Source organism: Pseudophryne corroboree, chromosome 2 (genome assembly GCF_028390025.1).
Source record: "Pseudophryne corroboree isolate aPseCor3 chromosome 2, aPseCor3.hap2, whole genome shotgun sequence".
Lineage (NCBI taxonomy): Eukaryota > Metazoa > Chordata > Amphibia > Anura > Myobatrachidae > Pseudophryne > Pseudophryne corroboree.
In genome coordinates this window covers 734,356,906-734,428,994 of record NC_086445.1, presented here as the reverse complement: position 1 = coordinate 734,428,994, position 72,089 = coordinate 734,356,906, and the positions used below count along the sequence as shown (strand labels likewise).

Genomic DNA, 72,089 nt, shown 5'->3' with positions numbered 1-72,089 from the left:
GATATGACCTTTGGAGATACTCGGAGATAAACAGGAGAAAAACAGAAGGACAGCAGACTATCTTCCCCACCTGCAAAAAAAATTACAATCAACATTCTACATAGAGTAACCTAATCCAGTACCACCAATGCCTGCAGCCCGAACAACCTGGACACTGACCTCCCTGTCTGATTAAGTAACAGCCATTCTGCTCTCACACATTGCTTTCTGCACCTCATTTATACTCTCTACAACCAATGTGTAACATTCTCAGCCTTTCCGTTCCTTCCATTATTTACCAAAGGACCGGTTTGCACTGTCTCTGCCTTTACTACACCCCCCTTCTCATTGTTCATTCTATATTACACCCACTCCATTCTATATTATTCCTCTGAACAACACTACTGTAATGGAATTATGGCTCCTCAATCCTGTCCCATACCAATCCTCACTGCTAGGTCACCCCCCCAATTTCCAGACCGCCCACACGCATTCAGAACCCAGCCAACCTGATCCCCATCTTCCCTGTCCCCACCATTCCCTTATCCTGTGCACTCTGGAATGCTAGATCAATCTGCAACAAGCTGCCAACTATTCATGACCGCTAAATCTCCCACTCTCTTAATCTTATCGCCATCACTGAAACCTGGATCTCCTCCTCTGACGCAACCTCCCCTGCTGCCATCTCCTATGGAGGCCTCTCCTTCACCCACACGGTCAGACCTGATGGCCACCAGGGTGGAGGCGTGGGCATCCTTCTCTCCTTAAACTGCACCTTTCGTGTCATCCCACCTGAGCCCTCCCTCACCTATTCCACCTTTGAGGTCCACACTATCCACCTCTTTTACCCCATTCACCTCCATGTGGCAGTGATCTACCACCCCCCTGGCCACTGTTCACCTTTCCTTGACAACTTTGCTGCCTGGCTTCCCCACTTTCTCTACTCCGACCTCCCCTCTATTATCCTCGATGACTTTAACATCCCTATCAACATCACTAATGCAGCTTCCAGTAATCTTCTTTCCCTTTCCACCTCCTTTGGACTTTCTTAATGGTTCTCCACCCCTACTCACAATCTCTGCGACTCCCTCGACCTTGATCTCTCTGATTTCTCAAACTCTTCCTTCTCTCTGACAACCATCTACTTTCTTTCACCCTCTCATCTTCCCCTCTCCTCTCCACACGCAGACCCACCATCACCAGACACAATCTCTGGTCTCTTAGTCCCGCTAACCTGTTCTCCCTCAAGACCTTCCTCTCTCCTCTTTCCACTATGATTTGTCTCAACCAGGCATCCCTCTTCTATAACTCTTCCCTTACCACTGCTCTTGACTCTGTGGCCCCCCTCTACTCTATCCCCCTCCGCCACTCCAAATCACAACCCTGGCATACTAAACTAACATGATTCCTACAAAAATGACCACGCTCCGCAGAACGCTCCTGGAGGAGATCTCACACTATGGTGGACTTCCTCCATTTCAAGTTAATGCTCTCCTCCTACAGCTGTGCTCTTTCTCTTGCCAAGCAATCCTTTTTCCAAGCACTCATCTCTTCTCAGTCCTCCAGTCCATGCCGTCTTTTTGAAACTTTCAACACTCTCCTTCGTCCCCCTCACTGCCACTGACTTTGCCTCCTTCTTCATCTCCAAAATTGAGGATATCTAAAATAACTCCTCCCGTCACCCCTCTGCTGCTCCTATGCCCCCATCATCCCTCCCCTCCATCTATCCCACCCTGTCCTGCTTCCGTCCCACATCAGACAAGGAAGTCCACTCCCTCATCTTATCCTCCCCCCTCAACTTGCCCTTTGGACTCCCTCCTGTCTTCTCCACTCCCTCCCCCCACTGCCTGCTCCCACCTTGCTCACCTCTTTAACCTATCACTCTCTACCGGCATCTTTACCTTACCATTGAAACATGCTCTGGTCTCCCCTATTCTCAAAAAAAACAACATCGACCCTCCATCACTCAGTAGCTACCGCCACATCTCCCTTTTACCATTTGCCTACAAACTACTGGAATGACTGGTCTACAGCCGTCTCACAAACTACCTCTCTGACAACTCCATCCTTGATCCACTACAATCTGGCTTTCCCCACTCCAATCCACCGAGACTGCCCTGGTGAACGTCACCAATGACCTACTTTCGGACAAATACAAGGGCCACTTTTCCCTGCTCATCCTTCTGGACCTCTCTGCTGCCTTTGACACCATGGATCACCCTCTCCTCCTCCGCACACTCCAAAACATTGGCCTCTCTAGCACTGTCCTTGACTTGTTTACCTCTTATCTCACTAACCTCTCCTCTGTGTCTTCCTCCGTAACCACCTCACACCCTTCCATCCTTCCTGTTGGTGTCCCTCAGGCTTCTGTCCTAGGCCCCCTTCTGTTCTCCCTGTACACCTCTTCCCTGGGTGCGCTCATTAACTCCTTTGGCCTTCAATACTACCTCTATGCTGTTGACACACAACTCTACCTCTCATCTCCTGATCTGTCCCCCTCTGTCCTCTCTCAGGCCTCCAGCTGCCTCTCTGTCATCTCCTCCTGGATGTCTGAGCGCTCTCTGAAGCTCAACATGAACAAAACTGAACTTATTATCTTTCCACCACCTAGAGCAACACCCCCTACAAATATCTCTGTCACTGCTGACAGCAAATCATCTCTCCCGTTCTCCAACTCCACTGCCTGGGCATCACTCTTGACTCCTCCCTTTCCTTTGCACCCTACATCCAGGCTCTAGCACAATCCTGTCAGTTCCAGCTATGCAATATTGCTCACATCAGGCCATTTCTCTCCCAGAGTGCAGCTAAACTTATCATCCACTCACTGGTCATCTCACGACTCGACTACTGCAATGTTCTCACTGGCCTCACTTGCTCCCATCTCGCTCCCCTCCAGTCTGTCCTCAACTCCGCAGCTAGGCTCATCTTCCACTCTCGCGCTCCACATCTGTCACTCCCCTTCGACAAAATCTACACTGACTCCCATTCCCCTACAGAATCCTCTTCAAACTCCTCACCCTCACATACAAGGCCATCTCTAATTCCACTGCTCCCTACATCTCCAACCTCCTCTCCCTCTAACAAAAATAGAGTACAGGTAACAAAGAGCACCACAATTCTCAAATCATAATACAGCATATATGTAAGAAAAAGCAGGTAAAGTTAGTCACTGAGTAGGAGAGAGCTGCGAGTGAAATGTGTTGAGAAGAGGGCTTTGAAAACAAGTGGAAAGAGGGCCCTGCTCTGAAGAGCTAACAATCTAGTGGGGAGGGGCAACATACAGATGACATGAGGTGCAAGCAAGCAGGAAGAAGCCTGATGGCAGTATGCAAGCAAAGCAGAGATGTTCTCGGCATGGGGCAGGGGGATGGATGAGCAGCCTAAGGACTAGGTTATGCATTGGAGGGGTACGCTTTGATAAATAGGTGAGTTTTCAGTGCCCTTTTGAAGCTTTGCATGGTCAGGGAGAGTCTAATGGAGCAGGGGAGTGCGTTCCACTGAAGGGGTGCAGCAGGGGCAAAATCTTGAACTCATGCAAGGGAAGCAGTGACCAGGGCAGAGTAGAGGCGATGTTCATCGGCCGAACGTTGTGGGCAGGAGGTAGCATTTCTTAGAGTGGTTAGGATCACTTCCGAGCTTTGGATGAAATGGGGGAACGATTTTATCAAAAAAACGTATTGCCTTACACCTTTTCTTCATCAAAAAGGCCTTTCTAAAGCTTGATTCCAATATGCCTCCAGTGGCTAAACATTTTGTTTCTTGCAAACACAAACTCAGTGAGTTCCGCTGTATGCCTATCGATCACATTGCACCCCTCAGATGTGGTGGTGACTGGAATAAGTTATTACTTCAGCGCAAATGTTTTTGGATTCACAAGCTTAACTCGGTGGCACCTAATGGGTTAAATGAAAGCTTATCACTATCCTGCTTTCTATAACTATTGAATCTAATGGTGGTCCTATAATATCATACGGATTATTCTTGGTATTGTTTCTATATTACTGTTTATCCATATGTGGTTGGTTGTTTGTCTTGTATGTTGTCCTATTTTTATTTATTTTTGTTCATTGCCTTTAAACTTGACCTGATTGTGGGGTATGTCTTGCTGCTATAGACCATTTTGGTCTCACTCCTTGGTACCTACCATCAATAGCAGATTATTTTCTTTGATACAAATTGTGCTTATGATTGTGTCCCTTGGTGTCGTTTCTGGCTGCCCGGGGGTGCGGTTAAGTTTAAATGGTCCTGTTTCCATGGTAATGGGACACACTTCTGTTGGGCAGAATTACTAATATATAACTTTTTTTGTTAACTGAGCAGTTTGTTTTGGGTACATCCCCGTTTGTGTTTCCTATGCTGTTCATATGCTTCTATTCTAGTATGTGTAGGATTCAAGCTGCTGGCATCACTCCAGGGCGCTTGGGGCAGTGTCCTTGTCCACAGGGCTCGGTTTGTTGCCATGGGGATGGGACGCATCTCCGGTGGCACTTGCGGCAGTGTATTCCTCTGCTGGTCCAGCTGAGTACTGATTCTGATGCACTTCCAGGAACATGTGTGTTGTTTGTGCTGTATACATGTGAACGGCTGAGACGTTTACCTTTCTATCATCAGGTATATCACCCCTGTTTATGCTTGATGGCATTTTGGTTAATATAGCTGCTATTTTGCTATACATATACATGTATTTTATAAAGTAATGTCTGATTTTACTATTTGTGTTTCTCTGTTTCTATGGCGCTGCTGTGTGCATTTACCTGCATTTTATTTGTTGTTATGTAACTGGTTACTAAGCCTAAGTGTGGGAGTGACTTGCATGTGAGTATACTGCAGCAGCTGTAACTGCTTCACAATCATGTTTATGGTATTTAAGGCAATGATTACCAGTCTGCTACATGCTCATGACTAAGGTGTATGGACACCGAAACAGCTGTCAAGCTGCAGATGGTCACACTGGTGGCAGGATGAATGGCAGTCATTATTGTACCACCCAGACACTTTGGATAAATACTCTAGCTTGTACTTTATGTATCTATGCCGGATTATCCGGCCCTTTTTTGATGCATTTTGTGATTATTGCACTTTATGGAATATAAAAGTTAATTGCTGCGAAAAGCATTTGGATGTTGATGGCTTATTTTCTATACGTCTTGCGATCAACATATGGGCCCTGCACTCCAATATTGTCTCTGAAGTGGGTGCGACTCGTCTAATGCTCGCTACCAGGGGTGGATTGGGAACAAAAAGCGGCCCTGGAAAAATTTGTACTAGTGGCCCCACATGGGCAGCACCAGAGGTGTAAGGTCTAGCCATGGGCCATGGCAGCAGCACCCTCCCCTTAAGACTTTCCAGATAGTGGGCATGTCCAGCATCAAGGGGGAAGTTAAAAGGAAATAAAATTAAATAATATGAGCACATTATATGATACACCTTTAGAATTTAGGAAACTATATAATTCTTTAGAAAGATATATTTTCTTGCTTATTACTAGAGATGAGCGGGTTCGGTTCCTCGGAATCCGAACCCCCCCGAACTTCAGCCTTTTTACACGGGTCCGAGGCAGACTCGGATCTTCCCGCCTTGCTCGGCTAACCCGAGCGCGCCCGAACGTCATCATCCCACTGTCGGATTCTCGCGAGGCTCGTATTCTATCGCGAGACTCGGATTCTATATAAGGAGCCGCGCGTCGCCGCCATTTTCACACGTGCATTGAGATTGATAGGGAGAGGACGTTGCTGGCGTCCTCTCCGTTAGAATAGATAGAGACACTTGAGTTGATTACTTAGTAATTTTGGGGAGCATTAGGAGTACTCAGAGTGCAGAGTTTTGCTGATAGTTAGTTACTAGTGACTGACCACCACCAGTTTTATTTATTATTTAATATAATCCGTTCTCTGCCTGAAAAAAAACGATACACAGTCACATACCATATCTGTGCTCAGCCTCAGTGTGCTGCATGATAATATCATCTATGTATATCTGACTGTGCTGAGTGCTCACTGCTCACACAGCTGAATTGTGGGGGAGACTGGGGTGCAGTTATAGCAGGAGTACAGTGCACACTTTTGCTGCCAGTGTGACTGACCAGTGACCACCAGTATATTGTCTGCCTGAAAAAGTTAAACACTCCTGTGGTGTTTTTTTTTTTAATTCTATAAACGCATTCTGCTGACAGTGTCCAGCAGGTCCGTCATTCATTATATTATATAAATATTTACCTGCAGTAGTGTTATATTTTTTTTGTTCATCTCTATCATCTTTATCATCTCTATATTAGCAGACGCAGTACGGTAGTTCACGGCTGTGGCTACCTCTGTGTCGTCAGTGCTCGTCCATAATTGTATACCTACCTGTGGTGGGGGTTTTTTTTCTATCTTCTTCATACTAGTAGTTTAGGAGTCTGCTGACAGTGTCCAGCAGGTCCGTCATTATATTATATATACCTGCAGTAGTGATAAATATATTTTTTTTATATCATTATCATCTCTATACTAGCAGACGCAGTACGGTAGTCCACGGCTGTAGCTACCTCTGTGTCGTCAGTGCTCGTCCATAATTGTATACCTACCTGTGGTGGGTTTTTTTTTTATATCTTCTTCATACTAGTAGTTTAGGAGTCTGCTGACAGTGTCCAGCAGGTCCGTCATTATATTATATATACCTGCAGTAGTGATATATATATATTTTTTATATCATTATCATCTCTATACTAGCAGACGCAGTACGGTAGTCCACGGCTGTAGCTACCTCTGTGTCGTCAGTGTTAGTCCATAATTGTATACCTACCTGTGGTGGGGTTTTTTTTTCTATCTTCTTCATACTAGTAGTTTAGGAGTCTGCTGACAGTGTCCAGCAGGTCCGTCATTATATTATATATACCTGCAGTAGTGATATATATATATTTTTTATATCATTATCATCTCTATACTAGCAGACGCAGTACGGTAGTCCACGGCTGTGGCTACCTCTGTGTCGTCAGTGCTCGTCCATAATTGTATACCAACCTGTGGTGGTTTTTTTTTTTCTATCTTCTTCATACTAGTAGTTTAGGAGTTTGCTGACAGTGTCCAGCAGGTCCGTCATTATATTATATATACCTGCAGTAGTGATATATATATATTTTTTATATCATTATCATCTCTATACTAGCAGACGCAGTACGGTAGTCCGCGGCTGTAGCTACCTCTGTGTCGTCAGTGCTCGTCCATAATTGTATACCTACCTGTGGTGGGTTTTTTTTTTCTATCTTCTTCATACTAGTAGTTTAGGAGTCTGCTGAGAGTGTCCAGCAGGTCCGTCATTATATTATATATACCTGCAGTAGTGATATATATATATATTTTTATATCATTATCATCTCTATACTAGCAGACGCAGTACGGTAGTCCACGGCTGTAGCTACCTCTGTGTCGTCAGTGCTTGTCCATAATTGTATACCTACCTGTGGTGGGGTTTTTTTTTCTATCTTCTTCATACTAGTAGTTTAGGAGTCTGCTGACAGTGTCCAGCAGGTCCGTCATTATATTATATATACCTGCAGTAGAGATATATATATATTTTTTATATCATTATCATCTCTATACTAGCAGACGCAGTACGGTAGTCCACGGCTGTAGCTACCTCTGTGTCGTCAGTCACTCGTCATCCATAAGTATACTAGTATCCATCCATCTCCATTGTTTACCTGAGGTGCCTTTTAGTTGTGCCTATTAAAATATGGAGAACAAAAATGTTGAGGTTCCAAAAATAGGGAAAGATCAAGATCCACTTCCACCTCGTGCTGAAGCTGCTGCCACTAGTCATGGCCGAGACGATGAAATTCCCTCAACGTCGTCTGCCAAGGCCGATGCCCAATGTCATAGTACAGAGCATGTAAAATCCAAAACACCAAATATCAGTAAAAAAAGGACTCAAAAATCTAAAATAAAATCGTCAGAGGAGAAGCGTAAACTTGCCAATATGCCATTTACCACACGGAGTGGCAAGGAACGGCTGAGGCCCTGGCCTATGTTCATGGCTAGTGGTTCAGCTTCACATGAGGATGGAAGCACTCAGCCTCTCGCTAGAAAAATGAAAAGACTTAAGCTGGCAAAAGCACAGCAAAGAACTGTGCGTTCTTCGAAATCACAAATCCACAAGGAGAGTCCAATTGTGTCGGTTGCGATGCCTGACCTTCCCAACACTGGACGTGAAGAGCATGCGCCTTCCACCATTTGCACGCCCCCTGCAAGTGCTGGAAGGAGCACCCGCAGTCCAGTTCCTGATAGTCAGATTGAAGATGTCAGTATTGAAGTACACCAGGATGAGGAGGATATGGGTGTTGCAGGCGCTGGGGAGGAAATTGACAAGGAGGATTCTGATGGTGAGGTGGTTTGTTTAAGTCAGGCACCCAGGGAGACACCTGTTGTCCGTGGGAGGAATATGGCCATTGACATGCCTGGTGAAAATACCAAAAAAATCAGCTCTTCGGTGTGGAAGTATTTCAACAGGAATGCGGACAACAGGTGTCAAGCCGTGTGTTGTCTTTGTCAAGCTGTAATAAGTAGGGGTAAGGACGTTAACCACCTCGGAACATCCTCCCTTATACGTCACCAGCAGCGCATTCATCATAAGTCAGTGACAAGTTAAAAAACTTTGGGTGACAGCGGAAGCAGTCCACTGACCAGTAAATCCCTTCCTCTTGTAACCAAGCTCACGCAAACCACCCCACCAACTCCCTCAGTGTCAATTTCCTCCTTCCCCAGGAATGCCAATAGTCCTGCAGGCCATGTCACTGGCAATTCTGACGAGTCCTCTCCTGCCTGGGATTCCTCCGATGCATCCTTGAGTGTAACGCCTACTGCTGCTGGCGCTGCTGTTGTTGCTGCTGGGAGTCGATGGTCATCCCAGAGGGGAAGTCGTAAGACCACTTTTACTACTTCCACCAAGCAATTGACTGTCCAACAGTCCTTTGCGAGGAAGATGAAATATCACAGCAGTCATCCTGCTGCAAAGCGGATAACTGAGGCCTTGGCATCCTGGGCGGTGAGAAACGTGGTTCCGGTATCCATCATTACTGCAGAGCCAACTATAGACTTGATTGAGGTACTGTGTCCCCGGTACCAAATACCATCTAGGTTCCATTTCTCTAGGCAGGCGATACCGAAAATGTACAGAGACCTCAGAAAAAGACTCACCAGTGTCCTAAAAAATGCAGTTGTACCCAATGTCCACTTAACCACGGACATGTGGACAAGTGGAGCAGGACAGACTCAGGACTATATGACTGTGATAGCCCACTGGGTAGATGTATTGACTCCCGCCGCAAGAACAGCAGCGGCGGCACCAGTAGCAGCATCTCGCAAACGCCAACTCTTTCCTAGGCAGGCTACGCTTTGTATCATCGCTTTCCAGAATACGCACACAGCTAAAAACCTCTTACGGCAACTGAGGAAGATCATCGCAGAATGGCTTACCCCAATTGGACTCTCCTGTGGATTTGTGGCATCGGACAACGCCAGCAATATTGTGTGTGCATTAAATATGGGCAAATTCCAGCACGTCCCATGTTTTGCACATACCTTGAATTTGGTGGTGCAGAATTATTTAAAAAACGAGAGGGGCGTGCAAGAGATGCTGTCGGTGGCCAGAAGAATTGCGGGACACTTTCGGCGTACAGGCACCACGTACCGAAGACTGGAGCAACACCAAAAACGCCTGAACCTGCCCTGCCATCATCTGAAGCAAGAAGTGGTAACGAGGTGGAATTCAACCCTCTATATGCTTCAGAGGTTGGAGGAGCAGCAAAAGGCCATTCAAGCCTTTACAACTGACCACGATATAGGAGGTGGAATGCACCTGTCTCAAGCGCAGTGGAGAATGATTTCAACGTTGTGCAAGGTTCTGCAACCTTTTGAACTTGCCACACGTGAAGTCAGTTCAGACACTGCCAGCCTGAGTCAGGTCATTCCCCTCATCAGGCTTTTGCAGAAGAAGCTGGAGACATTGAAGGAGGAGCTAACACAGAGCGATTCCGCTAGGCATGTGGGACTTGTGGATGGAGCCCTTAATTAGCTTAACAAGGATTAACGGGTGGTCAATCTGTTGAAATCAGAGCACTACATTTTGGCCACCGTGCTCGATCCTAGATTTAAAACCTACGTTGTATCTCTCTTTCCGGCAGACACAAGTCTGCAGGGGTTCAAAGAACTGCTGGTGAGAAAATTGTCAAGTCAAGCGGAACGCGACCTGTCAACATCTCCTCCTTCACATTCTCCCGCAACTGGGGGTGCGAGGAAAAGGCTCAGAATTCCGAGCCCACCCGCTGGCGGTGATTCAGGGCAGTCTGGAGCGACTGCTGATGCTGACATCTGGTCCGGACTGAAGGACCTGACAACGATTACGGACATGTCGTCTACTGTCACTGCATATGATTCTCTCACCATTGAAAGAATGGTGGAGGATTATATGAGTGACCGCATCCAAGTAGGCACGTCAGACAGTCCGTACGTATACTGGCAGGAAAAAGAGGCAATTTGGAGGCCCTTGCACAAACTGGCTTTTTTCTACCTAAGTTGCCCTCCCACAAGTGTGTACTCCGAAAGAGTGTTTAGTGCCGCCGCTCACCTTGTCAGTAATCGGCGTACGAGGTTACTTCCAGAAAATGTGGAGAAGATGATGTTCATTAAAATGAATTATAATCAATTCCTCCTTGGAGACATTCACCAGCAGCAATTGCCTCCACAAAGTACACAGGGAGCTGTGATGGTGGATTCCAGTGGGGACGAATTGATAATCTGTGAGGAGGGGGATGTACACGGTGATGAATCGGAGGATGATGATGAGGTGGACATCTTGCCTCTGTAGAGCCAGTTTGTGCAAGGAGAGATTAATTGCTTTTTGGTGGGGGTCCAAACCAACCCGTCATTTCAGTCACAGTCGTGTGGCAGACCCTGTCACTGAAATGATGGGTTGGTTAAAGTGTGCATGTCCTGTTTATACAACATAAGGGTGGGTGGGAGGGCCCAAGGACAATTCCATCTTGCACCTCTTTTTCTTTCATTTTTCTTTGCGTCATGTGCTGTTTGGGTAGTGTTTTTTGGAAGGGCCATCCTGCGTGACACTGCAGTGCCACTCCTAGATGGGCCAGGTGTTTGTGTTGGCCACTTGGGTCGCTGAGCTTAGTCATCCAGCGACCTCGGTGCAAATTTTAGGACTAAAAATAATATTGTGAGGTGTGAGGTGTTCAGAATAGACTGAAAATGAGTGGAAATTATGGTTATTGAGGTTAATAATACTTTGGGATCAAAATGACCCCCAAATTCTATGATTTAAGCTGTTTTTTAGGGTTTTTTGGAAAAAAACACCCGAATCCAAAACACACCCGAATCCGACAAAAAAAATTCGGTGAGGTTTTGCCAAAACGCGTTCGAACCCAAAACACGGCCACGGAACCGAACCCAAAACCAAAACACAAAACCCAAAAAATTTCCGGTGCACATCTCTACTTATTACACCAACCAGGTATCCCAATCTCTATTCACTCAATCTTATATGTCAGCCAAGCAGGCAGACAGAGCATACACTAGATCATCTGCAATCACAGGCTAAGTGGCAAAGAAATTTTCATATATATGCAAATTATTTAGCATCTTACTCATTATGTCTATAAATAGGACCACATGTCCTCAAACAAAACAGGCCCGCGAGTGTGTCGGCCCACCGGGAATCTTCCCAGTGAGCCCTATGGCCAATCCCCCTCTATTCGCTACATATATATAACATACACACACAGTCCGTACCTCGCCAAGTCCACATGGGACAAACACAAGGAGACCAGCACACCACCAAGTAGAGAAAATAGAAAAACTGTTTTACTGCACAAATAGTATGTTTAGGGGCCTACTTATCACCATCTGCATCCTTGGATGTGGTGTGATAAAATCGCCCAAACTCGCACTGTGATAATTGATTACATCAAAGCAATGTTGCAACTATCCCCCCATGCCATGGACCCCCCTTACCAGGATAATATACTTACCAGTGCAGGGAGCCTGTCCATGCTGCTCCTGCTGGGCTGCTGGGCGCTGGATCCTGTGTGTTGCGGTCAGTGTTGGACTGGGGCATGCAGGACCCACCGGGGGGATGCAGTGGTAGGGTCCCATGTTAGGGGTGTGGTCAGCCTACAGAGGGGGGGTGGCCTGCCACCTCATTAGTTTGACTAACCATTATAGAATGCAACGTCTTGGCCACTTCAAAAATATATAAAGTAAATTCAGCTGCTGCATGCATGATAATGTACCAGATTAATAACAGATTAATAACAGCAATGCACTGTAGAAAATACACTATAGTCCAGTATAAGGTAACATATGTACAATGTATAATACAAGTGCACAGTGTGGAACCTGATCCTTAGAGCAGGAGGTGGGCCCCCAGGCAGTGGGGCCCACCGGTGCTTTCCCCTGTACCCCTGTGGGCCAGTCCAAGCATGGCTGCAGTGACCCCCGGTACAGTAAAGTGCACTGACGCTTTGCAGTTTGACTTTACTGCACCGGGGTCACAGTGCAATACATGGGGGACCTGGCACCCGACAGCACTCAGCGGAGCAGCGGACACTGGCTTCCTGGATGGGTGAGTATGTTTTATTTAAAAAACTTTTTTTTTTTTTTTTTACACTGTGTTAAGCTTGTGTGTCCATCAGACACACATAGCTGATCACTGGAACCGGGTCCCGCTTAGATTTCTCTGCCAGTGGCATAGAAAGCTGGGCAAATGCCTCCCTATTACAGTGCTGCCCTGTTATCTTGCCAGCCTTAGCTGGCGAGATTATCACAGGGCACACTGCGGTATTTTTTCACATTTTTTTTTTAGTAAATTTGTCTGTATCGCAATTCCCATTATAAGCACGGGGAATGCGATGTGGCTTACAAAAAAAAAAGTGAATGAAAGGGTTTGTCCAAATGCCCTTTAAAACATTGGAGTGATACTAAAATAATGTGAAACGGGTGTGAAAACACCTCTTAGGCCTTTAGCACAAATAACTTTATACTCCTCCAAATTCAGTGGATGTAGTCTTTAAGTAGGTAAATGGCCATCTCAGTAGGTGGGATGGCCATGTACCTACTTATGGACAACATCATAGACTTGGAAAACATCAAAATGGCTGCCAGGCTGGTAACATATCCTAAAAAGTTTTCCCCAACTCCCATACCATATGTTTAGACACTGGATTAATAATTTCTCTATTAATTTTTCATACTTATGGACCACCCTGCATATATATACAGATGGAGCCGCACTCATCTAGTGTTGCTCCATCGCATACGTGCACTCTGGCGGGACTATGCAATACGGCATCTAGCCCCAGCATGGGAGTGCACAGAGATACTCCCATTCTAGTGAATGTGGTTCGTGTGTGCCCCAGATGCTGTGATCAGCACGCCCTGGTGCCTAGGCACAGATGGTGCCACCATGGCTCCATCTGTATCTATATATATATAAAAAATTCTGCCAGCACTCCCAAATGCTTAGTAACTGTCCCGGTGCCCTCCTAGAGCCACGCTGAGCCACGGGTCCAATACACCGCATACAATGCAGGCAGCACTCGGAATAAATTCAGTCAAAGGCAGGGTAGCAACGATGTTTTGAAGCTTACTACTTTGTCCTCAGGTTACAAAAAGACACAAAAACACCTGCCTTATAAATGCTCCCATCGTGTGCAGTGCGCTCCAGAGTGGGTCCGGCGTGCAGACGTTGTCATGCCTTGCCACGTCTCCAGAGCAACAGACTAAACAAAAAACACCATACATAAATGTGATAACAAATACAGGACAAAAATACCAGATAAACAGTACAAGATAAAAACATAAGTGCCAATTTATGATTAGCCATCCGCTCTCTCAATGTACAGTCAGTCTTCCCTACATAATTAAGCCTGCAGGGACAAGTGATCAAATATATAATAAATTTGGTTGTACATGACACCCTATGATTGATCATATACCTGTGCCCACTATGTGGATGACAAAAATAGGTGCCCGTAGATAAAGACCTACACATGGTGCAGTTAAGGCACCTAAAGCAACTCTTTTTGAGGGACAAAAAGGTGGTTTGTTTGCTCTGGGATGACTGCAGACCCGTAATATCTGTCTAACGACCCAGTCCCTCACATTCTTCCCCCTAGTAAATGTGGGCATAATGGTGGTCTCATGTAAATTCAAATCCCTATCAGTACCCAACACCGGCCATAGCTTTTTAGCTATTCTTGAAATTCCAGTACTACAAGCTTTGAAATGATTCACCCAGGGTAACCGATTACTAGCAGATTTTTTTGGCTTAGAAGACCGCAACAATTCTCTGTTCATGTTCTACGCATTCTTCTTGGCTTGCAGGAGACTATCCAATGCATAGCCCCTTTGTCTGAATTTTAATATCATCTCATCAATATGATTACTGGCCATCATTTTATCACTGCAAATGCTTACTGCACACAAAAATTGTGAAAAAGGGAGGCCAACTTTCAAAGGTCTGGCATGAAAGCTTTCTGAATGTAAAAGTGTATTGCGGTCGGTAGGTTTGTGGTATAATTCTGTCTTCAAAACACCATCAATCGATTTAACAAGAACATACAGATAATGTACCTTATCATTGCTGATATTATAGGTGAATTTGATCGGATGAACCATCGCATTGTGCCCGTCAATAAATTCAACAAATTCCTGTTCAGATTTAGACCAAATGATCAACAGGTCATCAATATATCTTGAATAAAAAATAATTGACCCAGACACACACCCATCATTGAAAAAAATATTTTCAGCTGAAAACATGTATGCATTTGTGTATGATGGGGCCACAGGGGACCCCATTACACAGCCTGATATCTTCAGGTATAACCTGCCATAGAACAAGAAATAGTTGTGTGTCAGTGTCATCTCCAAAAGAGTCAAGACAAAGTCAATATCAGGGCCAGAATATAAAGGATTACCAACAAGTAATCTGCGGACCGCCATCAAACCCAGTTCATTACGGATTATCGTGTAGAGGCTTGAAATATCTACACTACATAGTACACTTTCGCTAGGAATCTGACCCAAAGACAGTAACTTGTTAATAAATGATGTTGTATCAAGAAGATAATGGTCCTGTGTAACAATGCATGGTTGTAATAATGCGTCTAAATAAGTGGACACTTTGTGAAATAATCCATCACGGGCAGCAATGATTGGGCGACCAAGCGGATTCTCAAGGCATTTATGTATTTTAGGCAATGAGTATAATACTGGCATCACCGGATGTTCCGTGAGGAGTGCCTTCATCAAATTATTGGTAATAATGCCAGCGTCAACCACCTGTTGTAACCTGTCACACAATGCCTTTGAAAACATAGCAGTAGGATCACCAGAAAATAATTTGTATACAGAAGTGTCACTAGGTTGACGTTCTAACTGAAATCTATAGTCGTGAAGGTCTTGTATCACAATACCCCTGCCTTTATCAGCGGGGCGTATTGTGATATCAGTATAATCTGACAAATCCTTAAGAGACAGAAATTCAGCTTTACTTAAATTGTTACGACATGTAGCACTAAACTTAGGATCAATCTCAGTAGACACAGTATGGTCAAGTAATCTACCAAATGTTTTAATTGCTGCATTAGTAGATACTGGTTCAAATCTGCTGCATATCTGTAGTTTAGACAACTGTGTAGGTAACAACTCAAGAGTATCAGTCAGTCCTTTAGGTGTGGACCCCCTAAAGTGTTCATGTAGCTTTAATTGTCGGTTTAACTTATATTTTTTGATTTCCCATTGCATGGGTTTGAATCGCTAAGTAGGAAAGAAGGTCAGTCCTTTACCCAACACACTGATTTCTGCAGGAGACAATGGATGTGATGAGACATTATACACTATTTCTTTCGGAACAGTGGAGGTCTGCACACACTCCCTCATCTGCGTTCTTTTGCACTGGCCCCCTCTGTGCATCTACCGCCTCTGTCGCCACCGGCCCGGCGGGTGCAAACCCCTAAAGGGGAATGAGATATAGATGGAACAGAATTGGAAATGGTATCAGAGTCACTATTAGTGTTTTCCGGTCACCCGAAGAGTCGGACTTCCAGAGTTGTTTATAATTACGTTGTCGGAAATTGCGCTGCCGTTCATTCCTAGTGCCACAGGCCCACAAATAAACATGATTCTGCTCATAATCCATGTTGACTTTGACTAATTTCTGTAGTTTAAATTGTATGAGGTCCCGTTGGTAGGCCATAATTTGGTCATCAAGTTTTTCTAACCAATTACTCTTGGTGTCATTCATAATAATGGTTTTGTATTTGGCTTCAAATGAGTTGATTTTTTCACGTGATACAGCAAACTTGCGTGCTGACTCCTCTATGACTAACAGGCGGAGATCAAAATTACACTTGTTCAATACCGCTATGCAGTGTTTACTAAAGGCTGTATTGTGGCGTCCGATGGTAGGCGCATTACAAATCCTAAATCCTAAGGGAATAGGTTTCTCCTTATAATAATCGCTCAAAGTCAAACCATGGTATAGCTAATCAATCTCCCTCTGCTTCAGCTTAAGCCAATCCTTGTATAGAACATTAACAGGTTGTGCATCGGATTCAACATTTAAAGCTTGTCCAAACAGTATAGTTTCAGTTTCTGCTTCTGAGAAGTTAAGCACCGTCCCTTGCGTCAACAGAGCTAAGTTCACAAAATCTACTGCATCAGTAGACGGAGGCACATTCAATTCAGCCATGGCAGGCTGATAGATATACTAGCACAGAGTGAGGAGCAACAATTGATCAAATAGTAGTGGGTGCTAAAGCCATGAGTACTCAACTCTCTGCTGAGAAGAGTCTCACACACAACACATTTTTCTGGTAGCACTCCCAAATGCTAAGTAACTGTCCTGGTGCCCTCCTAGAACCACGCTGAGCCACGGGTACAATACACACCATACAACGCCGGCGGCACTCAGAATAAATTCAGTCATAGGCAGGATAGCAACGACGTTTCAAAGTTTCCTACTTCATCCTCAGATTACAAAAAAGACAAACAAACACGTATCTTATAAATGCTCCCACTATGTGCAGTGCGCTCCGGAGCGGGTCCGGCATGCAGATGCCCTCTGATGACGTCATCATACTTGCCACATCTCCAGAGCAACATACTAAACAAAAAACACCATACATAAATGTAATAACAAATACTGGACATAAATACCAGATAAACAGTGCAAGATAAAAACATAAGTGCCTCTTAAGTATACTCAAGCAGTAATCACATAATTATTCACAGTAATGATATATACTGAAAATTACTTCCTCACTATAGCTGTCCTGGACAAACTAAACCAACATCACATAAACACTGAGATTCTATAGAAAACAATGCAACCCTAGCGTTTCATTAAGACCTTTCGGGGGAATAGTTTGAAGCTCATATATCCATCTGCATTCTTTCTGCAACATAGTACAAAACCAATCAAACTATACTATAAATAGTGAATGTAGTAAACTAGAAGAGCAACTTATATGCAAAAAAGGCTTCTACCATGTGTTAATTAAAGATGACACTGGCTATAGGGTAATATCAATGCCCATTATAAAGCCTGTATGAAAAAATGTTACTATATAGAAGACCAGATAATCCCAAATTTTCGTTCAGGTACCGTGGGGCCCAAGTGTCCAATCTGAAAATCCATCTACTTTCAGCTTGCAACAACATAAGGGATCTGTTTCCACCTCTTGTAGGCGCAGGTATGTGCTCAATGATCCGATAGCGCAATGATGTCAAGCTGTGTCTGGCCTCGCTGAAATTTCTAGAGACAGGCTGGTCACTATGTCCAGTTTCAATAGCAGCTTTTATCAAGGAGCGATGAGCAGACATGTGTTACTTAAAAGTCCTGTCAGTCTTGCCGACATAATGTCGGCCACACAGACAGCTAATTAAATAGACCACAAATTTTGTGGTATATGTAACTCATTGTCGGATCTTGAATTTCTTTCCTGAAAATGGGTGAATGAAAGAATCTCCTGGGATCATTTAACTGCATGTTGTGCAGTTTACACATCTGAAACATCCTAGACGTGGTGTACCAAGAAAACAAGGGTTAGCTGTTGTCAAACCAAGTTTGGAGACATCATTTTTGACTAAATAGTTCTTTATATTTCTCCCTCGTTGATATGCAGATATCAACCGCTTATTATTGAATGAAGGTAATGCCAAGTCAGATTTAATAATGGACCACTGTGCTTTTGAAATTTTATTAAAGCTAGTACTGAGCATATGGATATGATTCACCCAGATAAACATGTTTTGAGCTTCTACTTTAGAAGATTTACGATGGGACCCATTTTGTACAGATAAAAGTGATTTTTTTCTTTGCTGCTAGTAACAATGACTTCTGGTAGCCCCTAGCAGAAAATGTCTCAATCACGACTGTAAGAGCAGCCTCAAGTGCTTGTAGGTCACTAGTAATACGACACACCCTCTACATTTGAGAATAAGGGAGACCCCTTTTAAGGGTGTCGGGTGATGACTTGAAGCGAGCAACAAGTTGTTTCGTTCTGTTGATTTTACAAAGAGAGCGGTAACAATCTTTCCTTCTTTAATTGCAATTTATACATCTAAATAGTTGATAGTATTGGTATCAATGGTGAAGGTTAACTTCACTGGTGATGAGGATGAATTTTGTACCTCAATCAAGGTAGTCAAAATGTTGATATCTCCTTGCCATAACAGCAAGTCATCTATGTACCTAGTGTACATTATCAAATTGGTGTTATCTGTCAGATGATGTTGGAGAAATTATTTTTCACCTGCAAAGTGCAAACATGTAGCTATTTGTGAACAACGGGGCCACATAGGACCCCATCACACAACCACAGAGTTGCAAAAAAAAAACTTGCCATTGAACATAAAATAGTTGCGCTTTAACGTAAGTTCAAGGAAATTCAGAAAGAAATCAATATCAGGTCCACAATAATGATGATTATCTGTGATCTTCATACGTACAGCCTGCAGTCCCTGAGAGTGCAGAATGCATGTATACAGATTTCTAACATCAATAGTGCATAGGGCACAGTCAGGTGGCAACGTCCCAAGATGACCTATTTATCCAGTAACATGTTGGTATTCTTCAAATAAGAGGATTCAGCTTGTACACACGGTTGGAGGATGTTATCTAAAAATATTGAAACTGCTTGGTATAGAGATCCCCGGGCTGATATAATTGGCTGATCCAGAGGGTTCACGCTATCTTTATGGATTTTAGGAATGGGGTAAATAATAGGCTTGATAGGAAACAGAGTAGTTAGTGCTTCCTTGATCTGAATACTGATAGATCCTTGTTAAACTTCTTTAGTGAGCAGATTATCAAGCTCTCTTTTATATCCATCTGTGGGATCTCTATCCAGCCGTTGATACATATTAGTATCACTCAATTGATTTTCTATTTCTGCAATGTAAGCAGCAGCATCCTGAACCACCAGATCACAGATAATCATCATTATTGTGGACCTGATATTGATTTCTTTCTGAATCTGCTTGAACATAAGGTGCCTTTTTAGCACATTCTTAATCCTCTAATTTATCCCCCTCTTTTATATTTTTGGAATATTGTATTTTGTTGTCTTTTTTTACCGTTCTCCTCCTATATGGAGGTTCTTGTTTTTACTCCTCATATCTGAGTTTTTTAGTGCTACTAGTTTTTTAAAAAATTTTTTAGTGCTATCATAATAAAACCTTGTACATCTTTTTTATCATATGAAATAGATGAAGTGGTCTTCTTCTATATATACAAGTCACCAATGGTCGCTTTATATTATCTTATTAACTTTTCTCTCTCTCTCTCTCTCTCTCTCTCTCTCTCTCTCTCTCTCTCTATATATATATATATATATATATATATGTATGTATATGGGATGAGCGAGTCCGGTTCTCAGAGAAACCGAATCCCCCCGAACCTAAGGGATCCAGGGCGATCCAAGCCAGAGCTCGGATCTCCATGCTTGCCTTGGCTCTCAGCCAATCAGCATGTCTCCATAGGCTACAATAGCCCCAAGATGGATGCCCCACAGCACTTATAGCACCACCGCTTACACTGTAGACACCGCCGCCCCCACACTGCCGACACTCCTTCACTGCTGGCACCCCCGCACTGCTGACGCTGCCAGCACCCCTGCACTGAGGACACTTCCGGCACTCCCACACTGTCGATACTGCCGGCACCCCTGAACTCATGCACTTAGGACATCTCCAGCACTCCTGCATTACCGACACTGCCGGCACCCCTGCACTGAGGACACCTCCTGCTCTAAGGATCAGGTACCAGACTGTTCACTTGAATTATACATTATACATATGTTACCTTATACTGGACTATGGTGTATTTTCTACAGTGCATTACTGTTATAAATATGTTATTAATCTGGTACATTATCATGCATGCAGCAGCTGAATTTACTGTGTATACTTATGAAGGGGCCCAGACGTAGCATTCTCTAATGGTTAGTCAAACCAATGAGGTGGCTGGCCACACCCCTTCTTCAGACTGGATACACCCCTAACATGGGCCCCTACCACTGCATTCACCCGGTGGGCCCTGCATGCCCCAGTCCGACACTGAGTGTGTACTGTATGTAGTAGGGGTGTGCACCTGGCTATTTTTCGGGTTTTGTGCTTTGGTTTTGGATCTGTATCTCCTTCATGTTTTGGATCTGTATTTGTTTTGCTAAAACCACCCTTGAAGGTTTGGTTTTGGTTTTGTATTTTTTAAAAAAATCATAAAAAACAGCTAAAATAATAGAATTTAAAGCTGTTTTAGTTCCTACAGTATTATTAACCTCAATAACATTCATTTCCACATATTTCCAGTCTATTCTGAACACCTTACATCTCACAATAATGTTTTCATCCAGTTTAGGCCAAAAGGTTGCACTGAGGTAGCTGGATGAATAAGCCAAGAGTCAGCAGTGGGTGGCACAAACATTTGACACATCTAGGAGTGTAGTGATGTGCACCGGAAATTTTTCGGGTTTTGTGTTTTGGTTTTGGATTCGGTTCCGCGGACGTGTTTTGGATTCGGACGCATTTTGGCAAAACCTCCCTGAAATTTTTTTGTCTGATTCGGGTGTGTTTTGGATTCGGGTGTTTTTTTTACAAAAAACCCTCAAAAACAGCTTAAATCATAGAATTTGGGGGTCATTTTGATCCCATAGTATTGTTAACCTCAATAACCATAATTTCCACTCATTTCCAGTCTATTCTGAACACCTCACACCTCACAATATTATGTTTAGTCCTAAAATTTGCACCGAGGTCGCTGGATGGCTAAGCTAAGCGACACAAGTGGCCGACACAAACACCTGACCCATCTAGGAGTGGCACTGCAGTGTCAGGCAGGATAGCACTTCACAAAAATAGTCCCCAAACAGCACATGATGCAAAGAAAAAAAGAGGCGCACCAAGGTCGCTGTGTGACTAAGCTAAGAGACATAAGTGGCCAACACAAACACCTGGCCCATCTAGGAGTGGCACTGCAGTGTCAGGCAGGATGGCACTTCAAAAAAATAGTCCCCAAACAGCACATGATGCAAAGAAAAAATAAGGCGCACCAAGGTCGCTGTGTGACTAAGCTAAGCGACACACGTGGCCGACACAAACACCTGGCCCATCTAGGAGTGGCACTGCAGTGTCAGGCAGGATGGCACTTCAAAAAAATAGTCCCCAAACAGCACATGATGCAAAGAAAAATGAAAAAAAAAAAGAGGTGCAAGATGGAATTGTCCTTGGGCCCTCCCACCCACCCTTATGTTGTATAAACAGGACATGCACACTTTAACGAACCCATCATTTCAGCGACAGGGTCTGCCACACGACTGTGACTGAAATGACTGGTTGGTTTGGGCCCCCACCAAAAAAAGAAGCAATCAATCTCTCCTTGCACAAACTGGCTCTACAGAGGCAAGATGTCCACCTCATCATCATCCTTTGATTCCTCACCCCTTTCACTGTGTACATCCCCCTCCTCACAGATTATTAATTCGTCCCCACTGGAATCCACCATCTCAGGTCCCTGTGTACTTTCTGGAGGCAATTGCTGCTGGTGAATGTCTCCATGGAGGAATTGATTATAATTCATTTTGATGAACATCATCTTCTCCACATTTTCTGGAAGTAACCTCGTACACCGATTGCTGACAAGGTGAGCGGCTGCACTAAACACTCTTTCGGAGTACACACTGGAGCTAGGGCAACTTAGGTAGAATAAAGCCAGTTTGTGCAATGGCCTCCAAATTGCCTCTTTTTCCTGCCAGTATACGTACGGACTGTCTGATGTGCCTACTTGGATGCGGTCACTCATATAATCCTCTACCATTCTTTCAATGGTGAGAGAATCATATGAAGTGACAGTAGACGACATGTCAGTAATCGTTGGCAGCTCCTTCAGTCCGGACCAGATGTCAGCACTCGCTCCAGACTGCCCTGCATCACCGCCAGCGGGTGGGCTCGGAATTCTTAGCCTTTTCCTCGCACCCCCAGTTGCGGGAAAATGTGAAGGAGGAGCTGTTGACGGGTCACGTTCCGCTTGACTTGACAATTTTCTCACCAGCAGGTCTTTGAACCTCTGCAGACTTGTGTCTGCCGGAAAGAGAGATACAACGTAGGTTTTAAATCTAGGATCGAGCACGGTGGCCAAAATGTAGTGCTCTGATTTCAACAGATTGACCACCCGTGAATCCTGGTTAAGCGAATGAAGGGCTCCATCCACAAGTCCCACATGCCTAGCAGAATCGCTCTGTTTTAGCTCCTCCTTCAATGTCTTCAGCTTCTTCTGCAAAAGCCTGATGAGGGGAATGACCTGACTCAGGCTGGCAGTGTCTGAACTGACTTCACGAGTGGCAAGTTCAAAGGGTTGCAGAACCTTGCACAACGTTGAAATCATTCTCCACTGCGCTTGAGTCAGGTGCATTCCAGCTCCTTTGCCTATATCGTAGGCAGATGTATAGGCTTGAATGGCCTTTTGCTGCTCCTCCATCCTCTGAAGCATATAGAGGGTTGAATTCCGCCTCGTTACCACCTCTTGCTTCAGATGATGGCAGGGCAGGTTCAGGATTGTTTGGTGGTGCTCCAGTCTTCTGTACGCGGTTGCTGAATGCCGAAAGTGGCCCGCAATTCTTTGGGCCACCGACAGCATCTCTTGCACGCCCCTGTCGTTTTTTAAATAATTCTGCACCACCAAATTCAATGTATGTGCAAAACATGGGACGTGCTGGAATTTGCCCAGATGTAATGCACGCACAATATTGCTGGCGTTGTCCGATGTCACAAATCCCCAGGAGAGTCCAATTGGGGTAAGCCATTCTGCGATGATCTTCCTCAGTTTCCGTAAGAGGTTGTCAGCTGTGTGCCTCTTCTGGAAAGCGGTGATACAAAGCGTAGCCTGCCTAGAAACGAATTGGCGTTTCGAGATGCTGCTACTGGTGCCGCCGCTGCTGTTCTTGCTGCGGGAGGCAATACATCTACCCAGTGGGCTGTCACAGTCATATAGTCCTGAGTCTGCCCTGCTCCACTTGTCCACATGTCTGTGGTTAAGTGGACATTGGGTACAACTGCATTTTTTAGGACACTGGTGACTCTTTTTCTGAGGTCTATGTACATTTTCGGTATCTCCTGCCTAGAGAAATGGAACCTAGATGGTATTTGGTACCAGGGACACAGTACCTCAATCAAGTCTCTAGTTGACTCTGAATTAACAGTGGATACCGGAACCACGTTTCTCACCGCACAGGCTGCCAAGGCCTGAGTTATCTGCTTTGCAGCAGGATGACTGCTGTGATATTTAATCTTCCTCGCAAAGGACTGTTGGATAGTCAATTGCTTACTGGAAGTAGTACAAGTGGTCTTCCGACTTCCCCTCTGGGATGACGATCAACTCCCAGCAGCAACAACAGCAGCGCCAGCAGCAGTAGGCGTTACACTCAAGGATGCATCGGAGGAATCCCAGGCAGGAGAGGACTTGTCAGACTTGACAGTGACATGGCCTGCAGGAGTATTGGCTTTCCTGGGTAAGGAGGAAATTGACACTGAGGGAGTTGGTGGTGTGGTTTGCAGGAGCTTGGTTACAAGAGGAAGGGATTTAGTGGTCAGTGGACTGCTTCCGCTGTCATCTAAAGTTTTTGAACTTGTCACTGACTTATGATGAATGCGCTGCAGGTGATGTATAAGGGAGGATGTTCCGAGGTGGTTAACGTCCTTACCCCTACTTATTACAGCTTGACAAAGGCAACACACGGCTTGACACCTGTTGTCCGCATTTGTGTTTAAATAATTCCACACAGAAGAGGTGATTTGTTTTTGTATTTTGACCAGGCATGTCAATGGCCATATTCGTCCCACGGACAACAGGTGTCTCCCCGGGTGCCTGACTTAAACAAACCACCTCACCATCAGAATCCTCCTTGTTAATTTCCTCCCCAGCGCCAGCAACACCCATATCCTCATCCTGGTGTACTTCAACAGTGACATCTTCAATTTGACTATCAGGAACTGGACTGCGGGTGCTCCTTTCAGCACTTGCAGGGGGCGTGCAAATGGCGGAAGGCGCAAGCTCTTCCCGTCCAGTGTTGGGAAGGTCAGGCATCGCAACCGACACAATTGGACTCTCCTTGGGGATTTGTGATTTAGAAGAACGCACAGTTCTTTACTGTGATTTTGCCAGCTTAAGTCTCTTCATTTTTTTAGCGAGAGGATGAGTGCTTCCATCCTCATGTGAATCTGAACCACTAGCCATGAACATAGGCCAGGGCCTCAGCCATTCCTTGCCACTCCGTGTCGTAAATGGCATATTGGCAAGTTTATGCTTCTCATCAGATGCTTTCAATTTTGATTTTTGGGTCATTTTACTGAACTTTTGTTTTTTGGATTTTACATGCTCTCTACTATGACATTGGGCATCGGCTTTGGCAGACGACGTTGATGGCATTTCATCGTCTCGGCCATGACTAGTGGCAGCAGCTTCAGCACGAGGTGGAAGTGGATCTTGATCTTTCCCTATTTTAACCTCCACATTTTTGTTCTCCATTTTTTAATGTGTGGAATTATATGCCAGTATCAATAGCAATGGCCTACTACTATATATACTGTGCACAACTAAAATGCACCACAGGTATATGAATGTAGATGGATAGTATACTTAATGATGACACAGAGGTAGGTACAGCAGTGGCCTTCCGTACCGTACTGCTATATATAGTATACTGGTGGTCACTGTGTTAGCAAACTGCAAAACTAAAATGCGCCACAGGTATAGAATGTAGATGGATAGTATACTTAATGACGACACAGAGGTAGGTAGAGCAGTGGCCTTCCGTACCGTACTGCTATATATAGTATACTGGTGGTCACTTTGTCAGCAAACTGCAAAACTAAAATGCGCCACAGATATAGAATGTAGATGGATAGTATACTTAATGACGACACAGAGGTAGGTACAGCAGTGGCCTTCCTTACCGTACTGCTATATATAGTATACTGGTGGTCACTGTGTCAGCAAACTGCAAAACGTCTAAAATGCACCACAGGTATAGAATGTAGATGGATAGTATACTTAATGACGACACAGAGGTAGGTACAGCAGTGGCCTTCCGTACCGTACTGCTATGTATAGTATACTGGTGGTCACTGTGTCAGCAAACTGCAAAACGTCTAAAATGCACTACAGGTATAGAATGTAGATGGATAGTATACTTAATGACGACACAGAGGTAGGTACAGCAGTGGCCTACTGTACCGTAATGCTATATATTATATACTGGTGGTCACTGGTCAGAAAAACTCTGCACTGTACTCCTCCTATATAATATTAATTATACTGGTGGTCCCCAGTCCCCACAATAAAGCAGCACACTGAGCACAGATATGGAGTGTTTTTCAGGCAGACAACGTATACTGGTGGTCACTGTCAGCAAAACTCTGCACTGTACTCCTGCTATATAATACAGCTGCTCCCCAGTCCCCACAATTAAGCAGTGTGAGCACAGATATATGCAGCACACTGAGCACAGATATGGAGCGTTTTTTTCAGGCAGAGAACGGATAAATCTGGTGGTCACTGATCAGCAAAACTCTGCACTGTACTCCTCCTATATTATACAGCTGCTCCCCAGTCCTCCCCACAATTAAGCAATAATGCACAATCAAGTTCAACAATAACGGAGAGGACGCCAGCCACGTCCTCTCCCTAACATTTCCAATGCACGAGTGAAAATGGCGGCGACGCGCGGCTGCTTATATAGAATCCGAATCTCGCGAGAATCCAACAGCGGGATGATGACGTTCGGGCGCGCTCAGGTTTACCGAGCCACACGGGAGAATCCGAGTATGCCTCGGACCCGTGTAAAGTGGGTGAAGTTCGGGGGGGTTCGGTTTCCGAGAAACCAAACCTGCTCATCACTAGGTGCAATGAGGTAGCTGTGTGACTAAGCTAAGCGACCCAAGTGGCCGACACAAACACCTGGCCCATCTAGGAGTGGCACTGCAGTGTCAGACAGGATAGCAGATTTAAAAAATAGTCCCCAAACAGCACATGATGCAAAGAACAAAAGAGGTGCAATGAGGTAGCTGTGTGACTAAGCTAAGCGACCCAAGTGGCCAACACAAACACCTGGCCCATCTAGGAGTGGCACTGCAGTGTCAGACAGGATAGCAGATTTAAAAAATAGTCCCCAAACAGCACATGATCAAAAGAAAAAAGAGGTGCAATTAGGTAGCTGTGTGACTAAGCTAAGCGACCCAAGTGGCCGACACAAACACCTGGCCCATCTAGGAGTGGCACTGCAGTGTCAGACAGGATGGCAGATTTAAAAAATAGTCCCCAAACAGCACATGATGCAAAGAAAAAAAGAGGTGCAATGAGGTAGCTGTGTGACTAAGCTAAGCGACCCAAGTGGCCGACACAAACACCTGGCCCATCTAGGAGTGGCACTGCAGTTTTCTAGCGAGAGGATGAGTGCTTCCATCCTCATGTGAATCTGAACCACTAGCCATGAACATAGGCCAGGGCCTCAGCCGTTCCTTGCCACTCCGTGTCGTAAATGGCATATTGGCAAGTTTACGCTTCTCATCAGACGCTTTTAATTTAGATTTTTGGGTCATTTTACTGACCTTTTGTAGTATACTTGATGACACAGAGGTAGAGCAGTGGACTACTGTACCGTACTGCTATATATATACTGGTGGTCACAGCAACATTCTGCACTGTTCCCATCCTACTATATACTGCGCACAACTAAAATGCAGCACAGGTATGGATGGATAGTATACTTGACGACACAGAGGTAGGTAGAGCAGTGGACTACTATACCGTACTGCTATATATTATATACTGGTGGTCAGCAAAATTCTGCACTGTCCTCCTACTATATATACTGCGCACAACTAAAATGCACCACAGGTATGGATGGATAGTATACTTGATGACACAGAGGTAGGTAGAGCAGTGGCCTACTGTACCGTACTGCTATATATTATATACTGGTGGTCAGCAATATTCTGCACTGTCCTCCTACTATATATACTGCGCACAACAAAAATGCACCACAGGTATGGATGGATAGTATACTTGACGACACAGAGGTAGGTAGAGCAGTGGCCTACTGTACCGTACTGCTATATGTTATATAGTGGTGGTCAGCAAAATTCTGCACTGTCCTCCTACTATATATACTGCGCACATCTAAAATGCACCACAGGTATGGATGGATAGTATACTTGACGACACAGAGGTAGGTTGAGCAGTGGACTACTGTACCGTACTGCTATATAATACTGGTGGTCACTGGTCAGCAAAATTCTGCACTGTCCTCCTACTATATACTACAATGCAGCACAGATATGGAGCGTTTTTCAGGCAGAGAACGTAGATATTTTCAGCACACTTAGCACAGATATTTGCAAGCACACTGAGCACAGATATTTGCAAGCACACTGAGCACAGATATTTGCAGCACACTGAGCACAGATATTTGCAGCACACTGAGCACAGATATTTGCAGCACACTGAGCACAGATATTTGCAAGCACACTGAGCACAGATATTTGCAGCACACTGAACACAGAAACTGAGAGAACGCCTCATGTCCTCTCCCTATCATCTCCAATGCACGAGTGAAAATGGCGGTGACGCACGGCTCCTTATATAGAATACGAATCTCGCAAGAATCAGACAGCGGTATGATGACGTTCGGGCGCGCTCGGGTTAACCGAGCAAGGCGGGAGGATCCGAGTCTGCCTCTGAACCGTGTAAAATGGGTGAAGTTCGGGGGGGTTCGGTTTCCGAGGAACTGAACACGCTCATCACTAGTTATAACTACGCTAAAAAATGCTCCAAAGAGCACATCATTTAAAGAAAAGAGGTGCAAGATGGAAATGTCCTTGGGCCCTCCCACCTACCCTTATGTTGTATATTAAACAAGACATGCACAGTTTAACAAACCAACCATTTCAGCAACAGGTACTGTCACTTGTGGCTGAAATGATTGAATTGTTTGGACCCCCACAAAACAAGCTGGCAATGGGCAGTGCTCAAACTGGCTTTAGTACTTTAGATAGGCGCGATGTTGTCATCAGTATCTGATTCATCACCCCCATTAGTGTGTACATCCTCTTCTTCAAAGACTACCATCACATGTCCCTCTGTACTTTTTGGAGGTAATTGCTGGTAAAAGTCTTCCTCGTGGAATTTATAATTTATTTTGATGAACATCTTTTTTTCCACATTTTGGGAAAGTAACCTCCTATGCCGATCGCTGACAAGGTTCCAGGCTGTGCTAAAAACTCTCTGAGTACACACTGGAGGGTGGGCAAAGCCAGTTTGTGCAATGGCCTCCAAATTGCCTCTTTTTCCTGCCAGTATTGAAATGTACTATCTGACATGCCTATTTGGATGCTGTCACTGAAATAGTCATCAACCATTCTTTCAATGGTGACAGCATAATATGCGGTGACAGTAGACATGTAAGTAATTGTAGGCAGCTCCTTCAGTCTGGACCAGATGTCAAAAGTTGTTCCTGACTGATCTGCTTCACCAGACATATATAGTGGTAGATGCTCAATTAGCTTAGTGATATCACTTAGATGCACCTAGATATAGCACTAGGGACCCCCAATATACAGTGAGGCCTGGAGGTTTATTCATACATTTGCACAAATATATGTAACAGAGATCACTGAATTATAATATTATGTAGGATTTAAATCTGGTTGTTGTGAGCATTCAGGGTGCTGGGGGAAACAAAATGCTTTTTTTATCTGCCTCACTGCCAGCGGGTCTCTTTTGAAAATGTTGTTTTTTCCTTGCAGCCGCAGTTGCTGGAGAAAACGAAGGAGATGTTGCCATGTCACGTTACACTTGAGCTGACAATTTTCTCACCAGCAGCTCTTTGTATCTCTGCAGATTTGTCCCCATTGGAAAGAAAGACACAATGTATGACTTAAACCTAGGATCAAGTAGGTTAATTAAAATATAGTAATCTGATTTCAAGAGATTGACCACCCTTAAATCCTGGCAAAGCAAATGAAGGGCTTCATCTACAAGTCCGACATACTTTGCGGAATTGCTCCATTTCAGCTCTTCATTCACATTCTCCAGCCGCTTTTGCAAAAGCCTGATAAGGGGAATGACCTGACTCAAGCTGGCTGTGTCCGAACTAACGTCACATGTGGCAACTTCAAAGGGTTTGAGAACCTTGCACAACACGGAAATAATTCTTCTCTGTGCTTGACTCAGGCGCATTCCCGCTCCTTTTCCTATGTAATAGGTTGATGTGTAGGCTTGAATGGCCTTTTACTGCTCCTCCATCCGCTGAAGCATATAAAGGGTAGAATTCCACCTCGTTACTACCTCTTGCTTCAGATGATGGCAGGGCAAATTCTAGAGTGCTGCAGTTGCTGAATGTCGAAAATGTACACAAATTTTTCTGGCCACCGACAGCATCTCCTGCACGCCCCTGTCATTTTGTAAAAAAATCTGCACCACCAAACTAATTGTGTGAGCAAAACATGGGATGTGTTGGAATTTGCTAAGATGTAATTCTCTCACAATGGGGATCATTCCGACCCGTTCGCATGCAGCGTTTCTTTGCTGCAGTGCGAACAGGTTGGAAATGTGCATGCACGTGGACGCACTGCACACGTGTGTCATTGCCTGGCGATGATCGACGCCGGCAATGACGCTGCCAGCGACAAATGTGATCGCAGTGGCGTTCGCAAGAAGATGGACAGGTGGGAGGCATTCCGGGGTGGATACTCGCCGTTTTTCAGGCATGGTGAGTCGAATGCAGTGATGTCGAGGCGTTTGGTGGGCGGATGTCTGATGTCAGGACTGGGACCTTCATTGCTGGAGCCATCGCACAGGGTAAGTAACTCTTACCCTGGTCTTGTTTTGCAGGAAACTTTTTTAGCATAGCAGGGCTGCACAAGCGTTCGCAGCCCTACTATGCTAAAATACACTCCCCCATAGGCGGAGATTAGTTAGTTGCACCAGCAGCAAAAAGTTGCTTGGTGCGATCATCTCGGAATGAGGGCCAATATTGGTGACAATGTCAGATATCACAAATCCCGCGGAGAATCCATGTGGGGTAAGCCATTGTGCAATGATTTCCCTGAGTTTTGCTAAGAGCCTCTCAGTGGTGTGCTTCTTACTGAAAAAGATGATACACGGAGTAGCCTGCCTCTAAATGAGTTGGCATTTGTGAGATGCTGCTGCTGTTGGTGCTGCGGAAGGCAATACATCTACCCAGTAGGCTATCACAGTCATATAGTCTTTAGTTTGCCATGTTCCACTTGTCCACATATCCGTGGTTAAGTGGACAGTGCATTTCTGAGGACACTAATAACACTCTTTTAATGTCCTTGTACAGGCTGGGAATTGCTTGTCTAGTCAAGTGGTATCTAGACAGGATTTGGTACCAGGGACACAGTACGTCACTCAACTGTCTAAATCTCACTGCACTAATGGTGGATACTGGATGCACGTCTAACACCAGCATACTTGTTATGAACTCAGTAATCCGCTTTGCAACTGGGTGACTGCTGTCATACTTCATCTTCCTTGCAAAGGATTGTTGAACAGTCAATTGTTTTGTTAAAGTACAAGTAGTTATCCTGGTCCCCTTCTGAGATGAAGTTCAACTCCCATCATCATCATCATCAGCAGCAGGTATAGCATGCAAGGATCCTCCAGAGGATTTGGATACAGGCCTACTTTCGATCCTGATTGAGGAGGAAATTGACAATGAGGGTGTTGGTGGTAGGGATTGCAGGCCTTGGATCCAACAGAGAAAACAGAGCTATGTGTCACTGGAATGATTACGTTCTTATCTGAAGTTTCTGAATTTTTCAACAACTTGTGATGTGATGTGTTCTCTGCAAGTGGCATAATAGGGAGGAGGTTCCTAGGTGGTTACGGTCCCTACCTCTACTTACAACAGCTGTACAAAGGCTAAAGATGGCGACACAGTAATTGTCCATGTGTGAGAAGAAATCATTTCACACAGACTTTTTTAAGGCATAGGAACCAACTGTGCATTCAGAAATATCACCAATCTCCACGGAGAGTCCTAGTGTGTCTGCAGTTGTGATGAATAAGCCTGACCCTTCCAATACTGTATGGGAAAAGGAGACTCCTTCCACCATTTGTATGCCCTCTGCAAGTGTTGGGAGGAGCAGCACCAGTCAGCATGCTGATATTGAGATTGAGGATGACACTGTAGAAGTACATCAGGATGAGGAGGATATTGGTGTAGCTGGCGCTAATGAGAATATTGACTATGAGGAATTTGATGATGGGGATGTGGTTTGTTTAAATAAGGATCCATTGGAGACAGCTGTTTCCAATGGTATGAAAAAGCCCTTTGTCTTGCATGGGCAAAAGACAAAAAAGTCTGCAGCTATGACATGGAAACTTTGTTCTCCAGACATCAAAATGACCTCAATTCTCACCTCTTTTGTCAAAGCCATCTTCAGTTACCCGCAACAAAAAAAGTGTTGTAACTTTTGAACCATAACTGCTATTTCAAATCTGTTTGAAGCAATAAACTTTTCAGCAAATTCTGATTTTGTTTGACATGTTAAATGACCCCCTTTCCATTTAAAAACAACTAACTTAGATTCAAGATGGCTGATTTCAAGATGGTGCCCATGTTCAGTACATACCCTAAAAGATAGCCCACCTCACCCATACCTTACTGGAGTATTCAGATTTCACATTTCCTGCAGTTTTTGAAACAAATTGCGACTTTTGAATCACCCTGTACAGTATATTAAATTCACACTGCAGTTGCTGCACCAACAGTGTTGCACAAATGAGTAAAAAATATGTAGAAGTATTTTTTTATATCACACACTGGCGGTTACAGTGTTGCACAAATGAGTCAGAAATATATATATATATATAATAATTACACACTATGGTTGACTTCACTGACAGCGTCGAACAATGTGTTTATGAGTAGGAAATAATATACTGCAGTCTGACCGGCAGTGTCACAGTACTTATGAAAATAAAATAAAAATTGTATAATACACTGGGATACAGCACAAAAAAAAAATATTTAATACTATAACTTTTTCAGATACAACAGACAGACAGAGCACCCCTTTTTCAAATACAGCAGACAGAGAGCACCCCTTTTTCAGATACAGCAGAGAGAATAAACTTTTTGCAGATACAGCAGACAGAGAACACCCCTTTTTCAGATACAGCATACAGAGAGAGCACCCCTTTTAGGTACCGCAGAGAGAGCACCCATCCCATGCCACCCAGTACTGAGACAGACACATCTGTCCAGTACACTCTGCAATGCCGGAGTGAAGATAGTGCAGATCACAAGAGACTTATATAGAATCAAAAACCCGCGAGAATCCGACAGTGGGATGATGACATTTTGCCTCCTTTTTGGATCCAAGTAAAGAGGGAAGTCCTGAGCCGGTCTCTTCTCCCGGCTCACATTGGAAAGTTCGGTGGAGTCGGTTCCTGGGGAACTGAACACGCTCATGCCTAGTATATAGGGGCAGTATATGGTGGAGGATGCAGTGTACATATCATGTATGTGTGTGTGTCTGTGTCTCAAACAGAGCTCTTTCCACTGTCCCTATCTGCTGCTACTACTTCACTCTCTCCCCAGTCCCTATCTACCCCAACTCCTCCACCCTCTCGCTTTCCAATCCCTATCTGCCCCAACATCACTCTCCACTCCCCCAGCCCCTATCTGTCCCAAACCCCACTCTCTTTCTCCCCAGCTCCTTATCTCTGTATGCAGCAAGTGTGAAACAGTCAGATCAATATTATTAATATAAGCAGCAGGCGTAGGCTGTAACCCTCCCTGCAGTATCACTTTCGCTTTCATTTACTCTGTTGTCCGGCCTCCAGTGGGCATTGGTGCACATAACAGAGGTGAGGAGCAGCCTTAGCTTTTTATTATATAGGATGTGTATAAATAATACATAAAAACATTTAACATTCAAGAAATGAAGTGTAGTGACAATGTGTAATAATGGATGACACTTAACACAAGTGTGGTATTGAAGGTTGACCACACGTAAGTCGACAGTGTTTAGGTCGACCACTATTGGTCAACAGTAACTAGGTCGACATGGATTTTTGGTCGACAGGGTCTCTAGGTCGACATGGTCTAGGTCGATGGGTCAAAAGGTCGACATGAGTTGTTTTAATCTTTTTTGGTGTTGTTTTCACCGTACAGTGACCAGGAACCCAAATAAGTGCACCACATTCCCTCACATGGCTCGCTTCGCTCACCATGCTTCAGGAAAGGTGCCTCGCTCTACTACCACTGCGCTCGGCACAGGTTATCATTCCCAATCGTAGTCCACGTGGATCGTAAAGTTAAAAAAAAGAGAAAAACTCATGTTGACCTTTTGACCTGTCGACTTAGAACATGTCAACCTAGAGACCCTGTCGACCTAGTTACTGTCAACCAATAGTGGTCGACCTATACATTGTCCACCTAAGTCTTGTCAACCTAGAGACCGGATACCCTTAACACAATGACAAAAATATACACTTTTACAGTATATCCGCACATGGATTAGTATAATAAAGCCCTTCTTCAAACACGGGGGCAGATGTATTAACCTGGAGGAGGCATAAGGAAGTGATAAACCAGAGATAAGTGCAAGGTGATAAACTCACCAGCCAATCAGCTCCAATATGCAAATTGTCAGTTAGGAGCTGACTGGCTAGTGTGTTTATCACCTTGCACTCATCACTGGTTTATCACTTCCTAATGCCTTCCCCAGGTTAATACATCTGCCCCACGGTATCCAATGCTCAAGGTGGAAGGTACATGATTTAGATGGCAGTGATTGATCTTTGTTATATATTATGCAATTTAATTGGTGTGATGAAGTATGTAATTGAAAACTTGAAATTACAATTGGTGAAAGTGTTAGAAGAGAGCTGCTGCTGTGACAGCAGATAGCAACTGATCGCTGTGAGGTTTGGAGTGTGCTAGTGTGGATTTTTGCACATTTGCTTCTGGGCGCTGATGGGTGGTTCAGTGTTGGCATATGCATTCATGTGTACTGATGACTTGGTTTGCAATAAAAACTATTTGCGTGTACATACATTGCACATACATTATTGGATATGTGTGCAATCACAATTTTGTGCACCTCAAAATCAGCCCTTTATTGCTTAGCATTTAGTTTGAATAACTAGCTTATTAATAAGACCATTCCCCGATTTTAGTGAGATTTTTTTCCCCTTGCAAAATAAAACAATAATCAGACTCAAAAACAAAACTGTTATAGACAGCTTAAAAATATATGTAACCTTTATTTACAGGGTATATAATTATTGATAACATTATAGTCCTTATAAACTTAATGTACAGTAATCAGAAAAGATGTGCACACATAGGGGGTAATTCCAAGTTGATCGCAGCAGGAATTTTTTTAGCAGTTGTGCATGTGCACTGCAGGGGAGGCAGATATAACATGTGCAGAGAGAGTTAGATTTGGGTGGGTTATTTTATTTCTGTGCAGGGTAAATACTGGCTGCTTTATTTTTACACTGCAAATTAGATTGCAGCTTGAACAAACCCCAGCCAAATCTAACTCTCTCTGCACATGTTAAATCTGCCTCCCCTGCAGTGCACATGGTTTTGCCCAACTGCTAAAAATATTCCTGCTGCGATCAATTTGGAATTACCCCCATAATCCACAGTCACTCTCCAAGTGAGTTGCAATGTCACTGGATGTAAATCCATGTAGAGTTGTACAGTTTGTGTAATGATTAAAGTGCCTTGTATGCGGTGATCTTTTCATCTACTTTTTGACGCCACTTTGTTCATGTATAACTCTATTTTGTATAAGTATAACATCATTGCTTTATATATGTAATTTTTATTAGGATAAGTGCTTTAGCAGACATATAGGCACCAGTTAAAATTATATCTCCACAGCTGTTTTTCACCTTTGACCTAGTGCGAAGGACATAGTGAGTGGGGAGTGTACACAGTTTGTAAGCTGGCTGATTATAAAAAAAATGTATGCTCCTATTATCAGTATTGCAGATGGAAACTGTCTAGCAAGTTGTTTGGGTATTGTGTTCATAATCATAAGTGGGTGAAAGGGGAAACATGTCAAGTCTAAGATAAATTATCTTATGTGAATAACTACTGCACCCAGCTTCACATACACTGAAAGTACTGTAATATATTTTTAGACAAAGTTAGAGTATTCCTTCAGGAGGGCTATAAAGCCTAGAGACTTAAGGTGCATACACACGGAGAGATTTTGGCTATGAGAGATTTTGACTAACTTTTCCCTTGAACTGGCAGTAGGAGATTTTGACTAACTTTACCAGAGATTTTGTCTAACTATGCAAGAGATTTTGGCTATGGGAGATTTTGGCTATGGGAGATTTTGACTATCTCATTTAAATAAGGGGATGAGTGTCATATATAGGATGAATTTACAGGGTGGCTGGTATTTAAATAGCTAAAAGTAAAAAAAAAAAATTTGCGTTGGGTCCCCCCTCCTATGTAAAACCAGCCTCGGGCTCTTTGAGCCAGTCCTGGTTGTTAAAATACAGAGTAGGGATCCCCCATATTTAGACAACCAGCACCGGGCTCTGCGTCCGGTCCTGGTTTAAAAAATACGGGGGACAAAAGACATAGCGGTCCCCCGTATTTCCCAAACCAGCACCGGGCTCCACTAGCCAGGGAGAAAATGCCACAGCCGGGGGACACTTTTATATTGGTCCCTGCGGCCGTGCCATTACCCCCCCAACTAGTCTCCCCTGGCCGGGGTACACTGGAGTGAGGACCCCTTAAATCAAGGGGTCCCCCCCTCCAGCCACCCAAGGGCCAGGGGTGAAGCCCGAGGCTGTCCCCCCCATCCGTGGGCCGGTGGATGGGAGGCTGATAGCCTTTCAATAGTAATATTGTTCTTTACAGGAGGCCTATAGGTCCCAGCAAGCCTGCCCCAGCATGCTGGCACTTGGAGAACCACAAGTGCCAGCATGCCCGGACATAAAGGGCCCGCTGGCACCTGTAGTCCACCTGTAAAGAAAATATAAAAAAAAAAACACAACACATTCTTTTAAAAATCCTTTATTAAACTGGGTCTTCACCTGGGGGCGGCGGCCTTTAAGCTCTTTTGCATGGCCGCCGCCTTCCCAGGGCTTCCGGCGTCTTCACCTGGGGGGGCGCCACCTCCCCAGGGCTTCTGGGGTCTTGCTCCGGCGTCTTCACCTGGTGGGCGGCGGCTGCTAAGCTCTTTTGCATAGCCGCCGCCCATCCAGGACTTCCACGGCGTCTTCAGGAGCTCTTCTCCGCTCCTCCTCCGCCGTCGGACTGAAAGCCGCTGCCTCGCGCTGACTTATATAAGTCAGCGGGAGGGGGCGGGGCGATGACGCGGCGAGCCGTGATTGGCTCGCGGCGGCCATCTTGAATTTCAAAAATGACGCTGAGGCGCCATTTTTGAAACTGGTACCGCTCCGCTGCCAAACTCTGCAAGAGAAAGGTAAATTTCCGCCGCCCGCACCGCCGCCGCCCACACCGCCACCCGCACCGCTGCCGCCCACACCGCCACCCGCCGCCGCCCGCACCGCCGCCGCCCACACCGCCACCGCAACCCGCCGCCGCCCGCACCGTCGCCACAACCCGCCGCCGCCCGCACCACCGCCGCCTGCAACATCGCTATCGCTGGGAAAAATCGCTGGCCTCTAGCGATTTTAACTAACTTTACCAGCGACATAGCCAAAATTGACTTGCCGGCACTGACTATTTTTCCCAGCGATAGCGACTTAGCGGGGACGCGCATCGCTATCGCTGCCTGTATACACACGGAGCGATCTGCACTAACTTTCTGAGCGATTTTGACTATATAGTCAAAATCGCTCAGTTATATCGCTCCGTGTGTATGCACCTTTACACATAGCAGAGCAGGTCCGATCAAAGCTAGTTCTGTTTGCAGAGGACCTAGCCTTCTACACATCCTCTCCAGCTTGTAACTTGCAACAGAGTTATAAGACCGGACCCTGGAGATTTGATTAGATTTCATTATTTAAACTACTTCATGGACGACCATCATCTGGGACAGATTTTATAACATCTGAGATAAGAGCTGAGAACTCAAATTTGTTCTTGCTATTATTGTAACTGAGTATAACTTGTTACTTACTTGCATGTTTTCTTTGCTGTTACTTAGATAAATAAATGTTTATCCTTTTTTAAATGTTTTGTGTCAGTCTCCATATTTAACACATTGTATCCCAGAACGTGGTCGCATGAGTGTTTCAACCGACAACATACCTCTAAACCATCAGCTTCCTGGAGCTTGAGTCTAGCATAGTGTCTATATAAATGAACATGCATCCCTACCAACAGCTATCATTGTTCCACTATTTTATGTAGTGATTCCACACATCAGATTGTAAGCTGGTTTATGAAGGGCCATCTTTATGATCTGTCTCATGTCATTTTACATATTTACTTGTTTGGGTTATGATCTCCTCAAGTGTACAGATGTGTATTATGTTCATGCTTTTTAAATAAAATATAATAATTTCTAATTATTTCAATAGAACGTGTTTTTGGGAAAGAGTTTTATTTTGATATTTTTTGAATGGTGTCTAACAGTTACAGTATCCTCAGCTTCCATATCTACATACTGTAGCTTGAACCAATACTGTATCACACAAATATAAATATCAGTGGACAGGATTCGATTTGTGTTAAAGTGGAACTCATGCATCTCCACTATATAGTTCAGATTTTGAAAATAAATCAGCTTTAATTATCAGCTACTGTAAAGCAAAAGAACACTGGCTTATAGAAATCAATAACCCTAGCTCTCATTGGTTGGTTTTCCCCATTATGTAGGAAGGTAGTATTCTTACAATAAATGACCAGTTAAGGGGAGGTTGCATGAAACGCATATGGCTGCCCCATAATGGATAAATGGTATTTTGGCTGGAGCTGAGAGTATGCAGTGCTTTCTTGGTCACCTATTATTTTCTTATTGAATACAAATATTAAAAGCTGTGTCCTTTTTGCCAATCATGCCTTCATCTTTTATTTGAGGGTTATATTAAATTTGTTGTGGGTTTTGTATTGTGGGTTTTGTTTTAATGACTAGAAAAAGTCACCAACTGATTAAAGATTGTACTATTTCCCATTTTAATGTAATAATTTTTCCCTTTTGCATATTGAAGTTTCCAGAGTACTGTTTGATTTTATGGGAGTGTTTCCATTTCCTGAAATGTCACCTTAGAAGACACTAGATGAACAAGTTGGCATATTTGTGCACATCAATTGTAGGTAGACAAATTTTGAGGTTTGTCATATTTTCCCATTGAATCAACATATTTTAGAAACACTCCAGAATTAACATGAAACATGAGACATTGACAATGCATTAGGATCATATAGGTTTTCATTGTATATCTTATTCCATAGATAAAGCCACTTGGTGACAAAATGTGTATAATTTATTTAATCAGCAACAATATCAAAATATAATGCTGAGCCTACATAGAACTACAATGCAAAGCCAGTCCAGTAATTAGAATGACAAGATAACAGAATTCTGCGGTTTGCAGTGTTACCCGATCATCTCTCTTCTACAACTACTGGAGGCTATCTGAGCTGAGTGCTCAGTTGTGCAGAATGAAGGCAGGAAGTATTAATTTCTTAATTGCCATTTTGAAACCAGATGATTAGACAAGGTGAAAAAAGATGAGAGGATGTAGGGCTATGGCTCATGCAGAATAAAGAGAACAGTGAACGGATTATACTACATATGTGGTCAGGTTATATTTCTACAAATTTAGAACTGTGTCCGGCACCTGCAATAAATAGGAAGAGTGCGTGTTTTGACGTCATGCTGAAATTAAGCATTATACACAATTAGTGTATATCCTTCAATTGACCTTTTCTATGTAGTTATTTTTATAAAGAATTGTAAAACGTGATATATTTATATACTGGGTGGGTGTATTGCAAACTCTAAGACATAGTTGTCTTGTTATTATTAGAGTGATTAACCATTTATTTATTAAAACCTTTTGTGTACCTGTGTACAATGGTAATAAGTTTTAAGCAAAGATTGGGTATTGCAAATAAAAGATTGGCCCATACACACTAGATGATATAAACGATGAACGATATTGGTGAACGATTTCTCTTGTGCTTCCAGGTATACTTTGTGAAAGATATTGTGCATACACACTGAATGATTTTTCAAATGATATGAATGATGAACGATATTGCTAGCATCGTCCGGGACACTAGTAATGGTGGCTAATTTAATAATGGGCTTGCATTAATGGGTTAGGTGTGGTAGAGAGACTTCCCAGAAATGGATAAGGGTTTGTTCATGTTGGATGAAGGAGTGGCTGTGGAGAAGGGATTCTCTCGTGCACATGCTGCTTCTTTCAGAGATTCGTGAGAATTATCTGGATGACTACCGGAATTTGTTACGGATGGACGATGCCACCTTCAAGGAATTACTTGTGACCCCGCATATAGGGACGGTGGATACTAAGATGCAGATGGCCATCCCTGCCAAAGATATTCTAGTTACCCTGCAGTTTCTGGCGACTGTCAGATCCCTGCAGGACCTAATGTTTGTCACAGTAATAACCCCTCAAGCTTTTGGGCCTCATTATCGGGGAGACATGCAAGACAATATTCACGGTCCTGAAGCAGCAGTACTTCAAGGTAAAAATTATGTTTACTTCACCCTTTTCTTGAACTTTCCTGCTGCCCCTCACAGTTTGTCCTCCAAAAAGTTTCTTGATGCACCCTTGAATGGAATTTTCCAGCTGCCCCCTTGTCCCTCACAATGTGATTCATAAACCCTTATTATAGAAGTTTCAAGGTGCCCCCATACAGTCTGTCTGCCAAAATGTGTTTAGGCTGCACCCTTGAAAGGAAGTCGCCAGCTGCCCCCATTGCCCCTCACAATGTGAACACTGCATCCGTCGACATTTGCAATAGTCAGACATGAGTTTTTCACAATTTTTTCACGTCGACATTCTGGAAAACAAAAAATAAAAAGCTCATGCAGACCTTTTTCCAGTGTTAACCATTGCAAACTCCACCTATTGCTTGTGTCGGCCTTTTGTGCATTTCAGCCTTTTTCCCATGTCAACCTTGTGCCATTCGACCAAGGCGTTGACCTACTGACTGTCAAACCAATGAGCCACTTTATGTCGACATGGCAAAAAAGTTGATATTGGCCCTCATTCCGAGTTGTTCGCTCGCTAGCTGCTTTTAGCAGCTTTGCACACGCTAAGCCGCCGCCTACTGGGAGTGAATCTTAGCTTTGCAGAATTGCGAACGAAAGATTCGCATAATTGCGAATAGAAATTTCTTTGCAGTTTCTGAGTAGCTCGGGACTTACTCTGCCACTGCGATCAGTTCAGTCAGTTTCGTTCCTGGTTTGACGTCACAAACACACCCAGCGTTCGCCCAGACACTCCCCTGTTTCTCCAGCCACTCCCGCATTTTTCCCAGAAACGGCAGCGTTTTTCCGCACACACCCATAAAATGGCCAGTTTCCGCCCAGAAACACCCACTTACTGTCAATCAAACTCCGATCACGAGAACGAAGAAATTTCTTCGTTAAGCCGTGAGTAAAATACCTAACTTTTTGGCAAATTTACTAGGCGCAGACGCACTGCAAACATTGCGCATGCGCAGTAAGCGACTAATCGCAATATAGCGAAACTCGGCAACGAGCGAACAACTCGGAATGAGGGCCATAGATAGGTCGACACTTGCAAAAGTCCAACATGAGTTTTTCACAATTTTTTCATGTTGGCATTCTGTAAAAAAAAAATTAAAAATTAATGGCGACCTTTTCAAGTGTAGACCTTCTTTTTTTGAAATTAGATTAGCTGCACCTGTAATGGAAATTTCCAGCTGCCCACTAGTGTTTGTCCATATGTGATACTGCACTCACTTTTGATATTTTTTGCACCTATTCTTTTTTCACCCCTTTTTTATTCCCAGTCCCCTTCATCCAAGGAAGAATCAAAAAGGATTGCTGCAGTCCCTATGGAACTTCCCCAACTGTGGAGGTGCCATCGATGGAAAACACGTCTGGATTAACAAACCTCCGAACTCTGGATCATTATATTATAATTATAAAAGCTTTTTTTAATCATAGTAATTATGGCAATAGTAAATGCCAATTATGAATTTATATTTGTTGATGTGAGCAAAAATAGGTGAGCCTCCGATGGTGGGTCTTTTAGGAAGACTGAATTCTATAATGCGAAGGCTCAGTTTGCCTTCTACTGAGGAGTGAAGGTTTTGGCTGAATTATGTGTTCATTGCCAATGAGGCCTTTGCATTACATAAAACACATTCAGTAATGAAGCCCTTTGAGCAGAGAGAACTCATAAAGGAGAGGTGCATCTAAAATTATCGCTTATCTAGGGCAAGGCGAATTGTTGAAAATGCCTTTGGGATCCTCAGTACTCGGTTCCGAATATTTCACACGGACAGTAACCTGCGCCTGGACAAGGTGGAGTGGGTGGTCTTTTCATGTTGTGCCCTCATAACTATCTCAGATGAAAGACCACCCAAGCAGCATCAGTTTCTTCTGCTACAGCTGACCTTGACTACATAGAGGACATTGAAAGGTGTACTTCTGTGGCTGGATCATGGTTTTAATGTAGTACTCTCTGCCTGGGCCAAACAAGTGTGTGATGAATAATGGCTTACTTCAATGGTGTTGGGGCAGTGGACTGGCAAGAAGAAGCCACTCAATAAATTTTACAGTTAGGAGCTTCAAGTATGCTTTTCTTTAATATTCTAATATTGGTGGTTAGAGGTACTATGGGGGAAAAATGGGTGGCATGCTTATACATTGGTGGTCAGGTTTTATGGGTGTGCATATACTGTGTTTAAATAGGCAGTATTAATAGCAATGCTAAATGTTGGTGACCCCTATATGTTTTTCCTGCCCACCTGGCCAAAGAAAAACACAACACAATGATTATTTTGGGGTATTGTTTTTACTGAAAAAATTATTTAAGAACAAAGAATTCTGGACCAGATTCATTGACTATAGTATGAAGGCCAACAAGTGTCTTTATAGCAGAGATTACGCCAACCAGTCAATGAGGCAATATAACAAATTATCCAGTACAGTAAAAAGGCCATAAATAGCAATACCAACATCATTTGGGTCAAAAAAGAAGAACTAGAGTTTTAGAAAAGTCTTTTTTTTTAGAATACAAGAAATAAAAAGTAGTCCCAATGTTCATTCACATTGGCAAATGAAGTACATAAAACCGTCATCATGGAACTAACGAACAAGTCCAATACACTCTTGAGCAAGAGCCCAAGAAAAGTTCCAGATCAATTTTTGAAATATTAAAGAAAAAAAAACAAATATAAAAAATATATAAATTGTACAAAGTAGTGTTGCCATGTTGAGTGGACTGTGTACTCAGATCTGAATACATGCCACTGCTGGAAGTGATGGGATAGAAGGGTGGGTGGTGATAGCTGGGGCCCGCGACATAGGTGAGGGACTGCGGAGGAGGATTTCCCGGTGCAGAATACATGGGTGGGTGATCTGGGATAGGCACAATGTTGTGGGATGCTGCCTTGATGGAAACACTATGTAGCATCACGTCACCAATCTGCCCTGGACAGGATGCCTCATAGTGTCTTAAATCAAGTACTTGAGTTGTTCTGCGTCCAAGTCTCGCATCTCACTAGCCAGGTTTAAAGCAAAATGGTCAAATCTGTCTGGGGACTTCTGTAGAATTTCTTCCGTGTATTTCAAAAAATTGATCGGATCTGGACCTGTCAGAACTGGATGTCTTGGCAGGCATTCTCACCTTCTTGGGTGGTTCACTGGAGGTAAGGTTCAGCTCCGGAGTACTGTCCTGTAAAAAGAGAAACCATATTAGTTTTATACAAAAATTTAGTAGGGTGTGTTTACTATGTGTGCCTACTTACCGGATCCCGACTCTCCATTTCCTCCTCTGCCCCCTCCACATGAGAGTAGGGGTTGATGGAACTCCGTGACCCTGTCTCTGGCTCTTGCTCAAGAGTGAAGAGGAGCATGTCGTAGTACCATAATGATGGTTTATGTACCTCATGGGCCTCTGCTCCTGAGCGTTGTGACTCCTTATATCTCTTGTGTTCTTTTAAAAAGACTTTTACCCATTTCGTGTCAGTATCACTGTTATGACCTTTTTTACTGTACTGGACAAGTTTCTCATATGCCACATTCTTAATGGACCAGTTGGCGTAATCCTTGCTTTTAATACGCCAGAGGCACACGTTGGCTTCATATACAGTAATTCAAGAAATCCTGTCCAAAATTCTCTGTCCCCAGACATGGTCTGAATAAAATAAAAAAACAAACAAACAAAGGTTAGTATGCACATATAGATGCAGCATGCTAACAAATATGGTACATGCAGGCTATACATTGGTGGGCAGTGGGGTGGGTGTATGCATGCTAAACACATGTATGCTACACTTTGGTGGGCAGTGGGTACATGCATGCTAAACACATGCATGCTACACATTGGTGGGCAGTGGGTGCATGCATGCTAAACACTTGCATGCTACACATTGGTGGGCAGTGGGGTGGGTGCAGGCTATACATATTGGTGGACAGTGGGGTTGGTGCCAGTGGCCTATAAAATACCAAAAGGAAGTTAAGCAGGAGCTCTGTTTGCCACTTCTTCTCAGCTTGCAGTCAGCATGAAATGGTGCTGAGGACTGTCAGGGGAGTGTCTATTATGGAAAATATCGTTCATATCATCTGTCGTTCATCACTCACCGCATACACACTGAATAACATACACTTATACATGAAAGAAATAGGCAAAATTGAGTTGCAAGTTCAGACGACAGAAACCCTTGCTGATGACGGGTGGGGCGCGCATCGTTCATTGCATACACACTGGACTATATTTTGAATGATATTGCTCATAAAGTGATGTGATGTGCACCGGACATTTTTCGGGTTTTCTGTTTTGGTTTTGGATTCGGTTCCGCGGCCGTGTTTCGGATTCGGACGCGTTTTGGCCAAACCTCCCTGAAATTTTTTTGTCGGATTCGGGTGTGTTTTGGGTTCGGGTGTTTTTTTACAAAAAACCCTAAAAAACAGCTTAAATCATAGAATTTGGGGGTCATTTTGATCCCATAGTATTATTAACCTCAATAACCATAATTTCCACTCATTTCCAGTCTATTCTGAACACCTCAAACCTCACAATATTATTTTTAGTCCTAAAATTTGCACCGAGGTCGCTGGATGACTAAGCTAAGCGACCCAAGTGGCCGACACAAACACCTGGCCCATCTAGGAGTGGCACTGCAGTGTCAGACAGGATGGCACTTCAAAAAAATAGTCCCCAAACAGCACATGATGCAAAGAAAAAAAGAGACGCAATGAGGTAGCTGTGTGACTAAGCTAAGCGACCCAAGTGGCCGACACAAACACCTGGCCCATCTAGGAGTGGCACTGCAGTGTCAGAATGGATGGCAGATTTAAAAAATAGTCCCCAAACAGCACATGATGCAAAAAAAAAGAGGTGCACCAAGGTCGCTGGATGGCTAAGCTAAGCGACACAAGTGGCCGACACAAACACCTGGCCCATCTAGGAGTGGCACTGCAGTGTCAGACAGGATGGCACTTCAAAAAAATAGTCCCCAAACAGCACATGATGCAAAGAAAAATGAAAGAAAAAAGTGGTGCAAGATGGAATTTCCTTGGGCCCTCCCACCCACCCTTATGTTGTATAAACCGAACAAGCACACTTTAACAAACCCATCATTTCAGCGACAGGGTCTGCCACACGACTGTGACTGAAATGACTGGTTGGTTTGGGCCCCCACCAAAAAAGAAGCAATCAATCTCTCCTTGCACAGACTGGCTCTACAGAGACAAGATGTCCACCTCCTCATCGTCCGATTCCTCACCCCTTTCACTGTGTACATTCCCCTCCTCACAGATTATTAATTCATCCCCACTGGAATCCACCATCTCAGGTCCCTGTGTACTTTCTGGAGGCAATTGCTGCTGGTGAATGTCTCCACGGAGGAATTGATTATAATTAATTTTGATGAACATCATCTTCTCCACATTTTCTGGAAGTAACCTCGTACGCCGATTGCTGACAAAGTGAGCGGCTGCACTAGACACTCTTTTGGAGTACACACTGGAGGGGGGGGGGCAACTTAGGTAAAATAAAGCCAGTTTGTGCAAGGGCCTCCAAATTACCTCTTGTTCCTGCCAGTATACGTAGGGACTGTCTGACGTGCCTACTTGGATGCGGTCACTCATATAATCCTCCACCATTCTTTCAATGGTGACAGAATCATATGCAGTGACAGTAGACGACATGTCAGTAATCGTTGGCAGGTCCTTCAGTCCGGACCAGATGTCAGCACTCACGCCAGACTGCCCTGCATCACCACCAGCGGGTGGGCTCGGAATTCTTAGCCTTTTCCTCGCAGCCCCAGTTGCGGGAGAATGTGAAGGAGGAGCTGTTGACGGGTCACGTTCCGCTTGACTTGACAATTTTCTCACCAGCAGGTCTTTGAACCTCTGCAGACTTGTGTCTGCCGGAAAGAGAGATACAACGTAGGTTTTAAATCTAGGATCGAGCACGGTGGCCAAAATGTAGTGCTCTGATTTCAACAGATTGACCACCCGTGAATCCTGGTTAAGCGAATTAAGGGCTCCATCCACAAGTCCCACATGCCTAGCAGAATCGCTCCGTTTTAGCTCCTCCTTCAATGTCTCCAGCCTCTTCTGCAAAAGCCTGATGAGGGGAATGACCTGACTCAGGCTTGCAGTGTCTGAACTGACTTCACGTGTGGCAAGTTCAAAGGGTTGCAGAACCTTGCACAACGTTGAAATCATTCTCCACTGCGCTTGAGTCAGGTGCATTCCCCCTCCTTTGCCTATATCGTAGGCAGATGTATAGGCTTGAATGGCCTTTTGCTGCTCCTCCATCCTCTGAAGCATATAGAGGGTTGAATTCAACCTCGAGTCGTTACCACCTCTTGCTTCAGATGATGGCGGGGCAAGTTCAGGACTGTTTGCTGGTGTTCCAGTCTTCTACACGCGGTGGCTGAATGCCGAAAGTGGCCCGCAATTCTTCGGGCCACCGACAGCATCTCTTGCACGCCCCTGTCGTTTTTTAAATAATTCTGCACCACCAAATTCAATGTATGTGCAAAACATGGGACATGCTGGAATTTGCCCAGATGTAATGCACGCACAATATTGGTGGCGTTGTCCGATGTCACAAATCCCCAGGAGAGTCCAATTGGGGTAAGCCATTCTGCGATGATGTTCCTCAGTTTCCGTAAGAGGTTGTCAGCTGTGTGCCTCTTATGTAAAGCGGTGATACAAAGCGTAGCCTGCCTAGGAACGAGTTGGCATTTGCGAGATGCTGCTACTGGTGCCGCCACTGATGTTCTTGCTGCGCAAGGCAATACATCTACCCAGTGGGCTGTCACAGTCATATAGTCCTGAGTCTGCCCTGCTCCACTTGTCCACATGTTCACATGTCCGTGGTTAAGTGGACATTAGGTACAACTGCATTTTTTAGGACACTGGTGACTCTTTTTCTGACGTCTGTGTACATTTTCGGTATCGCATGCCTAGAGAAATGGAACCTAGATGGTATTTGGTACCGGGGACACAGTACCTCAATCAAGTCTCTAGTACTCTGTGAATTAACGGTGGATACCGGAAACACGTTTCTCACCAACCAGGCTGCCAAGGCCTGAGATATCCGCTTTGCAGCAGGATGACTGCTGTGATATTTCAACTTCCTCGAAAAGGACTGTTGGACAGTCATATGCTTACTGGAAGTAGTACAAGTGGTCTTCCGACTTCCCCCTGGGATGACGATCGACTCCCAGCAGCAACAACAGCAGCGCCAGCAGCAGTAGGCGTTACACTCAAGGATGCATCGGAGGAATCCCAGGCAGGAGAGGACTCGTCAGACTTGACAGTGACATGTCCTGCAGGACTATTGGGTTTCCTGTCTAAGGAGGAAATTGACACTGAGGGAGTTGGTGGTGTGGTTTGCAGGAGTTTGGTTACAAGAGGAAGGGATTTAGTGGTGGGTAGACTGCTTCCGCTGTCATCCAAAGTTTTTGAACTTGTCACTAACTTGTGATGAATGCGGTCCAGGTGACGTATAAGGGAGGATGTTCCTAGGTGGTTAACGTCCTTACCCCTACTTATTACAGCTTGACAAAGGCAACACATGGCTTGACACCAGTTGTCTGCATGTCTGTTGAAATAATTCCACACCGAAGGGGTGATTTTTTTTTGTATTTTTACCAGGCATGTCAATGGCCATATTCGTCCCACGGACAACAGGTGTCTCCCCGGGTGCCTGACTTAAACAAACCTCACCATCAGAATCCTCCTTGTCAATTTCCTCCCCAGCGCCAGCAACACCCATATCCTCATCCTGGTGTACTTCAACAGTGACATCTTCAATTTGACTATCAGGAACTGGACTGCGGGTGCTCCTTCCAGCACTTGCAGGGGGAGTGCAAATGGTGGAAGGCGCAACCTCTTCCCGTCCAGTGTTGGGAAGGTCAGGCATCGCAACCGACACAATTGGACTCTCCTTGGGGATTTGTGATTTCGAAGAACGCACAGTTCTTTGCTGTGCTTTTGCCATCTTAACTCTTTTAAGTTTTCTAGCAGGAGGATGAGTGCTTCCATCCTCAGGTGAAGCTGAACCACTAGCCTTGAACATAGGCCAGGGCCTCAGCCGTTCCTTGCCACTCTGTGTCGTAAATGGCACAGTGGCAAATTTACGCTTCTCCTCAGACGATTTTGATTTAGATTTTTGGGTCATTTTACTGAGCTTTATTTTTTTTTATTTTACATGCTCTCTACTATGACATTGGGCATCGGCCTTGGCAGACGACGTTGATGGCATTTCATCATCTCAGTCATGACTATTGGCAGCAGCTTCAGCACGAGGTGGAAGTGGATCTTGATCTTTCCCTATTTTACCCTCCAAATTTTTGTTCTCCATTTTTTAATGTGTGGAATTATATGCCAGTAATATATCAATAACAATGGCCTACTACTAAATATACTGCGCACAACTGAAATGCACCACAGGTATGGATGGATAGTATACTTGATGACACAGAGGTAGGTAGAGCAGGGGCCTACTGTACCATACTGCTACATATTATATACTGGTGGACAGCAAACTGTGCAAAACTGAAATGCACCACAGGTATGGATGGATAGTATACTTGACGACACAGAGGTAGGTAGAGCAGTGGCCTAATGTACCGTACTGCTATATATTATATACTGGTGGACAGCAAACTGTGCAAAACTTAAATGCACCACAGGTATGGATGGATAGTATACTTGACGACACAGAGGTAGGTAGAGCAGTGGCCTACTGTACCATACTGCTATATATTATATACTGGTGGTCAGCAAACTGTGCAAAACTGAAATGCACCACAGGTATGGATGGATAGTATAATTGACGACACAGAGGTATGTAGAGCAGTGGCCTTCTGTACTGTACTGCTATATAGTATATACTGGTGGTCAGCAAACTGTGCAAAACTGAAATGCACCACATGTATGGATGGATAGTATACTTGACGACAGAGAGGTAGGTAGAGCAGTGGCCTACTGTACCGTACTGCTATATATTATATACTGGTGGTCAGCAAACTTTGCAAAACTGAAATGCACCACAGGTATGGATGGATAGTATACTTGACGACACAGAGGTAGGTAGAGCAGTGGCCTTCTGTACCGTACTGCTATATAGTATATACTGGTGGACGGCAAACTGTGCAAAACTGAAATGCACAACAGGTATGGATGGATAGTATACTTGACGACACAGAGGTAGGTAGAGCAGTGGCCTTCTGTACCGTACTGCTTTATAGTATATACTGGTGGTCAGCAAACTGTGCAAAACTGAAATGCACCACAGGTATGGATGGATAGTATACTTGACGACACAGAGGTAGGTAGAGCAGTGGACTACTGTACCGTACTGCTGTATATATAGTTATACTGGTGGTCAGCAAAATTATGCACTGTCCTCCTACTATATACTACAATGCAGCACAGATATGGAGCGTTTTTCAGGCAGAGAACGTATAATACTGGTGGTCACTGGTCACTGGTCAACAAAACTCTGCACTGTCCTCCTACTATATAATGCTGCTGGTCCCCAGTCCCCACAATAAAGCAATTAGCACACTGAGCACAGATATTTGCAGCACACTGAGCACAGTCAGATATGGAGCATTTTTCAGGCAGAGAAAGTAGATATTTGCACTTGCAGCACACTGAGCACAGATATTTGCAACACAATTTGCAGCCCACTCAACATAGAAACTGAGGGGACGCCAGCCACGTCCACTCACGATCATCTCCAATGCACGAGTGAAAAATGGCGGCACCACAGGTATGGATGGATAGTATACTTGACGACAGAGAGGTAGGTAGAGCAGTGGCCTACTGTACCGTACTGCTATATATTATATACTGGTGGTCAGCAAACTTTGCAAAACTGAAATGCACCACAGGTATGGATGGATAGTATACTTGACGACACAGAGGTAGGTAGAGCAGTGGCCTTCTGTACCGTACTGCTATATAGTATATACTGGTGGACGGCAAACTGTGCAAAACTGAAATGCACAACAGGTATGGATGGATAGTATACTTGACGACACAGAGGTAGGTAGAGCAGTGGCCTTCTGTACCGTACTGCTTTATAGTATATACTGGTGGTCAGCAAACTGTGCAAAACTGAAATGCACCACAGGTATGGATGGATAGTATACTTGCCGACACAGAGGTAGGTAGAGCAGTGGACTACTGTACCGTACTGCTGTATATATAGTTATACTGGTGGTCAGCAAAATTATGCACTGTCCTCCTACTATATACTACAATGCAGCACAGATATGGAGCGTTTTTCAGGCAGAGAACGTATAATACTGGTGGTCACTGGTCACTGGTCAACAAAACTCTGCACTGTCCTCCTACTATATAATGCTGCTGGTCCCCAGTCCCCACAATAAAGCAATTAGCACACTGAGCACAGATATTTGCAGCACACTGAGCACAGTCAGATATGGAGCATTTTTCAGGCAGAGAAAGTAGATATTTGCACTTGCAGCACACTGAGCACAGATATTTGCAACACAATTTGCAGCCCACTCAACATAGAAACTGAGGGGTCGCCAGCCACGTCCACTCACGATCATCTCCAATGCACGAGTGAAAAATGGCGGCACCACAGGTATTGATGGATAGTATACTTGACGACACAGAGGTAGGTAGAGCAGTGGCCTACTGTACCGTACTGCTATATATTATATACTGGTGGACAGCAAACTGTGCAAAACTGAAATGCACCACAGGTATGGATGGATAGTATACTTGACGACACAGAGGTAGGTAGAGCAGTGGCCTACTGTACCGTACTGCTATATAGTATATACTGGTGGTCAGCAAACTGTGCAAAACTGATATGCACCACAGGTATGGATGGATAGTATACTTGATGACACAGAGGTAGGTAGAGCAGTGGCCTACTGTACCGTACTGCTGTATATTATATACTGGTGGTCAGCAAACTGTGCAAAACTGAAATGCACCACAGGTATGGATGGATAGTTTACTTGACGACAGAGAGGTAGGTAGAGCAGTGGCCTTCTGTACCGTACTGCTATATAGTATATACTGGTGGTCAGCAAACTGTGCAAAACTGAAATGCACCACAGGTATGGATGGATAGTATACTTGACGACACAGAGGTAGGTAGAGCAGTGGCCTTCTGTACTGTACTGCTATTTAGTATATACTGGTGGTCAGCAAACTGTGCAAAACTGAAATGCACCACAGGTATGGATGGATAGTATACTTGATGACACAGAGGTAGGTAGAGCAGTGGCCTACTGTACCGTACTGCTATATATTATATACTGGTGGTCAGCAAACTGTGCAAAACTGAAATGCACCACAGGTATGGATGGATAGTATACTTGACGACACAGAGGTAGGTAGAGCAGTTGCCTTCTGTACCGTACTGCTATATAGTATATACTGGTGGTCAGCAAACTGTGCAAAACTGAAATGCACCACAGGTATGGATGGATAGTATACTTGACGACACAGAGGTAGGTAGAGCAGTGGCCTTCTGTACCGTACTGCTATATAGTATATACTGGTGGTCAGCAAACTGTGCAAAACTGAAATGCACCACAGGTATGGATGGATAGTATACTTGACGACACAGAGGTAGGTAGAGCAGTGGCCTACTGTACCGTACTGCTATATAGTATATACTAGTGGTCAGCAAACTGTGCAAAACTGATATGCACCACAGGTATGGATGGATAGTATACTTGATGACACAGAGGTAGGTAGAGCAGTGGCCTACTGTACCGTACTGCTGTATATTATATACTGGTGGTCAGCAAACTGTGCAAAACTGAAATGCACCACAGGTATGGATGGATAGTTTACTTGACGACAGAGAGGTAGGTAGAGCAGTGGCCTTCTGTACCGTACTGCTATATAGTATATACTGGTGGTCAGCAAACTGTGCAAAACTGAAATGCACCACAGGTATGGATGGATAGTATACTTGACGACACAGAGGTAGGTAGAGCAGTGGCCTTCTGTACTGTACTGCTATTTAGTATATACTGGTGGTCAGCAAACTGTGCAAAACTGAAATGCACCACAGGTATGGATGGATAGTATACTTGATGACACAGAGGTAGGTAGAGCAGTGGCCTACTGTACCGTACTGCTATATATTATATACTGGTGGTCAGCAAACTGTGCAAAACTGAAATGCACCACAGGTATGGATGGATAGTATACTTGACGACACAGAGGTAGGTAGAGCAGTTGCCTTCTGTACCGTACTGCTATATAGTATATACTGGTGGTCAGCAAACTGTGCAAAACTGAAATGCACCACAGGTATGGATGGATAGTATACTTGACGACACAGAGGTAGGTAGAGCAGTGGCCTTCTGTACCGTACTGCTATATAGTATATACTGGTGGTCAGCAAACTGTGCAAAACTGAAATGCACCACAGGTATGGATGGATAGTATACTTGACAACACAGAGGTAGGTAGAGCAGTGGACAACTGTACCGTACTGCTGTATATATAGTTATACTGGTGGTCAGCAAAATTCTGCACTGTCCTCCTTCTATATACTACAATGCAGCTTAGATTTGTAGCGTTTTTTAGGCAGAGAACGTATAATACTGGTGGTCACTGGTCACTGGTCAGCAAAACTCTGCACTGTCCTCCTACTATATAATGCTGCTGGTCCCCAGTTCCCACAATAAAGCAATTAGCACACTGAGCACAGATATTTGCAGCACACTGAGCACAGTCAGATATGGAGCGTTTTTCAGGCAGAGAACGTAGATATTTGCACTTGCAGCACACTGAGCACAGATATTTGCAGCACACTGAGCACAGATATTTGCAGCACAATTTGCAGCCCACTGAACATAGAAACTGAGGGGACGCCAGCCACGTCCTCTCACGATCATCTCCAATGCACGAGTGAAAAATGGCGGCGACGCGCGGCTCCTTATATAGAATACGAATCTCGCGAGAATCCGACCGCGGGATTATGACGTTCAGGCGCGCTTGGGTTAACCGAGCAAGTTGGGAGGATCCGAGTTGCTCGGACCCGTGAAAAAAAAGGTGAAGTTCGGGCGGGTTCGGATCCCGAGGATCCGAACCCGCTCATCACTAGTTCACAATATCTTCTAGTGTGTATGGGCCTTTAATTATAATGATTAGATCTGAGGAAATAGGCTCATGAGTGTACAAAAATCTTACTTTTCATTGTTAAAGTTACACACTTTTGATGTGGCAAATTATGTACATGCAATGGAATGCAAGTTGTAGCCAGCAGTGTGAACAGGGAAGAATAGCACAAAGTAGGTACTGTAAGAAGATTATAATATTCTAGCTAACTATAATTTACTGATATAAATGTTATACAGTACTAAGCTATACTATTCTGCATTCTGCACCTAGACATACTGCAGTGGGGTGAGGCAGAGCCTTTCTTGTCAGACTAACATTTGCACCAGAGTTTTGACTGGATAAAGTATATGAAAAATACAAATAATATGTTAGAAATACTGCATATTCTTTGTATTATTCTTATCATTTTTATAGTTAAAACTCTAGACTAAAAAGTCTATGGGGTATATGCAATCCCGGGCGAATCGCGCTTTTTTTCCGTCCGTTTAAAAATTCGCCAGCACTCGACAGCCGCAGCCCTGCCGCCGAGACCATGAATTCACCATATGCAATGCATAACGGATTCGACACACCCCTTGGCGAATAACGGCCCAAATCGGCGAGTAGTGGGCGTCCCGAATTCGACTTCCCGCCGAAAGCAGCCCTTTATTAGGGCTTGTTTGCTGCGTGCTCTGCAGCCATTTTGTGAACCTGCAGAGAGGTGTGAGGAGATGCAGAGCTAGCAAATTGGTTGTTTGCTGTGGTATCGTTTGGACACCCCAGCAGGCTTTATGCCAGGACAGACAGGAGGATACCTGTTACCCCGGAGGAGAGCCATTTTCGGAGCTTTTACAACATTTGTAGGTAAGTACCACATGTGGGTCTGGTGTTGCATGTATGTGTTTGTGTAGTGGGGGTTGCCATGAGGTGTACATGGGGTGTTTGGGTATGTGTATAGCTCCTGCTTGTTTTGCTGCATTTTTTTGTGGATTTTTGTGTTTTGGGGTAGTTTTTCACGTTTTTTTTTTCTTTCTTAAAATGACTTTTTGGGTCTTGCTCTTACATTGGTGTACCTCCAGCATGTGCAGGATTGATTTTTGGCTAGTTTGGGCTGATTTTAGTGTGTGTCGGTAGCAATGCGGTCGACATGTGGTGGTGTTTGTTTGTCAAACATGTTTCTTCCCTCCTATTTCAGCTCTGGTGTACCTCCTTTTGTGTGCAGGGATGCTTTTCGGTTAGTTTGGGGTGATTTGGAGCAAGTTTGGTCGGCCATGCGGCCGACATGTGGTGTCGGTTGTATGCCAAACATGTGTTTTCCCTCATATTTTAGCTCTGGTGTACCTCCTGAGTGTGCAGGGATGCTTTTCGGTTAGTTTGGGGTGATTTGGAGCAAGTTTGGTCGGCCATGCGGCCGACATGTGGTGTCGGTTGTATGCCAAACATGTGTTTTCCCTCCTATTTTAGCTGTGGTGTACCTTCTGAGTGTGCAGGGATGCTTTTTGGCTAGTGTGTGTCAGCCATTTTGTGTGTGTCAGCCATTTTGTGTGTCAGCCATTTTGTGTGTCAGCCATTTTGTGTGTCAGCCATGGTTGATTTCCAGTATGTGCAGGGATGCTTGTACAGGGTTTTTTTTATTTTTTATTTTTTTTTGTTTTGTGCTTTGGTCCTGCTTGAGAACTGGGGTCCCAGCAGCATGATGTGATTGCATTTAATTATGTAATGTGTTAAATTTTTAAATATATATAATTTTTTTTTATTTTTTTTGTCTTTTTAAAACAGAGATGTCCAGGGACAAGCAGCCCAGATCCCCCCCTTCCCCCACCCACTCGGATCTATCCCTGCATAGCAACGAGGAGTGGGAGCCGACCCAGGAGGGGGATACGACCGACCAGGCATGCAGTGACTAGAGATGAGCGGGTTCGGTTTCTCTGAATCCGAACCCGCACGAACTTCATGTTTTTTTCACGGGTCCGAGCAGACTCGGATCCTCCCGCCTTGCTCGGTTAACCCGAGCGCGCCCGAACGTCATCATGACGCTGTCGGATTCTCGCGAGACTCGGATTCTATATAAGGAGCCGCGCGTCGCCGCCATTTTCACACGTGCATTGAGATTGATAGGGAGAGGACGTGGCTGGCGTCCTCTCCATTTAGATTAGGGTTGAGAGAGAGAGAGAGAGATTGACCTGAGGCTGTGATACTGTAGAAGAGAGTGCAGAGTTTAGTGACTGACGACCACAGTGACCCCCAGACAGTGCAGTTGTTTGTTTTATTTAATATATCCGTTCTCTGCCTGAAAAAAACGATACACACAGTGACTCAGTCACATACCATATCTGTGTGCACTGCTCAGCCCAGTGTGCTGCATCAATGTATATATATATCTGACTGTGCTCAGCTCACACAGCTTATAATTGTGGGGGAGACTGGGGAGCACTGCAGTGCCAGTTATAGGTTATAGCAGGAGCCAGGAGTACATAATATTATATTAAAATTAAACAGTGCACACTTTTGCTGCAGGAGTGCCACTGCCAGTGTGACTAGTGACCAGTGACCTGACCACCAGTATATATAATATTAGTAGTATACTATCTCTTTATCAACCAGTCTATATTAGCAGCAGACACAGTACAGTGCGGTAGTTCACGGCTGTGGCTACCTCTGTGTCGGCACTCGGCAGCCCGTCCATAATTGTATATACCACCTAACCGTGGTTTTTTTTTCTTTCTTTATAGTCATACTAGTTACGAGTATACTATCTCTTTATCAACCAGTCTATATTAGCAGCAGACACAGTACAGTGCGGTAGTTCACGGCTGTGGCTACCTCTGTGTCGGCACTCGGCAGCCCGTCCATAATTGTATATACCACCTAACCGTGGTTTTTTTTTTCTTTCTTTATACATACATACTAGTTACGAGTATACTAACTCTTTATCAACCAGTCTATATTAGCAGCAGACACAGTACAGTGCGGTAGTTCACGGCTGTGGCTACCTCTGTGTCGGCACTCGGCAGCCCGTCCATAATTGTATATACCACCTAACCGTGGTTTTTTTTTCTTTCTTTATACATACATACTAGTTACGAGTATACTATCTCTTTATCAACCAGTCTATATATTAGCAGCAGACACAGTACAGTGCGGTAGTTCACGGCTGTGGCTACCTCTGTGTCGGCACTCGGCAGCCCGTCCATAATTGTATATACCACCTAACCGTGGTTTTTTTTTCTTTCTTTATACATACATACTAGTTACGAGTATACTATCTCTTTATCAACCAGTCTATATATTAGCAGCAGACACAGTACAGTGCGGTAGTTCACGGCTGTGGCTACCTCTGTGTCGGCACTCGGCAGCCCGTCCATAATTGTATATACCACCTAACCGTGGTTTTTTTTTCTTTCTTTATACATACATACTAGTTACGAGTATACTATCTCTTTATCAACCAGTCTATATTAGCAGCAGACACAGTACAGTGCGGTAGTTCACGGCTGTGGCTACCTCTGTGTCGGCACTCGGCAGCCCGTTCATAATTGTATATACCACCTAACCGTGGTTTTTTTTTCTTTCTTTATACATACATACTAGTTACGAGTATACTATCTCTTTATCAACCAGTCTATATATTAGCAGCAGACACAGTACAGTGCGGTAGTTCACGGCTGTGGCTACCTCTGTGTCGGCACTCGGCAGCCCGTCCATAATTGTATATACCACCTAACCGTGGTTTTTTTTTCTTTCTTTATACATACATACTAGTTACGAGTATACTATCTCTTTATCAACCAGTCTATATATTAGCAGCAGACACAGTACAGTGCGGTAGTTCACGGCTGTGGCTACCTCTGTGTCGGCACTCGGCAGCCCGTCCATAATTGTATATACCACCTAACCGTGGTTTTTTTTTTCTTCTTTATACATACATACTAGTTACGAGTATACTATCTCTTTATCAACCAGTCTATATTAGCAGCAGACACAGTACAGTGCGGTAGTTCACGGCTGTGGCTACCTCTGTGTCGGCACTCGGCAGCCCGTCCATAATTGTATATACCACCTAACCGTGGTTTTTTTTTCTTTCTTTATACATACATACTAGTTACGAGTATACTATCTCTTTATCAACCAGTCTATATATTAGCAGCAGACACAGTACAGTGCGGTAGTTCACGGCTGTGGCTACCTCTGTGTCGGCACTCGGCAGCCCGTCCATAATTGTATATACCACCTAACCGTGGTTTTTTTTTCTTTCTTTATAGTCATACTAGTTACGAGTATACTATCTCTTTATCAACCAGTCTATATTAGCAGCAGACACAGTACAGTGCGGTAGTTCACGGCTGTGGCTACCTCTGTGTCGGCACTCGGCAGCCCGTTCATAATTGTATATACCACCTAACCGTGGTTTTTTTTTCTTTCTTTATACATACATACTAGTTACGAGTATACTATCTCTTTATCAACCAGTCTATATATTAGCAGCAGACACAGTACAGTGCGGTAGTTCACGGCTGTGGCTACCTCTGTGTCGGCACTCGGCAGCCCGTCCATAATTGTATATACCACCTAACCGTGGTTTTTTTTTCTTTCTTTATACATACATACTAGTTACGAGTATACTATCTCTTTATCAACCAGTCTATATATTAGCAGCAGACACAGTACAGTGCGGTAGTTCACGGCTGTGGCTACCTCTGTGTCGGCACTCGGCAGCCCGTCCATAATTGTATATACCACCTAACCGTGGTTTTTTTTTTCTTCTTTATACATACATACTAGTTACGAGTATACTATCTCTTTATCAACCAGTCTATATTAGCAGCAGACACAGTACAGTGCGGTAGTTCGCGGCTGTGGCTACCTCTGTGTCGGCACTCGGCAGCCCGTCCATAATTGTATATACCACCTAACCGTGTTTTTTTTTTCTTTCTTTATACATACATACTAGTTACGAGTATACTATCTCTTTATCAACCAGTCTATATATTAGCAGCAGACACAGTACAGTGCGGTAGTTCACGGCTGTGGCTACCTCTGTGTCGGCACTCGGCAGCCCGTCCATAATTGTATATACCACCTAACCGTGGTTTTTTTTTCTTTCTTTATAGTCATACTAGTTACGAGTATACTATCTCTTTATCAACCAGTCTATATTAGCAGCAGACACAGTACAGTGCGGTAGTTCACGGCTGTGGCTACCTCTGTGTCGGCACTTGGCAGCCCGTCCATAATTGTATATACCACCTAACCGTGGTTTTTTTTTCTTTCTTTATACATACATACTAGTTACGAGTATACTATCTCTTTATCAACCAGTCTATATTAGCAGCAGACACAGTACAGTGCGGTAGTTCACGGCTGTGGCTACCTCTGTGTCGGCACTCGGCAGCCCGTCCATATTTGTATATACTACCTAACCGTGGTTTTTTTTTCTTTCTTTATACATACATACTAGTTACGAGTATACTATCTCTTTATCAACCAGTCTATATATTAGCAGCAGACACAGTACAGTGCGGTAGTTCACGGCTGTGGCTACCTCTGTGTCGGCACTCGGCAGCCCGTCCATAATTGTATATACCACCTAACCGTGGTTTTTTTTTCTTCTTTATACATACATACTACTACGACATCTCTTTATCAACCAGTCTATATTAGCAGCAGACACAGTACAGTACGGTAGTTCACGGCTGTGGCTACCTCTGTGTCTGCACTCGGCAGGCACTCCGTCCATAATTGTATACCACCTAACCGTGGTTTTTTTTCTTTCTTCTTTATACATACATAGTTACATAGACATCTCTTTATCAACCAGTCTATATTAGCAGCAGACACAGTACAGTACGGTAGTTCACGGCTGTGGCTACCTCTGTGTCTGCACTCGGCAGGCAGTCCATAATTGTATACTAGTATCCATCTCCATTGTTTACCTGAGGTGCCTTTTAGTTGTGCCTATTAAAATATGGAGAACAAAAATGTTGAGGTTCCAAAATTAGGGAAAGATCAAGATCCACTTCCACCTCGTGCTGAAGCTGCTGCCACTAGTCATGGCCGAGACGATGAAATGCCAGCAACGTCGTCTGCCAAGGCCGATGCCCAATGTCATAGTACAGAGCATGTCAAATCCAAAACACCAAATATCAGAAAAAAAAGGACTCCAAAACCTAAAATAAAATTGTCGGAGGAGAAGCGTAAACTTGCCAATATGCCATTTACCACACGGAGTGGCAAGGAACGGCTGAGGCCCTGGCCTATGTTCATGGCTAGTGGTTCAGCTTCACATGAGGATGGAAGCACTCAGCCTCTCGCTAGAAAAATGAAAAGACTCAAGCTGGCAAAAGCAGCAAAACAAAGAACTGTGCATTCTTCGAAATCCCAAATCCACAAGGAGAGTCCAATTGTGTCGGTTGCGATGCCTGACCTTCCCAACACTGGACGTGAAGAGCATGCGCCTTCCACCATTTGCACGCCCCCTGCAAGTGCTGGAAGGAGCACCCGCAGTCCAGTTCCTGATAGTCAGATTGAAGATGTCAGTGTTGAAGTACACCAGGATGAGGAGGATATGGGTGTTGCTGGCGCTGGGGAGGAAATTGACCAGGAGGATTCTGATGGTGAGGTGGTTTGTTTAAGTCAGGCACCCGGGGAGACACCTGTTGTCCGTGGGAGGAATATGGCCGTTGACATGCCAGGTGAAAATACCAAAAAAATCAGCTCTTCGGTGTGGAGGTATTTCACCAGAAATGCGGACAACAGGTGTCAAGCCGTGTGTTCCCTTTGTCAAGCTGTAATAAGTAGGGGTAAGGACGTTAACCACCTCGGAACATCCTCCCTTATACGTCACCTGCAGCGCATTCATAATAAGTCAGTGACAAGTTCAAAAACTTTGGGTGACAGCGGAAGCAGTCCACTGACCAGTAAATCCCTTCCTCTTGTAACCAAGCTCACGCAAACCACCCCACCAACTCCCTCAGTGTCAATTTCCTCCTTCCCCAGGAATGCCAATAGTCCTGCAGGCCATGTCACTGGCAATTCTGACGATTCCTCTCCTGCCTGGGATTCCTCCGATGCATCCTTGCGTGTAACGCCTACTGCTGCTGGCGCTGCTGTTGTTGCTGCTGGGAGTCGATGGTCATCCCAGAGGGGAAGTCGTAAGCCCACTTGTACTACTTCCAGTAAGCAATTGACTGTTCAACAGTCCTTTGCGAGGAAGATGAAATATCACAGCAGTCATCCTGCTGCAAAGCGGATAACTGAGGCCTTGACAACTATGTTGGTGTTAGACGTGCATCCGGTATCCGCCGTTAGTTCACAGGGAACTAGACAATTTATTGAGGCAGTGTGCCCCCGTTACCAAATACCATCTAGGTTCCACTTCTCTAGGCAGGCGATACCGAGAATGTACACGGACGTCAGAAAAAGACTCACCAGTGTCCTAAAAAATGCAGTTGTACCCAATGTCCACTTAACCACGGACATGTGGACAAGTGGAGCAGGGCAGGGTCAGGACTATATGACTGTGACAGCCCACTGGGTAGATGTATGGACTCCCGCCGCAAGAACAGCAGCGGCGGCACCAGTAGCAGCATCTCGCAAACGCCAACTCTTTCCTAGGCAGGCTACGCTTTGTATCACCGCTTTCCAGAATACGCACACAGCTGAAAACCTCTTACGGCAACTGAGGAAGATCATCGCGGAATGGCTTACCCCAATTGGACTCTCCTGTGGATTTGTGGCATCGGACAACGCCAGCAATATTGTGTGTGCATTAAATATGGGCAAATTCCAGCACGTCCCATGTTTTGCACATACCTTGAATTTGGTGGTGCAGAATTTTTTAAAAAACGACAGGGGCGTGCAAGAGATGCTGTCGGTGGCCAGAAGAATTGCGGGACACTTTCGGCGTACAGGCACCACGTACAGAAGACTGGAGCACCACCAAAAACTACTGAACCTGCCCTGCCATCATCTGAAGCAAGAAGTGGTAACGAGGTGGAATTCAACCCTCTATATGCTTCAGAGGTTGGAGGAGCAGCAAAAGGCCATTCAAGCCTATACAATTGAGCACGATATAGTAGGTGGAATGCACCTGTCTCAGGCGCAGTGGAGAATGATTTCAACGTTGTGCAAGGTTCTGATGCCCTTTGAACTTGCCACACGTGAAGTCAGTTCAGACACTGCCAGCCTGAGTCAGGTCATTCCCCTCATCAGGCTTTTGCAGAAGAAGCTGGAGACATTGAAGGAGGAGCTAACACGGAGCGATTCCGCTAGGCATGTGGGACTTGTGGATGGAGCCCTTAATTCGCTTAACAAGGATTCACGGGTGGTCAATCTGTTGAAATCAGAGCACTACATTTTGGCCACCGTGCTCGATCCTAGATTTAAAGCCTACCTTGGATCTCTCTTTCCGGCAGACACAAGTCTGCTGGGGTTGAAAGACCTGCTGGTGACAAAATTGTCAAGTCAAGCGGAACGCGACCTGTCAACATCTCCTCCTTCACATTCTCCCGCAACTGGGGGTGCGAGGAAAAGGCTCAGAATTCCGAGCCCACCCGCTGGCGGTGATGCAGGGCAGTCTGGAGCGACTGCTGATGCTGACATCTGGTCCGGACTGAAGGACCTGACAACGATTACGGACATGTCGTCTACTGTCACTGCATATGATTCTCTCAACATTGATAGAATGGTGGAGGATTATATGAGTGACCGCATCCAAGTAGGCACGTCACACAGTCCGTACTTATACTGGCAGGAAAAAGAGGCAATTTGGAGGCCCTTGCACAAACTGGCTTTATTCTACCTAAGTTGCCCTCCCACAAGTGTGTACTCCGAAAGAGTGTTTAGTGCCGCCGCTCACCTTGTCAGCAATCGGCGTACGAGGTTACATCCAGAAAATGTGGAGAAGATGATGTTCATTAAAATGAATTATAATCAATTCCTCCGCGGAGACATTGACCAGCAGCAATTGCCTCCACAAAGTACACAGGGAGCTGAGATGGTGGATTCCAGTGGGGACGAATTGATAATCTGTGAGGAGGGGGATGTACACGGTGATATATCGGAGGGTGATGATGAGGTGGACATCTTGCCTCTGTAGAGCCAGTTTGTGCAAGGAGAGATTAATTGCTTCTTTTTTGGGGGGGGTCCAAACCAACCCGTCATATCAGTCACAGTCGTGTGGCAGACCCTGTCACTGAAATGATGGGTTGGTTAAAGTGTGCATGTCCTGTTTTGTTTATACAACATAAGGGTGGGTGGGAGGGCCCAAGGACAATTCCATCTTGCACCTCTTTTTTCTTTTCTTTTTCTTTGCATCATGTGCTGATTGGGGAGGGTTTTTTGGAAGGGACATCCTGCGTGACACTGCAGTGCCACTCCTAAATGGGCCCGGTGTTTGTGTCGGCCACTAGGGTCGCTAATCTTACTCACACAGTCAGCTACCTCATTGCGCCTCTTTTTTTCTTTGCGTCATGTGCTGTTTGGGGAGGGTTTTTTGGAAGGGACATCCTGCGTGACACTGCAGTGCCACTCCTAGATGGGCCCGGTGTTTGTGTCGGCCACTAGGGTCGCTAATCTTACTCACACAGCTACCTCATTGCGCCTCTTTTTTTCTTTGCGTCATGTGCTGTTTGGGGAGGGTTTTTTGGAAGGGACATCCTGCGTGACACTGCAGTGCCACTCCTAGATGGGCCCGGTGTTTGTGTCGGCCACTAGGGTCGCTAATCTTACTCACACAGCTACCTCATTGCGCCTCTTTTTTTCTTTGCGTCATGTGCTGTTTGGGGAGGGTTTTTTGGAAGGGCCATCCTGCGTGACACTGCAGTGCCACTCCTAGATGGGCCCGGTGTTTGTGTCGGCCACTAGGGTCGCTAATCTTACTCTCACAGCTACCTCATTGCGCCTCTTTTTTTCTTTGCGTCATGTGCTGTTTGGGGAGGGTTTTTTGGAAGGGACATCCTGCGTGACACTGCAGTGCCACTCCTAGATGGGCCCGGTGTTTGTGTCGGCCACTAGGGTCGCTTATCTTACTCACACAGCGACCTCGGTGCAAATTTTAGGACTAAAAATAATATTGTGAGGTGTGAGGTATTCAGAATAGACTGAAAATGAGTGTAAATTATGGTTTTTGAGGTTAATAATACTTTGGGATCAAAATGACCCCCAAATTCTATGATTTAAGCTGTTTTTTAGTGTTTTTTGAAAAAAACACCCGAATCCAAAACACACCCGAATCCGACAAAAAAAATTCGGTGAGGTTTTGCCAAAACGCGTTCGAACCCAAAACACGGCCGCGGAACCAAACCCAAAACCAAAACACAAAACCCGAAAAATTTCAGGCGCTCATCTCTAGCAGTGACCAGCCGCGGTCGTCAAGGGCCCATGAGAAGACTAAGAAAAAACCTAGTAGAAAGGTACTGACAACACCTGCAGACACAAATAGCATCCAACTTGACCCACCCTAGTTTGCGCACAGCCATACACACCTACAGGTATATGTGCGCAATGCCAGGGATACTGACACTCACAGGTACATACCGATCTTATTAAATGCATGTTTTTGTTTTTCAATCCCTAAAGGCAAGAAGCCAGCCAGAGGAGCAGTCGGAGGAGGAAGCCTCTGGTGAAGATGCAGGACCGAAAAAGCCGCGTGGACCCAGATACACTGAGGCGGAAAACTGTGCTCTAGTGGATGGCGTCGACAGGTCCTACGACGTTCTGTATGGACCAAGGGCACAGACCACAGCAGCTAGGACAAAGCGAAACATCTGGGATGCCATCGCGAGCCAAGTCACTGCAGTATCTGGAAACCGCCGGAGCAACAGAAACTGCATGAAGCGGTACAGTGATTGCCGCAGACAGACCAAAAAGAAGATGGGGATTCAGCGCCGACATGAGACCGCTACAGGAGGTGGACCGGCTGTCAATCTGAAGTGGCTACCCTGGGAGAATGTTATTAGAAGGCGCATGAACCCTGCCGTGGTCGAAGGAGTTCGCGGAGGTGTGGACTCTAGCCGTCCTGCTGGCTTTCCCGAGGAGGAAGAACCGCCCAGAAGACGGAAGAAGGCGGGAGATAAGCAGTCCAAAAGGAGGTCTGATGGTAAGAATAAATTCAGATGAGCTGTATTAACGAAAAAATTGTTTTGTACTTGCTAATGTGATTTTTTTTTTTTCAGACAGGCCTGCCCAGAGGACATCACCTGCGCGCAGGACATCGCCAGCGCGCGGACCGACACCTGCGCAGCAGGCATCGACAGCAGCGCGCGGGCCGACACCTGCGCAGCAAGCATCAGGAGCGCGCAGATCTTCACCTGTGCGCCACAGATCGTCATCACACAGTTTGTCACCTGTGCACCAGACGACGTCGGCGCGCAGACTATCACCTGTGCGCCAGACATCAGCGCACAGAACTTCACCTGTGCGCCATACACCGTCGGCGACCACACCACAAGATGGGCACCAAACTACAGCTCCTGCGCGCAGGTCATCACCAGATCGTCGTATCTCCAGGAGCTCTGGGACTGTGACTGAAGAGCCTCAAGACACAACCCTTGTGGACCCATCACCCGATCTGTTTGAGTCTACAGGGTTAACAGACAAGACTTTTCTTGGGTTTGAGGACAGCCGTGCAGATGTATCCAGCCAGACCCTTGAAAAGTCTTCAGATACGAGGACAAGTGAAGCTCCTGGAGCAGCGGCACCACAGGATGGAGAAGGTTTGTATTTAATTTTTGGGGGTGTGGGGGGGGGGGTGCAGCAGTTTTGTATAATTTATTAACTTAAACAAATTTATTTTGCAAACAGTGGTGCCACGGACCAGCAGCGGACTAGCTTCGGGAATTGGTTCCTACTTCAGGCCGGATCTCCTCCTACAGGAGTCGTCAGAGGATGACGAGGTGGAAGTGCAGCAGGCTGCAGTTGCTACATCCCTGTGTGAGTAAATAGAATTGTGAGCCTTCAAACAAATGTATGATGAATGTGTATAATATTTTCTAATTTTCTTTTCAGCTGCCCAAATGCAAGTGGTGGCAGACGTCCAGGAAGGGCAGAATCCCTCAACTGTTCAGAGGGTTCACACCCTGGCATCGGAGATTACTTCCCGCCAGGATACGTACACAAATGTCGTTGGAAGCAGACTGAACAACATTGAGAGGACAATGGAGAAGATGTCAAACAGTCTGCTTGAAATGCAGAAGGCTCTTGCCGACAGCACGGCCACAATGCTACAGGTCAGAATGCAAGATCATAGGGAGAATATGGACGTCCTTCACATTCTGGCCGAATCCATGGGCCGGCTCGTGGAGAACACAACATGTCTGGCACACAGCAATACCAACATGTCGGAGAGCCATCGACAATCCTCATCCAGCCAACAGCTCATCGCAACCACACTGCAGATGATCTATGACAAGCTCCCAGAACCAGCTCATCAACACGCTGGTGATCCACCATTTCCGCCGTCACAAGCCACAAGGACGCCTCGTACCCTTCCTCAACTACCATCCCAGTACAGACAGTCACAGATGTACCAGGGATATACAGGGATGTACCCTACCCACCAGATGCCTCCACCACCGGCCGCCACATCTACAGCCGCATGGGCACAGAGGCCCAGTCAACGCACTACCCAGCCTCCCAGGACATCGACACCCCACCCTCAGGAGGAACACCAGGATCCGGACAGACTTCCACCATAAGCCCGGTCGTATTGTTTTATTTACTTCTATGTTTTTCATGTATCCCTTTCTTCCCCTCCCATTAGTTTTTTTTTTTCTTACTATTGTTTTTTCTTTGTTGGGCTTCCCCACCCGTGACCGGGTACTACCAAGGAGCTTTGTGTAGGCATACATGCGCGGGCATGTATGCGGGCGCGTGTGGTAACGGATGAAAGCTCCTTGTGGCTACATGTATGATGGGCCAAAGAGCAATTCTGATACCACTCTTTTACCCAAAAAATCCTTTTTGTAATGGTGTACAATAGGCTTTCACTGTTGTGTGAATTTACTATTCACTAGTGTGTGTTTTTAGCTTATTCATAGGATTGGGTGGAAAATTGAAGTGGACGGCACAAGTTCGTGTTGTGCGTACCAACTGGTGAGTAGAGCAATGTTTCAATGTATATATTCTAGAAACTTTGGACCGCCTGCCTTTGTGGAACCACACAGCCCAGCAATGGGTCATGCTGGGCTGTGTGGTTCCACAAATGTTAGCGTGTCAAAGTGCTGACCACTGACGCCACTATTCCACTTTGGACCGCCTGCCTTTGTGGAACCACACAGCACAGCAATGGGTCATGCTGGGCTGTGTGGTTCCACAAATGTTAGCGTGTCAGAGTGCTGACCACTGACGCCACTATTCCACTTTGGACCGCCTGCCTTTGTGGAACCACACAGCCCAGCAATGGGTCATGCTGGGCTGTGTGGTTCCACAAATGTTAGCGTGTCAAAGTGCTGACCACTGACGCCACTATTCCACTTTGGACCGCCTGCCTTTGTGGAACCACACAGCACAGCAATGGGTCATGCTGGGCTGTGTGGTTCCACAAATGTTAGCGTGTCAGAGTGCTGACCACTGACGCCACTATTCCACTTTGGACCGCCTGCCTTTGTGGAACCACACAGCCCAGCAATGGGTCATGCTGGGCTGTGTGGTTCCACAAATGTTAGCGTGTCAAAGTGCTGACCACTGACGCCACTATTCCACTTTGGACCGCCTGCCTTTGTGGAACCACACAGCCCAGCAATGGGTCATGCTGGGCTGTGTGGTTCCACAAATGTTCTTGGGAAAGAAATGAACATGACTTTAGTGTCTTTACTTAATATACTTTTTTTCTTTTCCCCACAGATATCTATCTACACAAGAAAAGAATATAAAGAATAACCAACTACTTTTTTGATTTATTACCTTTCAATTTTTATTTCAATAATCAAATACAAATTTTCTTCAATAAATTTTTAAAAAGAGAAGTTTTCTGTGGTTTTTATTAAAAATATTTGATATGAAGTTGAATTGTACAGAAGTAGGTCGCACATGGAACATCAGAGGAACTGTGTTGTCTCTTCACATCCACGCCACTTGGGAAGGAAACACCGCAAGACCTGTGGAAGAGAACAGTATGAGGTTCCAGCTATTGGTAAAGTGTCACCCTGGTACTGAAAAGAAGAGGTACAATCAACACGACACAAGCAGGTTACAGCGGGCCCAAAAGCAATCCCCCGGCACTTGCGTCACTACACATCCAGACATTCCCTTGACCAGTATTGGTGTATAAGGGAATGATTGGATGTGCAGTTTTGCAAATGCCGGATGGCTGCACTTTGGACATGTCGGGGTGACTTGGACAAGAGGGAGTTTAGGGAAATACATCTCACCTGAGGGGGGGTTGTCTGCTACATGGCGGAGGGTCAGGTCCACATCACAAGTTGGTTGCCCATGGAACATCAGGGGAACTGTATTGTCTCTTGACATCCACGCCACTTGGGAAGGAAACACTGCAGGACCTGTGGAAGAGAACAGTATGAGGTTCCAGCTATTGGTAAAGTGTCACCCTGGTACTGAAAAGAAGAGGTACAATCAACACGACACAAGCAGGATACAGTGGGCCCAAATGCAATCCCCCGGCACTTGCGTCACTACACATCCAGACATTCCCTTGACCAGTATTGGTGTATCAGGGAATGATTGGATGTGCAGTTTTGCAAATGCCGGAGGGCTGCACTTTGGACATGTCGGGGTGACTTGGACAAGAGGGAGTTTAGGGAAATACATCTCACCTGAGGGGGGGTTGTCTGCTACATGGCGGAGGGTCAGGTCCACATCACAAGTTGGTTGCCCATGGAACATCAGGGGAACTGTGTTGTCTCTTCACATCCACGCCACTTGGGAAGGAAACACAGCAAGACCTGTGGAAGAGAACAGTATGAGGTTCCAGCTATTGGTAAAGTGTCACCCTGGTACTGAAAAGAAGAGGTACAATCAACACGACACAAGCAGGTTACAGTGGGCCCAAGTGCAATCCCCCGGCACTTGCGTCACTACACATCCAAACATTCCCTTGACCAGTATTGGTGTATCAGGGAATGATTGGATGTGCAGTTTTGCAAATGCTAGAGGGCTGCACTTTGGACATGTCGGGGTGACTTGGACAAGAGGGAGTTTTGCGCAATACATCTCACCTGAGGGGGGGTTGTCTGCTACATGGCGGAGGGTCAGGTCCACATCACAAGTTGGTTGCCCATGGAACATCAGGGGAACTGTGTTGTCTCTTCACATCCACGCCACTTGGGAAAGAAACACTGCAAGACCTGTGGAAGAGAACAGTATGAGGTTCCAGCTATTGGTAAAGTGTCACCCTGGTACTGAAAAGAAGAGGTACAATCAACACGACACAAGCAGGTTACAGTGGGCCCAAATGCAATCCCCCGGCACTTGCGTCACTACACATCCAAACATTCCCTGACCAGTATTGGTGTATCAGCGAATGATTGGATGTGCAGTTTTGCTAATGCCGGAGGGCTTAACTTTGGACATGCCGGGGTGAATTGGACAAGAGGGAGTTTTGGGCAATACATCTCACCTGAGGGGGGTTGTCTGCTACATGGCGGAGGCTCAGGTCCACATCACAAGTAGGGTGCCCATGGTATAGTTGGATAAAAGGGTCAAATATTTGCAGAAACCCAACAACAGGAGAAAACGGGGTAACGAGTCGTCAACAGGACTATACTTTAAAAACAGGCCTGGGAAGGTACATCAACAGGACGGAAAACTCTGAAATACATGAATAAAGATATATTTTTTTTTTTTAATCTTACAATGTCTGTTTACACGATAATACAAATGTATACTCACAGGCAACAGAAAAAAAGTTTGGGAACACTGTCCGCCGGGAATCATCTCCTTCGTCCATACCCACCAGTAGAGCAGAAGAACATTTCCTGCATCCGAAAGCACTGCGACAAAGAGTCACCGGCAAACGGTTTGCGACACATGTTGTGTAAAATACAACATGCATTTACTAGAGATGTGCACTTGAAATTTTTCGGGTTTTGTGTTTTGGTTTTGGGTTCGGTTCCGCGGCCGAGTTTTGGGTTCGACCGCGTTTTGGCAAAACCTCACCGAATTTTTTTTGTCGGATTCGGGTGTGTTTTGGATTCGGGTGTTTTTTTCAAAAAACACTAAAAAACAGCTTAAATCATAGAATTTGGGGGTCATTTTGATCCCAAAGTATTATTAACCTCAAAAACCATAATTTCCACTCATTTTCAGTCTATTCTGAATACCTCACACCTCACAATATTATTTTTAGTCCTAAAATTTGCACTGAGGTCGCTGGATGACTAGGCTAAGCGACCCTAGTGGCCGACACAAACACCGGGCCCATCTAGGAGTGGCACTGCAGTGTCACGCAGGATGGCCCTTCCAAAAAACACTCCCCAAACAGCACATGATGCAAAGAAAAAAAGAGGCGCTATGAGGTAGCTGTGTGAGTAAGATAAGCGACCCTAGTGGCCGACACAAACACCGGGCCCATCTAGGAGTGGCACTGCAGTGTCACGCAGGATGGCCCTTCCAAAAAACACTCCGCAAACAGCACATGACGCAAAGAAAAAAAGAGGCGCAATGAGGTAGCTGTGTGAGTAAGCTAAGCGACCCTAGTGGCCGACACAAACACCTGGCCCATCTTGGAGTGGCACTGCAGTGTCACGCAGGATGGCCCTTCCAAAAAACACTCCCCAAACAGCACATGACGCAAAGAAAAAAATAGGCGCAATGAGGTAGCTGTGTGAGTAAGATAAGCGACCCTAGTGGCCGACACAAACACCGGGCCCATCTAGGAGTGGCACTGCAGTGTCACGCAGGATGGCCCTTCCACAAAACACTCCCCAAACAGCACATGACGCAAAGAAAAAAAGAGGCGCAATGAGGTAGCTGTGTGAGTAAGATAAGCGACCCTAGTGGCCGACACAAACACCGGGCCCATCTAGGAGTGGCACTGCAGTGTCACGCAGGATGGCCCTTCCAAAAAACACTCCCCAAACAGCACATGATGCAAAGAAAAAAAGAGGCGCAATGAGGTAGCTGTGTGAGTAAGATAAGCGACCATAGTGGCCGACACAAACACCTGGCCAATCTAGGAGTGGCACTGCAGTGTCACGCAGGATGGCCCTTCCAAAAAACACTCCCCAAACAGCACATGACGCAAAGAAAAAAAGAGGCGCAATGAGGTAGCTGTGTGAGTAAGATAAGCGACCCTAGTGGCCGACACAAACACCGGGCCCATCTAGGAGTGGCACTGCAGTGTCACGCAGGATGGCCCTTCCAAAAAACACTCCGCAAACAGCACATGACGCAAAGAAAAAAAGAGGCGCAATGAGGTAGCTGTGTGAGTAAGCTAAGCGACCCTAGTGGCCGACACAAACACCGGGCCCATCTAGGAGTGGCACTGCAGTGTCACGCAGGATGGCCCTTCCAAAAAACACTCCCCAAACAGCACATGACGCAAAGAAAAAAAGAGGCGCAATGAGGTAGCTGTGTGAGTAAGATAAGCGACCCTAGTGGCCGACACAAACACCGGGCCCATCTAGGAGTGGCACTGCAGTGTCACGCAGCATGTCCCTTCCAAAAAACACTCCCCAAACAGCACATGACGCAAAGAAAAAAAGAGGCGCAATGAGGTAGCTGTGTGAGTAAGATAAGCGACCCTAGTGGTCGACACAAACACCGGGCCCATCTAGGAGTGGCACTGCAGTGTCACGCAGGATGGCCCTTCCAAAAAACACTCCCCAAACAGCACATGACGCAAAGAAAAAAAGAGGCGCAATGAGGTAGCTGTGTGAGTAAGATAAGCGACCATAGTGGCCGACACAAACACCTGGCCCATCTAGGAGTGGCACTGCAGTGTCACGCAGGATGGCCCTTCCAAAAAACACTCCCCAAACAGCACATGACGCAAAGAAAAAAAGAGGCGCAATGAGGTAGCTGTGTGAGTAAGATAAGCGACCCTAGTGGCCGACACAAACACCGGGCCCATCTAGGAGTGGCACTGCAGTGTCACGCAGGATGGCCCTTCCAAAAAACACTCCCCAAACAGCACATGACGCAAAGAAAAAAAGAGGCGCAATGAGGTAGCTGTGTGAGTAAGATAAGCGACCCTAGTGGCCGACACAAACACCGGGCCCATCTAGGAGTGGCACTGCAGTGTCACGCAGGATGGCCCTTCCAAAAAACACTCCCCAAACAGCACATGACGCAAAGAAAAAAAGAGGCGCAATAAGGTAGCTGTGTGAGTAAGATAAGCGACCCTAGTGGCCGACACAATCACCTGGCCCATCTAGGAGGGGCACTGCAGTGTCATGCAGGATGGCCCTTCCAAAAAACACTCCCCAAACAGCACATGATGCAAAGAAAAATTAAAGAAAAAAGAGGTGCAAGATGGAATTGTCCTTGGGCCCTCCCACCCACCCTTATGTTGTATAAACAGGACATGCACACTTTAACCAACCCATCATTTCAGTGACAGGGTCTGCCACACGACTGTGACTGAAATGACGGGTTGGTTTGGACCCCCACCAAAAAAGAAGCAATTAATCTCTCCTTGCACAAACTGGCTCTACAGAGGCAAGATGTCCACCTCATCATCATCCTCCGATATATCACCGTGTACATCCCCCTCCTCACAGATTATCAATTCGTCCCCACTGGAATCCACCATCTCAGCTCCCTGTGTACTTTGTGGAGGCAATTGCTGCTGGTCAATGTCTCCACGGAGGAATTGATTATAATTCATTTTAATGA

At 45.1% G+C, this 72,089-nt stretch overlaps 1 protein-coding gene across 1 annotated transcript; it reads left to right on the top strand.

Annotated features, from left to right (window-relative positions):
• Window positions 1–31,605: 31,605 nt before the first annotated feature.
• Window positions 31,606–66,311, top strand: LOC135012851 (uncharacterized). Its single transcript, XM_063952587.1, has 5 exons — window positions 31,606–31,864; window positions 39,932–40,213; window positions 64,472–65,011; window positions 65,100–65,228; window positions 65,304–66,311. Exons 1-5 carry the CDS (start codon window positions 31,606–31,608, stop codon window positions 65,990–65,992), a joined length of 1,899 nt encoding a protein of 632 aa, XP_063808657.1. The 3' UTR covers window positions 65,993–66,311.
• The last annotated feature ends 5,778 nt before the right edge of the window (window positions 66,312–72,089 follow it).

Bases quoted from the DNA above. Each gene is read 5' to 3' on its own strand.
- LOC135012851 (XM_063952587.1), top strand. From the start codon at position 31,606: ATGAATAAGCCTGACCCTTCCAATACTGTATGGGAAAAGGAGACTCCT. The intron at 31,865-39,931 runs GTATGAAAAAGC...TGCTTCTTTCAG, and splicing joins GGAGACAGCTGTTTCCAATG to AGATTCGTGAGAATTATCTG. The intron at 65,012-65,099 runs GTTTGTATTTAA...TTTTGCAAACAG, and splicing joins GGCACCACAGGATGGAGAAG to TGGTGCCACGGACCAGCAGC.